General features: G+C 34.5%; 1 protein-coding gene and 1 non-coding gene across 3 annotated transcripts; one reads left to right on the top strand and one right to left on the bottom strand.

Moving 5' to 3' along the window:
* Nucleotides 1–6,400: 6,400 nt before the first annotated feature.
* LOC117084583 lies at nt 6,401–6,511 on the top strand. The gene has a single exon (XR_004437515.1). It is a non-coding gene; the product is annotated as a U6 spliceosomal RNA (small nuclear RNA).
* A 5,033-nt stretch (nt 6,512–11,544) lies between these two features.
* PLSCR5 (phospholipid scramblase family member 5) lies at nt 11,545–40,507 on the bottom strand. 2 transcript variants are annotated; one of them, XM_033201191.1, is made up of 8 exons: nt 40,474–40,507; nt 35,577–35,719; nt 30,250–30,292; nt 29,078–29,298; nt 26,872–27,033; nt 24,820–24,981; nt 21,241–21,323; nt 11,545–11,660 (listed from the first exon to the last, which is right to left on the bottom strand). In XM_033201191.1, the coding sequence occupies exons 1-7, from the start codon at nt 40,484–40,486 to the stop codon at nt 21,285–21,287; spliced, it is 783 nt and encodes a 260-aa protein (XP_033057082.1). In that variant the 5' UTR covers nt 40,487–40,507; the 3' UTR covers nt 11,545–11,660; nt 21,241–21,284. The 2 variants fall into 2 exon arrangements, with proteins under 2 accessions (XP_033057082.1, XP_033057072.1); XM_033201181.1 differs by lacking the exon at nt 11,545–11,660 and having other exon boundaries at nt 21,285–21,323; nt 35,541–35,719; nt 40,474–40,486.
* Nucleotides 40,508–67,771: the final 27,264 nt, after the last annotated feature.

Genomic DNA, 67,771 nt, shown 5'->3' with positions numbered 1-67,771 from the left:
TGTAATCCCAGCACTTTGGGAGGCCAAGGTGGGCAGAGCATGAGGTCAAGAGATCGAGACTATCCAGGTCAACATGGTGAAACCCTGTTCTCTACTAAAAATACAAAAGTTAGCTAAGCATGGTGGTGTGCGCCTGTAGTCCTGGCTACTTGGGAGACTGAGGCAGGAAAATGACTTGAACCCAGGAGGTGGAGGTTGCAGTGAGCCAAGATTGCGCCACTGCACTGCAGCCTGGCAACAGAGGGAGACTTTGTCTCAAAAAAAAAAAAAGTTTCTTATTCTTGTTAGGTAGTTTTTTTTAATATTCCACAAGATATTAATTATTAATTGGGATTTTTCCCTATTATCTTTCTTGCTACTCACAATGTCTCTGTTTCTTTTATGCTTTGATTTTTGTTTTTCTGAGATCTTTCTTAAATGTCTGGGGATTTTCAGATACTATATTTATATTTATGCAAGAGGAAGTAAAATAGCAGATCTCAGGAGCAGGGCTTGTCCATCAATTTTCCACACTATATGGTGATTTGTTTAAAATATGATTCTGTGAGGTATTTCCAACATTTGTAGAGGTTTCTTTTTGCTCTTTAACTATTTAATTTCTCCATAGAACTTTTTTTATGTTCTATTACCAATTTTTTTGTCTCCTAGAAATATCATCAGAATAGTGAATATGTATTATTTAGTCCTCCCATGTGTCAATCAATGAATAACCTGTTTATCTATTGAGTAGACATAAAATTGGGCAGTTAACACATCTTAAGATTTTGTTCTTAAGTTACTGAGTGACACTCATATTTTAATATTGCCCAAACCCATTTTATGTTTTATAATATATGTTATATTTATGTGTTCCAAATTCTAAAGCTACAGTTTAGATATTTTACTACTGAAGTAAAAATAATAATAGTGCTTGTAACAACCAAGATGTAATATCATTGTATTAGTCTGTTTTCACACTGTTAATAAAGACATAACTGAGGCTAGGTAATTTATAAAGGAAAGAAGTTTAATGGACTCACAGTTCCACACGGCTGGGGAGGCCTCACAATTATGGCAGAAGACAAAGGAAGAGCAAAGACACATCTTACATGGTGGTGGACAAGATACCTTGTGCAGGTGAACTTTCGTTTATAAAACCATCAGATCTCATGAAACTTATTCACTACCATGAGAACAATATGGGGGAAACCACCGCTGTGATTCAATTATTTCCACCTGGCCCTGCCCTTGACACCTGGAGATTATTATAATTCAAGATGAGATGTGGGTGGGGACACAGCCAAACCATATCACTCTGCCCTAGCCCCTCCAATATCTCATGTTCTCACGTTTCAAAACCAATCATGCTTCCCAACAGTCACCCAACATCTTGATTTATTTCAGCATTAACTCAAAAGTCCACAGTCCAGAGTCTCATTTGAGACAAGGCAAGTTCCTTTGCCTATGAGCCTGTAAAATCAAAAGCAAGTTAGCTACTTCCTAGATACAATGGGGGTACAGACATTGGGTAATTACATGCATTTCAAATGGCAGAAATTGGTGAAAACGAAGAGGTTACAGGCCCCACACAAGTCAGAAATCCAATGAGGCAGTAAAATCTGAAAGGTCCAAAATGATCCCCTTTGACTCCATGTCTCATATCCAGGTTATACTGATGCAAGAGGTGGTTCCCATGGTCTTGGGAACTCGGCCCTTGTGACTTTGCAGGGTAAAGCCCCCCTTCCGCTGCTTTCCTGGGTTGGCTTTGACTCAGCTTTTCCAGAAGCATGGTACAAGCTGTCAGTGGATCTACCATTCTGGGGTCTGGAGGACAGTGGCCCTCTTCTCACAGCTCCACTAGACAGTGCCTCAGTGGGGACGCAGTGTGGGGGCTCCCACCCCACATTTCCCTTCCACACTGCCCTAGCAGTGAGGGCTCCACTCTCACGGCAAACTTCCACCTCAACATCCAGGCATTTATATACATCCTCTGAAGTCTAAATGGAGGTTCCTAAACCTCAATTCTCGACTTTCATGTACCTGCAGGCCCAACACTGTATGTAAGCCACCAAGGCTTAGGGCTTGCACCCTCTGAAGCAACGGCCTGAGCTCTATGTCGGCCCCTTTTAGCCACAGCTGGGATGCAAGGAACCAATTCCTGAGACTGCATAAAGCAATAAGGCCCTGGCTCGGCCTGTGGAAACCATTTTTTCATCCTAGGTCCCCCAGTTTGTAATGGGAAAGGCTGCTGTGAAGACCTCTGTACTGCCCTGTGGACATTTTTCCCATTGTCTTGGTGATTAATATTTGGCTCCTTGTTACGTATGAGAATTTCTGCAGCTGGCTTGAATTTCTCCTCAGAAAATAAGTATATGTTTTCTATCACATTGTCAGGCTGCAAACATTCTGAACTTGTATGCTCTGCTTCTTTTTTAAACGTAAGTTTCAATTCCGAACCATATCTTTGCGAATGCATAAAACCAAATGCTTTTAACAGTACTCAAGTCACCTCTTTTAACACTTTGCTGATTAGAAGTTTCTTCTACCAGATGGCCTAAATCGTTTTTCTCAAGTTCAAAGTTCCACAGATCTCTGGGGCAGGGGCAAGATGCCACCAGTCTCTTTGCTAAAACATAGCGAGAGTCACCTTTGCTCCAGTTCCAACAAGTTTCTCATCTCCATCTGAGACCACATCAACCTGGACTTTATTGCCCATATCACTATCACCATTTTGGTCAAAGCCATTCGACAAGTCTCTAGGAGATTCCAAACTTTCCCACATTTTTGTGTCTTCTTTGAAGTCTTCCAAACTGTTCCAATCCTTGCTTGTTATCCAGTTCCAAAGTCACTTCCACATTTTTGGGTATCTTTATAGCAGCACCCCGCTACCCTGTGCCAATTTACTGTATCAGTCTATTCTGATGCTGCTAATAAAGACATACCTGAGACTGGTATAAAGGAAATTTATAAAGGAAAGAGGTTTGATGGATTCACAGTTCCACATGACTGGGGAGGCCTCACAAATCATGGCAGAAGATTAAAGAAGAGCAAAGGGACATCTTACATGGTGGCAGGAAAGAGAGCTTGTGCAGGGGTACTTCTATTTATAAAACCATCAAATTTCATGAGACTTATTTACTACCGGAAGAACAATACGAGGGAAACTGACCCCATTTTTCAATTATCTCCACCTGTCCCCACCCTTGACACATGAAAATTATTACAATTCAAGGTAAAATTTGAGTGGAGACCCAGCCAAACCAAATCAATTATTGACACATGCAATGCAATAGCTACCCCTATGTTATGGACATACATTTCTGTCAGTTCATCTCGATAAACAGCTGGCTTCCTAGGCAGTTACCTGAGCTTGTAGTTATGTAAAACTCCTGTTTGTTTGTTTGTTCATTTTACATGGATGGTTGTGATGGAAGATTGACATACTCTCCATTTTGAAATTTCAATGATGAATATTAGTCAAGTCTTAGCTATTACAAGTATCTGCTTAAATTTTCATCTGTTCTACAATAAGACAATTGATCTTTATGGAAATTAATTATATCCAAAGCACAGTGTTCTTGACACCATGAGGAACAGACAGGAAAATGGTTCTGAGTCAAATCCTGCCCAGAATAAGCTCACAGTCTAATAAAGAAAGTGCATCAGGGACAGAAAGTAAATAGCTGTAATACATAGTAGAATATGGTAATTGCATAGTAAACTTATCATTGCCTTTGTTTTGCATGAAGTGAATGGAGAAAGTAACACACACTGGAAAAAAATTAGAGAACAATTTTGTGGCAGAAATTATGTTGACGTTAAAAGATAAAGTAAATCAGGCATGGTGGCTCCTGCCTGTTCAGTATTTCACGAAGCTTGGTGAGAATCGGTTGAGGACAGGAGTTTGAGACTAGCCTGAGCAAGATACTGAGATCCCATTTCTCCAAACAAACAAACAAACAACCAAAAACACAACAACAACAAAAAATTAGCCGGGCATCCTGGCATGTGTCTATGGTCTCAGCTATTCAAGGAGGATGAGGTGGGAAGATTTCTTAAGCCCAGAAGTCAGGGCTGCAATAAGTTGTAATCACACAACTGCCCTCCATCATGGGTGACAGAGTGAGACCCTGCCTCAAAAATAGAAACAAAAGCTAAATATGAAGAGTATTCGGACCAGTAGAAAAACAGAAAAAAAAAAAAAATGTACTGAGGGAGATGGAAAAGCATAAATGAATGCGGGGAAATCAGAGTGCCTCAAGCATAGTTAAATTTGAATAAAGTTAGTCAGGCTGAGATTTAAAATTAAGATGTCATTCTTTTTGCTTCAGAATTAAATTTGAAAGGTGTTATACTGATATTTCAACTTTTTAACCTTAAGGTTTCACTGCCTTCCTCTCTTGTAGGCTAATACATGTGCAGGTTTGCTTTTGTTTTCTTGTTTTTGTAATTGTACATAAATGTGTGAAGGGCAGGAATTAAAATCTGCATCCTGTGTGGTGATTTTTGATAATTTCTCAGCCCTCACAGCTGTTCAATTTGCAGTTTGAATAACTGAAACATTCCATCTTGCAAAGAGATTTACATTTTGGTATTCTCTGGAAGCTACAACCAGGCATAAACACAGTGAGTGATGTGCCTATATAAATGTCTGTTGCAGTCATAAGTGCACATGGTGGACCCTATTTTATGAGAACAAAGGGATAGAATTACAACTTGAATATCAAGAGTTGAAATATGTTTTACCTCCCACAATGAGAAAGAATCATAAGTCATAGCAAAGAGTTTACTTTAAGAGTCAGTCACTGTAAATCTTTTTATAATTATTGAATACATGTTTTTAAAAACCCATTCTACTTATAATATTTATTTTTGCAAAATCCATGTTATTTATAATACAAAGCAATACAATAATGTTTCTGTACATTCAATCTCATGGAAAAAGTGAGTAGTTCATTCATAGTGGTTATTAAAGACTGTGGGTAAGAAGGAGATAACATTAATTTCCTATAGCTGAAAATGTTTTATAATATATATATGACAGAATTTTTATTTGCTTCAGAAAAGTAATACTAATATATAAGAAAACAACTAGTAGTTTGTCAATTATTTGTGACAGTTTGTGAATCACTCATGTGGATTATACATTTACAATTTTTCTTTTCTTTCTTTAATAGTATTATGAAATAAAGCAAAAAATTAAGATTCTGTTTTATTTTCTTTTACTAATACACAAATCTGGCTCCTAATTCTTGTGCCAAAGTGCACAGTGACTGGTGCATTTATTAAGCATATGTAAGCAAAACAGTCAGCAACTGATTATACATTTGTTTATGTGAAATCTACATGTTTTGATTACTTTTTCTTGTTTTGGTTAGTGATGTCTTTATTGCTGATATTTACCTTTATTTGAGAATAAAAAGACATAATATTTATAATTTGTAGATTATGCTTCTTACTAACACTTATATTAAAATATTTCCTGGAAAGGGAATGAAAACTCTTAATTCAAATAGAAAATAAAAATTTTCTTTGGATTATACTAAATCATAGCTGTTCCAGGAACATACTAATATGTTTATATTGCATGTGTAATTTATATTTCCTTTTATTTATTTTTCAGACCCTTTTGTTCTTCCTTAATGGATGTATTAATCCTTCAAATTCCTCAAAATACAGTAAAATTTTGTTTTTAAAGTTTTTTTATGTTTTTTGATTTACATTTGTTTCTTCATTGTTCAGCTATGTTTTGGTTATCTTGGTTTTCTATGCTTCATATATGTAGTGGTTCTTAGTTCGGTTATATTTAAGAATGGAAGACTGGTGACTCTTGTTATTTTTATCTGTTGTGTATACTGTTGTCCATTTTTCTACTAGATCTCTCCCACTAGTAGGACTAGGATTGGGAACCAAGGTAGAGACTGTGCTTATCGCAATTAGGGTGAGCAGATGAGGAAATCACTCTTTGGATGCTAAAATCAGGAGAACTTCTTTCTTTGGCATGGGAAGCCATTCCAGAAACGTCAAAATCTTGGTTCTCCCTGTGCAATTAATTAAGATTCAATAAGAGTACTAATTTGGATTCCTGAAAGTATAATGCTGGGCTGCTTAGGCTTAGTGTTCATTGAGACAAGGAAGAGGCTAGCAGCGAGGTTGGTGTGGGACATCTGACTAGCATATTTCATTAGACAGACTTTCAGTTAACTCTGTTTTTAGTTGTTCTTCGTACTCCCATCTTGCATGGTATTGCTGTCTTTGAGCCAGGTAACTCCCTGGGATAAGGACTTTTCTCCATCATAGACTGTTCGCATGTACACATTTAATCTGACTGATAGGTTCACATATTCCTCAATCCATCAGTGTCCCAATATGACTTGGAACTTCAGCCTAGAATTTATGAGTATCTTTTTAAAAATATCCTGTGCTTGCTTTGGCAGCACATATACCAAAATTAGAACGATACAGAGAAGATTAGCATGGCCACTGCACAAGGATGACACACAAATTTGTGAGGCAAATTTGAGAGGTTGTTTTGTCTATCATCATTTGCATTTGCTATAATTGTATTGAGGACTTAGGAGAGAGGAGAGACAAGTTATTTTCATTGCGCCATTTTGAACTTTAAAAGGCACTTTCAGACACTTGGTTTTAAAAGATCAGTCTACGCCAGGTGTGGTGGGTAGTGCCTGTAATTCCAGCACTTTGGGAGGCTGAGGAGGGTGGATCACCAGGTCAGGAGATCAAGACCATCCTGGCCAACACGGTGAAACCCCATCTCTACTAAAATACTGAAAAAAAAAAAAACACCCAACAACAATAACAACAACAAAAACTGTAGTCCCAGCAACTTGGAAGACTGAGGCAGGAGAATCACTTGAACCCGGGAGGTGGAGGTGGCAATGAGCCAAGATCACGCCACTGCACTCCAGCCTGGAGACAGAGGAGACTCCATCTCAACAATAAAGAAAAAAAAAAAGATTAATCTAGCAATTATATGGAGAACGGATTGTAGGATAGACTGGATGGTGTCAGGGAGAATAAGTAGGTTTAGGAATAAGATAATGATAGTTGTGAATACACAAGAAGAAATAATTTCTTCCCTTAGAATGACAGATACAATTTTAATGTAAATACAATATGTGAATATCCAGACTACATTCTGCTCTAAATTATTTTCTAATTCTCTAGTTAGGTTCTACATAATTAAAATTTTAATTGCTAACTTTAATAGATAAATTATATTTTCTAAAATCTAATATGGAACCATGACATCTGGGTTTGCATGCAACCCATACAGAGGAATTTATTCAAAGTTAGAAGTTCTAATTCTTTATCTAATTCTTTATTTTTCTTTGTGTTTTTTCTATAACCCCAGAAAAATTATATCTGAGCTTAATCTTTTAACTCATGATTAACAGAATGTGCAGGCTTTTGATTCTGGAATAAGTACCTCACTCTTACCAGAATAACAGGTTTATTGAGCTGTTTTTATATTATTATTCTCTGGACTTTGTCTATATTTCCAGTAATTCCTCTGCAGCAAAATAAAATAGTCCCTGCTTCATTGGGACCTGGCAGTGCTACCCTCTCCCAGATCATCGTGGTTGTTATTACCTTTTTATGTTAATTCCAAGTTATTTTTCTTACATTTTTAAAGTCACCCAGTTTATCTGCTTTCTTGCTTTTCATTTTGCCCAGATGCATTAAATTAGGACCCTCAACAAAATAAATTTAAACTGCCTTCTCCAAGGCCTAATAATATTCTAAGATCTAAATCCAAAGGAAATAACTAAATCCTATCTTTTTTGTTAACTTGCTGTAGCATTTAGCCTGGTTAATCACTGCCCACTTTATAGATATCTCTCCTCTCTTAATTTCTAAAGCATCAGACTTTCGTTTTTCCTGCCATTCTCTAGGCAGTTTTGCTCGGTCCCTTGTGGACTCTTCTATTCTTGAAAGTATGGTGTCCCAGGGCTTTCTTCCACTTGTGACACTTATCTTTTCCTGCTTTAAAGGCTTCAAGGTTTTACATCCTGCACTCATGGTTTAAATTTCTAAGTTCAAAACTTTAAGCTAGAGCATTCTCCTGGCAAGTACTTGCAAATTTTCTGGACTTTAATGTTCCATAAGCACCTCAAGACCAGTACATTAAGAAATGAATTCCACCTTCTCAACTTCTCTTCTTACTGCACTTAAGTGCTGTACAATAAACTAGTAATGAAAGTATTACAGTATGCATTGATGTTAAATTAGATACCAAGTAATTTCAGAGTATATATTTTGTCCTGTTTATTATTTTGATGAAAGGACACATACATCCTCATAAATTATACACCTACAATGCACCCATAAACATAACAATTTAAAACACTTTTTAAAAAGGATGAATATATCTTTCCAACCTTGAGTTCTCATGTTGGATTGATGCCATATCAAATCAAATAACCACTGAATTTTGTGAAATAAAATACTAACAGCTGAGATTCTAATATGTTGAGTAGTATGATAAATCCCAGGAAAATTTATCCATCTTTATGAGTTAGACATTTTGACAAATAAATCAATGAAAAAATGAAATAGATATGTACCAAAGATGGATTCATTTAGAAACAACTGAAAAGAAAGGTTGACAGTAGTCATATAGAAAAGAAACATTAATTTAAAAAATTTTATTCTTAACTTTTTTTCCTATGAATTCAAATGTCACAAGGTTTTCCTAATGAGGCAAATATGAATAATTATTTTTAAAAATAGTTGTACTTTAAGGATTGTGTGTGTATGAGCCGTGTGTGCTTATATGTATTTTTATATCCATATACTAAATGGGTTTATTGTTCAAAAATTTAAAAACACAGAATTATTTAAAGTAGTATTTAATTTCCCCCATTATGCCTGACCCTACATTGAAATAATTACTGTCAAAATTTTGGTATGTATTCTAGATTTTTGAATTCTAGAATGCCCTATTTAGTGTACATGTAATTATTTTTGTTTATTAACATTTTAAATGTATTATTTCATTTCATTCAATTTCATTTCAGAGTTCACATGCTCTGAAAAGGGCTTGTTTTTCCTTTACCAACAATATTACAGATACTTTTCATCCCTGCTTCCTTCCCTTCCACTCCCATCTACTTGGCTACCAATCTATTTCATTTTTAAGAGGAGATGATTCTATGTTTGAACAATAATTTATTAACTAAGTCATCATTGGTGAACATTAGTATGTCTTCATTTATTTTACTGAGAATATTAAAACAATGTTGCAGCAAGCACCCTGACACATCTTTGAAAGCTTTTGTGATTACTTAGCAAACCTACAGGCAAAGTTGCTTACTCCACTAAAATATACATTTATAATGAATGCACTTGAAACAAATTTTCTCTCCTGATTAGTTGTATCAATTTACCTTACTTCCAAGAGTATATACTTTCTTGAATCTTTGATAACAATGGATAATTCAGATTTTTGAATCTTCTATTCTGATTCATTTCTTTAATAGATACTTTGAACATAATTTTATTTTTACTGGCCATTAATACAGTCCTTTAGTGATTTTTATGTTTCTGTGCTTTTCCTATTTTCTTTCAGTATATTCGTCTCATATATTTGCAGAAGCTCTATCCTCATTATGGATAAGCACTGTGTCTTCTTTTATATTGCAAGCTTTTTTTTTTCAATTGTCTTAGTTTTCATTTGCCTTAGTTGTTTTTTAATTCATTGCATAAGAAGAATGTTAATGTTGAATTCTATTTCTCTATTTTTATATCTAGATTTATATTTGTATGTGGTCTAAAATCATATTTTAGTTTTTCTAAATGGTCGTATTAGACAACAATCTTTTCAGCTTCATATTACAGTGTGCCTGAACACTTGTGACTTAAGCAATAACACCACTAATGGTCTCAGCTAAGAATTTTGGAGGTAGGTACTCCAGGACAGGGAAAACAATTTCATCGTATTATCAAAGACCTGTGTTCCTTCTATGTTTTTTAGTTTACACCTTTAGAGTATTGGCTTGTTGACTTGTTCACACAAGATCAATGCTCTGTTTTCAGGTATCACATTGTGTTCCCTGGAGGAAGAAGTAATCAGAAAAATAGAACCGGCAACATTTTCCCCTTTTTACAGAAAAGTAAATGCTTTACTAAAAGTCCTAATACAGTTATGGTTATGTTTCATTGACAATACCTGACTACATGGGGCCCCTAGACACAAGGAAGCTGAGAAAGTAATAGATGTAGGGCTGTAGAGTAGACCTACAATCTGGCTATCATGCTTTTAAACATATATCAAAAACATCTTACATGGCTTTTAGATGATTGTGCACCTGTGCTTCTGCTGTAGCAAATAAGGAACATAACATTTTCATATTCCTTTCTCTCTTTCTTTCTCTCTCTATCACACACACAGACCACACATTTAGCCTCTGAAATTGATATGGACAAAAGGGAGTCTGGAAATGCACTAACTAAACAAAAGTGGCTCCATATTGGCTAAGGTTTTCCTTACCAGAGTTTATTGAATGATTATTCAATGAATAAATAGTCATCTATTTATTGACTTCTTTCTTTGAAAACATCCTTTCGTCATAAATTAACTTTCCATATAGAGTAAGCATCATTATATTTCTGGACTATGTATGCCATTTTTTAAAAAATTTCTACTAAGAACCAAACTGTCTTAGTTCCTGTAGTTCTTATCTGTACTGAGAGGCTGTGAGAGTCAGTAACTGTGTTTCTGGAACTTGGCTGCCAAGAATCAGGAAGACACTTATTCCTATTTATGATTGCATGTCTATTTCTCCCAGCTGTGTTTTGTAGGCCAGAATAACCTCGCTCATTAAGGTTGTCTGACTAAGTTAAATTTACGAACAGCCCTCAGGAAGAACTTATTTTCCACAAAAAAATATGTGTTGTTCTGAATTTGATCACAATCACACGGGTTCTCCAGAGTTAGATCTAGGAGCTTAATACTTCTCTCAAATCTTTACAATATTTCTGTTGATCAAAAAAGTTATCTCATGGTTTTGAAAGGTGAGCTACTAATTTGAAATACCTTAGAGCAGATCTATGTCCAGGCTAGCATTCTTTTAAATGTATATCTTAAATAAATCAATATGGCTTTTACGTGATTTGCGTACCTGTGCTTCTGCTGTAGCAATTAAGAAATTTAACCTTTTCCACTTCTCTCTCTCTCTCTCTCTCTCTCACACACACACACACACATACATTATATGTAATTATTTTTTAATTTTACAAGAGTTGAATCATAGTTCTGCACACATGCAAAGTAAATGCTTTTCCTTTACCACCTATATTATAATTTCCATCCTGTCTATCTCTCTATGTATTTTATCATCTAAAAATCTCATTCTAAGAAAAAAGAACTCCATTCTATGTATGAGCCATAATTTATTAAACAATTTACCATGGTGAGTATTTTATATATTTATGTATAGTCTTTTTAAACATACTCTTGTATAGAAGAAAGACTTGTGGGCACAAAGTAAAATAAAGTAATTTAGTTTTTATATTTCTCATTTTCTAAGTCTTCAATATACAGAGGTTGTACGTGGTCATCTCTGATGTTATGTACAACTGAAACTCTGTGTTTTCTTGTGAGGTCCAATTCAGGCCACTCATATGTGTGGAAGTGCTTTGAAGTATTCTAAAGAATTCTAAAAAATAAGATGATATCATTGTTATTATTGCTTAAAGATAATAGGCTAGAGATCTATAATGGGATTCCAGAGGGGCACTATAGTACTATAATATAAAGTTTCAGGCTAAAAGAAAGTCTATGTAAGTAAGCCAGACACTGATTACTAAAGCATTTGAAAGCCAAATTTTGGATCTGGACTTAAAAATAGAAGTTATACTATTTTGTCAACATTAGAAAAGAAGTTGTTTATGACACTGGTTGTATATTAGAATTACTAGTCATTTAAAAAAAAGAATTAAGTGACTTAAAAAATACTCTTGGGGATTTTGACTTAATTGGTACAGAATGAGGTCTGGGTATGGATATTTTTTAAAAATAGCTATGCTATTTAAACGTTTAACCTGGGTTAAAAGTCAACATAGAATAAGTTGACTTTTCTACATTTATGTTACTTTTCCCTGCTTCTGACCCGGACCCTAACTCTAGATAGAATATTTATTATGGTTTTGTGGTCGTATCACTTTGTTATCTTAAAAGCCTATTTAAAATGATGGGGCATTCGTATCCATTGTTAGACCTACTCACACTTGCTCGATGACCTTGAGTCACCAAACTGGGACTTGACTCTATGGATGTGTCTTGGCTTGGCCTACGAATCTCCTTTGAAGGTGATCAAGATGCAACATACAAACGGCCAAAATTGAGTGGATTTTCTGCATAACTTTAAATAATTTTAGATTGTGTATACTGATGATTTAATTCTTAAGTGATAAATAGAAAAATCAGAGTTGAGACTCTACTTTCAATTATATGCTTGATTTTATGGTGCTTTATTTAACTATTTGATAAGCCAATGTTACTCAGTTTCCTCAGAAAAATAGGAATATATGCATTCACTAAATTGATGGAAATTGTCCATCAATTCAGTCTGCTCATTAAAAATAATAATTACTAAACTTTCATCATGTGCATAATACATCAACAAATATAGTGTTTCTCAGTTTATTAAAAGCATAACATCAAATTTCACCCTTCTACATACAAAATTGATGTGTTCTATTTCCCAGATTACAGAAAGAGTAAAATTAATGCTCAGTAGAAATTTGTATTTTCAAGATTCTGCAGGTGTAGCTAAGCAATGTCATCACAATGTGAAGTGTTGTTGCCATCTGCAGCATGAAAGACTTATTAAACATGTATATTACCTAGGCATACGTAACTGGATTTTAAAAAGTAAGAACTATTTAATTTCTCTATTAGTCTTTCTGTGTATTTTCCACAGCTAGCCTTCAACGTAATTAAAAATATGGTATAGTTTAAAATATTCGGTGTACTTAGGTATATAATATAGGTGCCAAAATGAATACTGACATTTTATTTTATTATTTGGTTAAGCTACAATTAATACTGAAGAGGCAATGAAATGGTAGACCAAAATAACGTTTATGATCTATTGGTATTGGAAAATATTTTCCAAATCTTTTATGTTTAATAAAGTTTTTTAAATTAAATAATCCAATATAATGTAAACTTTTTCTCAAAGGTATTTTTTCAATCTTACACATTAGCTACTTCATGGATTATATGGAATAATAACCAAAAAGATATCCACAGAATAACACCGCAGATATACTATCAGTGGATGAAAGATTTAAAGTTGTTTATATGTTACCTTTCTAAATAGAATCAGCACATAATATTGATGAGAATATTATTAATTCAGGTCTTAAAGGAATAAAAGCACCTCTCCCCTAGTTTTTTGGATTCTCATTTTATTTTATTTTAACAGTTATTTCATCGTGTCATTTCATGCCCACTCATATTCTTCACTCTGGAAGGTCAAAAAAAAGCTAACAGTTTTGTAAAATTTGGCAAGTTACTTAACCTTACTGAGCATTTATTTTTTTCATCTGTACCTTTGGGCTTGTAATGTGTGGCACTGGAATCAGATGAGAAATGTATGTAAGAAGTCTAGCCCAGTGTCTCATAATGCTCATTAATGCTAGGCTTTACATATTTGTGAAACAAATAATCTTATTGTATTTTAATTTTGTTTCAGGCAAAATATCAAATTTTAATATTTGAAATCTCTTATAGTTCCATTGTAATTGTTTTTAAAAAGAACAATATATTTATAATTAAATCAAAAATGCCTTGAAATGCATTTTCAATAATGCTGATGATAATACTTGGCAGGCAGTCATAAAATAGAGGCTCAGTTAACAAAACTAGTTAGTTTTTTCCATTTCTTTAACAATATTTTTAACGAAAATTTTTTCTTTTTAAGATATATTACAGATTCCTTAAATTATTCAATTCAAATTATTTAAATAAGTGATGCCCAGATTTAACACCTAGACAGAATGAACCACAATACATGTCACTAAGTACAATTCCCACCTATTTTTAATGGTAAAAATTTCACAGCTTAAGACATAGACAAAATCCATTTACATTTATTTAGAGAAATTTTATTAAAAAGAATTTTTTCTTCTAAGATGAGCAAAACACAATGTAAGGAGAAATGATAAAAATCAAAATGTAGAGAAAGGAAAAAATGCTTAATTTGAAAAGTCAAAACATGATAAACAATAAAACAATAATATAAAACTTACAAAACAGGAGTGAAAGTAAATTATGAAGTAGTAAATGTTTATGTTGTTTCTTCAGTTCGTTTTCATTTTGAAAATAAAATATAACAAATCTAAAAATAATATGTCCGTAAACCTCTAATTAAGGCTCAAATGAATTAGAATTTCAGTGTGCAACCTGTCTGGGCTATAACCTGAATCCTTCAGATCATCTATCCAAACCTCTCTTTTGTAGGGAAGTCTGATTTATCTAACAAGTTTTAGCTTCCTTCCTTCAAGATATTATGGCTTCAGAAAAATACTGTTTTGTTCCCCCTTAATAGTTGTCTATTTGCTCAGATTCAGTTTCCGAGTTTCAATACAGTTTCTAAACAATTTCCAAAGCCCCTAGAGGATGCTTTGGCCAAATACAGACAAAGTACATACATTCAGAAGAAAATATTATTTGAACCATTACTTGGAGGAAACCTGGGGAACAGCTGAGTGGGAAGATGTGGCCTAGCCCAAGAGAGTCTGACCTCATTAAGCACATTCTGATCTTATGCATCCTCTTCATTCTTCATTTTGACTACTATATTTCTATCTCTTCTGTATCTTTGTTTGTGCTGCGCTCTTGGCTTGGAATATTCTCCCAGCCAAACACTACCTAGCTTTGACCCCACCTAGCATGGAAGACACATATTCAACTCATGGGTTATTTGTTACTACTTTCTAGGGGTACTAACCTTCCACCTTAAATGATATTGGATGCTTCCTTTTTTTGTGCCTTTGTGGTATATTCTCTTTATTGTAGCACCTGTAACACTGAATTGAACCTGTTCTTATGAGTGTCATGGCCATACCTTCAGTTTCTAATGACAAAAATTGGAATGAACTGATTTTTTATACTAGAATTCTTAAAATCCTTTACATTCCATAGCTAACGAAATGCCAAGTTTTGTCAATTCCTCTTCCTAACCTTGCCTTGCAAGACTGTATGTGATTTAACCCCTGGCTACGTTTTCTACAGCAGTTCATTTCTCTCTCTCTCTTGTTTACTGTACTCCATACTGGCTTCCTGTGCTTCTCACACTTGCCCAGTTGCTCTCAACTCAGAGACTTTGAATTTGATTTTTTTTAAATTGAGATGGAATCTTGCTCTGTCACCCAGGCTGGAGTGCAGTGGCGTGATCTTGGCTCACTGCAATCTCGGCCTCCCGGGTTCAAGAAATTGTTCTACCTCAGCCTCCCGAGTAGCTGGGACTACAGGCGCAAGCTGCCATGCCCAGTTAATATTTTGTATTTTAGTGGAGATGGAGTTTCACCGTGTTGCCCAGGCTGGTTGAGAACCCCTGAGCTCAGGCAAGCCGCCCGCCTTGGCCTACCAAAGTGCTGGGATTACAGGCGTGAGCCACTGCACCTGCCCTGCATTTGCTTTTATATCTGCCTGGTACACTCTTTTCCTAAATATTCTTAAGTCTTGCTTTCTTCTTTCTGGTCTACGCTAAAATGTAACAGCAGTTCTATTTCTATTTTGTTACCCTGAATTACTTTGTTTCATGGGTTTGAGGGTGTAAAATTCTCATCCTCCTAGGAAAGAATTGATTGTTCACTCCTTGCATTAACAATCAAACGAGTAACAATCAAAACTAGTATTACACCTGTTTAATCAATCAATGATTGATTGCAAAAGTACACACACTTCTGAAAGACAATTGGAAACATCTTCTTCACGTAATTTCTGAAAATCAGATAATCAGTAATAACTTTAGTCCAGTGAACAGATTCCTAAGGGTCAGCCAGTCAGCAATTAGTATAGTGAACATATTTACATAGCTAAAGTCAATACTCCATTATTTAGACTCCACACTTTCCCAAAACCCTATATAATTTACCTTCTTCGCTTTTAAATTGTGTCTTGCAAAACCAGTTCTCCCTTGCCTGAACACATAATAAGTTTAACTTTTTGTTTTAGATGTTGAGTGGTAGATTCCTTGTCAATATTTGTGATTATCTATGGTAACCTTATCATGTTGTTACCTGTTGGTTTATTATCAACTCTATTCTATGTAAGCTCCACAAAGGCAGGCACCTTGTTGCTTTTGTTTAATGCTATAACTTAATGCTGGCATTGATGCCTAGTACAGTGTATGCATTCCAGAAATATTTGTTGAAGAGAGTTTAAAGCAGGGACAATGTACCATTGAGTGTAATATCCCCATTGCCTAATATGGAGCCTAGTACACAGAAGTGGTTTCAAAAACATTAGCTAAATAAGTGAATGAATAAGAAAAAGTTCAGGAGTGACTCTAGAATACAATGTTTTGTATTCTTGAAAATTGCTAAGAGCAGATTTTAAGTGTTCCCAGCACAAAAAAAAGTGAGATAATGCCTATGTTAATTAGCTCAAGTTAGCCATTCTACAATGTATAGATATATTTCAATACATCATGTTGTACATGATAGATATTATATTTTTATTGGTCAATTATAAAATAAATAAAAATGAAAAAAATGATTGTCTGTGTATTATTTAAAACATTTTTAGGAACATCCTTGAAGTAAACCAGAAAGTATTCAGATCTTAATGGGTCCATATAGTTCTCATAAACTCACTTCTCTTTTCAGAAATATTCTAGTTGAAAAGATACCCACTTTCCTTTTTGACATCTCTTTTTGAAAGACTTAAAGGAATTGCAATTTCCATGACTAAAACTGAACCCATGCTCTTTGCCCTAAACCAGATCCTCTTTTAATATTTCCTCTGTCAGTAAATGACAAAGGCCTGAAATCCTTTCTTGCTCACAGAGAGTAGGTAGGGAGAAACTGGTCAGGCAGTCAGTTAGGGTGGGTCCTTGGTTGAGTTCTTTCAAACAAAAGAACAGCCTGCAAGCATAAATAAGGGAACTTGCACAGGAGAGCTTATCTAAGATGTGGCCACACTGCATAGATAAGACAGGCCACACGGCTGACTTGCCCAGACACGTCTGCAATGGAAAATTCCATCCCCTGACACACGTGGAGTAAGGGGAACAAAGCAATATGGAGTAACTCAAGGTAAGGGCTTGCATGCACACTAGGAGGACAGGGTGGAGCTACCAGAAATTTGCACTTTATGCAAATTAGATGCCCAGCCCTCATTGGTTTCTTATAAAAGCTTCTGTATTCAACTGTAAAATGGCAACCCTTTTCTGGGACCCCTCTCTGAGGCAGAGAGCTTTCTCTCTTTCTTTTGCTTATTAAACTGTTGTTCTTTTTTTTTTTTTTTTTGAGACGGAGTATCGCTCTCGCCCAGGCTTGAGTGCAGTGGCCGGATCTCAGCTCACTGCAAGCTCCGCCTCCCAGGTTTACACCATTCTCCTGCCTCAGCCTCCCGAGTAGCTGGGACCACAGGCGCCCGCCACCTCGCCCGGCTAGTTTTTTGTATTTTTTAGTGGAGACGGGGTTTCACCGTGTTAGCCAGGATGGTCTCGATCTCCTGACCTCGTGATCCGCCTGTCTCGGCCTCCCAAAGTGCTGGGATTACAGGCTTGAGCCACCGTGCCTGGCCTAAACTGTTGTTCTAACCTCACCCTTGGCATGTCTCATTCTTGATTTTCTCGGCTATGGGACAAAGAACTCTGGAAAAATTTAGTTTGTAGTTTAAAAGAGAATAGCCCTTCCCAGACCAAAACTGCCCCTATAAATCTAATGAAAGGCCACCAGGCTAAAAGGATGAGAGGGGCCCGAATTCTGCTAAGACACAGGTGTAATGAAAAGATTACCAGCCATTATACTGCAGGTCACAAGATTTACAACTTTCCCAGTTACTCCTGTAAATAACCTTACTATTATAGAAACTAAGATTGGCTTTTTGAAATGTCTTTTCAGGCTTTTGCATTTCAAATGACTGAATGGTCCTGCCTAGACCAGCAATTCCTCTGTGGCTTCCACCCAGAAGTGAACTCAGTGCACGAAGACCATTTTCCACACCCCTATGTTTATATCCCCAACCAATCAGCAGCACCAATTCCCTAGCCCCTTGCTTGACAAATGATTCTTGAAAAACCCTAGCCTTCAAATTTTCAGGGAGACTGATTTGAGTAGTAATTAAATCCAGCATCACTCCCTCCTTCTCTGACCAAGTCAAATTGCCATACCTTAACATCTTGTCCATCTCCATTAAACACTTCTCATATCTGAAATGTAATATGTGTTCTTGTCATTATTAGATTAAAAGCTATCTCTTCAACTAAACTGTTACCACTATAAGAGAAGGGTCTAGATATTTGGCATGTAAGAGCAAGTAAATAAATATTTATTTAAATGAATGAATGAATGAGAGGTGTGTGAATCTGGTCAAGTCTTTCCCAGTAAACACAGTAAACAGAGTTGGAGTAAACAGAGTTGGAGCCTGTGTTCTGGGGTTGTTCTGGGGACAAGAAGCAGTAGTGCACTAGGAAAGACTGTTGTACAAGTATCAGTCCTGTTCTAGAGCTGCATGCTTTTCACTAAAAATCATAAGGTCTTGCTAGTCTCTCATGGACTTACGTTTGGTGGAAAAGGGAAAAGTAGAGCATAGAAGAGATAAGAAGATCAATTTTACCTTTAATAAGAAAGGAGAGACAGAATGGGTCTCAGTTTATTGTACTATGCCAACTTGGAATCAAAGCACTACATCAGGTTTTTATTTAAATGCAGCCAATTTAAAAACGAGTGATATATTCTAAGAAGGATTTTAATCTTTAGTGTGTCTCCCTTAGGCGTAAGTGTTGAATAGCTCTGTCCAATAGTTTTAGGGTTCATTTAATATTAAAAAAACCTCCGAAGCAGTTTATCATGGTAAAATGCAGCACTTACAAATGATACTTCCTTTTTCCTATTTTTGCCCCATGGTGAAAATCTCAGCTGTTGCTGTTGTGACATCAGTTATAAAAATCTTATATTTTAGAAATCAAAAGTAAAGGACAAGAGAAGATAGGAAAACAAGATTATCTTTAGGAAGGAAATTTGGGACATGAAGCAGGGGTGCCGGGTGGGAAGGGGAGAAGACGATTTCCCAGGCAGTCATCCTCATACTGCCTGATTTTCCTTTGCTGTCATTTCATTTTGTTACCCTACCAGAAATTTATATAAAGCAAGGTGCCTGGCATGTTATTTGTCCTCCGTTTTATTAGTTAATAAGTATCAGTTTTAAAAGTGTAATTTACTTTAGCTGATTATAAGAAAACCATAAATCCCATATACTTGAATTGCAATAGATTAAGAGGAAAGGGAAGAAATGCTGAGCTCTCCTTCATCATCACCAGAGTTCTTCAAGGTAATACAAGAATCTCAAGGAGATCCCCAAAGATCACAGTTTAAGTCTGCAGTACTGGCAACGAGCGAAACTAGATTACAGGTTATGTCTATTGCACATAAGACTTTTGTTCCCTTCTATGACTGCATTGCTTCCAGCAGGAAGGTGATACCAGTTACACTGAAAAAACAAATGCTATGACTGGGAGAAAGGTTGCATGTGATTTTAAAATATAGTTATTTTTTGGTAGTTAATACCTAAACCACTCTGCCTCAGGTACAAGATATGTTACGGTCGATTGAGGCAATGTATAGTCTTTATATGCCAAAGTGGGGGGGGGGTTGTCAGAAAAGGTGAAGGTGTAAATAAGGACAAATAAACTGAAGAATACTGAACCAAAATATGGGGGAAAGAAGTTTTTCATTTTTATGTTATACAGCATAAAGCCCTTACTCCAGAGTCTAGAACTAAATTGATATTTGTGTGCTCTTTGGGGAATTTAACTACCACCCATAGTGTTATTTCTAGGAAATGATCATCTCCTAATTTCAAATGACTCTAACTTGACTAACTTAGTAACAGATGTTTAGCATGTATTCCCTTTTTCTAAGTGAAGAATTGCCTGGAGTTTCTCGAAACACCATTGTATGTACACAAATCTGTAGGTAGTATTTGTGTAAGTCTAAAATAGAGCCTACATGGCTACATGGTGCCTTGCTTAAAAGAAATCTGTTCCACTTGGAAAAGGGAGAGAATAATTATTGTCATTCATAACAAATTTTCCTTTTGTGTAGGTTTTGGAAATATGTTGATAACTAGTGGATAGTAATCAGGAAAACTCCATAAATGTTGAAGTGAAAGATACTAATTTAATTGAATGTACTGTACTCTTTTACTTCTGCATTTGACTCATGGATTAAGATTTTATTTACTTGGTTTCCTTTGCTTGTTTTTAAGTCCTTGAGTTGTCTATTTTTCAGATCCTTAGATCCCTTAACTGACTGAATTTTCTCTGCAAATAGATAAAATTTCTGCTAGACAACACTGTAGGACTTAGAGGTCTGTTTATATGCTTATTTAAATCTCTGGCATGAGTAGGTATATAAAGCATTCTTTGGTTTGTAAATACTAGTTTCTTTATGGAATATAACTGTGCCTCTTACCACTAGAATGAATTGATACCATCTATCTTTCTCTTCATCTTTAGATGTATTATTTACCCAGCTTTTAACTTTTCCAGTGTAAAGTAGTAATATCTCACTACAATAAGGAAATTAATAAACAAAGTATAAAGGGACTACTTTTGAAAAAATGTTTTAGAAACTCAGTCCTTTTGATTAGTAACCAGGCTTAGTACCAGAAAAACTTCAAAGTGTTCTCTAAACATTGAACTTTCATCAGTGATGCTGCAAGCCTTAGTTCTCATCTTTCATGCTTACCATTGCAATAACTTCAAAAGGATAAAAAGAAAGAATGGTAATCTCTCAAAGCAACCTTGTGCTCAGGCCAGTAATCATGTATTTAGCTATCATGCATTCACAACTAGATAATTGCCTCATTAAACTGTTTTAATAAATATAGTAATTAACTTTTTTTTTTTTTTTTACAGAAAAGCAAACACTCAAATCATTCAGAAATGAAATCCAGAGCCCAAGGGATTTCTAGAAGGAAATGAAAAAGAATTAGATAGCGTCAAATATAGACATCTTCAAAGGGAAAGAGATCATTTAAACTTGCTTTTTACTTACTGAAATATGTTCTGCATATTTTATTGTTTTCATTATCTTGGTTATTATAATCCAGCCAGTGAATGTTCAAAGAACATAAAATCCTACAAATAAATAAACTGAATATAAGTGAATTTACAAAAAGAAAACAAGATCAAAAGTTTGACATGCAAGCTTTGATTCTGTAAAGCAATTATATTTCCAGCGGTGTTCCAGTATTATGATTTATCAGAAGAAGAAAAATTTAAAAGGTTTAAGCTTTACAACATTTTATTTTCATGCTGAATTTTCAGAGTATAAGTAACTTGCAAACCTTATCTGAATCTGCATAGTATTGTCAAAGTGTTCCACTATTATATGATTTATCAGGAGATAAAAATTTAAAAGTTTTCAGCTTCATGACATTTTATTTTCATGTTGAATTTTCAGAGTATAAGTAACTTGGAAACTTTATCTAACTCTGCATAGTATTGTCAAAGTTTTGGGTGATAAACCCTTTGCAGAATTAGACAGTAGGCATTCTGGGTCAGTGTAGGAAGTTATAATGGATACCAATATTTGAACAAAAATTAGATTTATTGCCACAGATAATGTGGTCAGCAAATAGGTGGTTGAGGGAGTACTAAAAACTACACCAGAGAGAACTGAAAGAGTGAGTGGTGAGTTGGAGGAGTGGTGGGTTGTGAAGTGGTAGCCTGGAACTAGAGGAGACCAAAAATTAGATTTCATTTGTGAATTTAGATTTGTATTTAAATCAGGAAATACCCTTATACCAGCAGCTTTCTAAAGCTTTCACCTGAATAAAATAGAAACAGCATTTAAAAAATAACAACATAATTCTTTCTATAAAATTATATATAGAACAAAGTAATTTACCTAGGTAATACATGTAAGAAATAGTTTTAAAAGCTACATTGGCTAGCAAAAAAAGCCAAGTATTTTACAATATGATGATAAAAAGAAATAAAAAGAGAAGTGAATGGGAGTCATTAACTATTCTCAGTGAACATATTTCTCCCTTAAATGCTGGAGTTTAAAAGTTATCCTTTTAGATGATTATGGTATTATCTAGATCAGTGCTTCTTAAATTTATAGTGCATAGAAGCAGCACCTGGGCATCTTTTTCAAGTGCAGGTCCTGATGCATCTGGGGTGGGATCTGAGATTCTTTGCTTTGAGTAAGTTTCTAGGTGGTGCAGATGCTTACACTTTGCACCACACTTTGAGTACGACCTAGATCAACCTTTATGGAACCTACATCTCATCAATCTCTCAAGGCATATGGACTAAGAAATACATGCTTTTTCAAGAAGAACATATGTTTAGAGGGTTCTGAAACAATAAGAAAAACTGATAAGGTTTAAAATACAGAGAACTGTAGTTCCAATTTTGGCAGTACATTTTAACCATCAGCTTGTTAAGTAAATAGATGAGTAGGGCAGATTAAAAATGATTGATTTCTAAATATCAACGTTAAGTGAGGGGCTGAATCAGAAAGGCCTAATGAAGATCTTGGGGAAAGGGTGTGTGTGTGTGGACGGGTTGGTGTTGAAGTCAGAATGATCAAAGATGGGAAAATAAGCAAAGGAAGGGTGACAAGTTAAAAGTACTGTCCAGTGGATAGAGGAGAATATGGAAGAGATGACATTAGGCAACAGGCAAGGTGGACTGAACTGCTTAGATTTGCAGATGAAAATGGGAGTTGAGAGTGACAACTTAGTCAGTTTAAAAATCTAGCACTATATAGATGTTACTTCCACCTTCTACCAATAATAGGAGATGGGTAAGTTAAAATAATTCCTCCAAAATCCTGGAGAAATAATCATAATATACATACATGTATATGTATATATGCATATGTATATCTATGTCTGTATTAAATTCTGAGTTTCCATCAGTGAAGTCATCGGGAATAATTTTTAGTTCATATATTTTCCAAATATCATTAGAAGAGACTCAGTAAGTAGGGCATTAATGTAAATAATCAGATTTAGCATTCTGAAACCCCAGAAAACAATAAAACATGAGAAAGACTTTAAGCTTTATAAAAATTTCTTGATTACCTAAAGTGCATAACCTGAATCTAAACATGACACAAACTGAAATTAGACCACAGTTTACAAAATAATTGGCTTATGCACTTAAAAAAATGCCAATGTCGGCTGGGCGAGGTGGCTCACACCTGTAATCCCAGCACTTTGGGAGGCCAAGGCGGACGGATCACGAGGTCAGAAAATCGAGACCATCCTGGCTAACACGGTGAAACCCCGTCTGTACTAAAAATACAAAAAAAAATTAACTGGGTGTGGTGGCATATGCCTGTAATCCCAGCTACTCAGGAGGCTGAGTCAGGAGAATCACTGGAACCTGGGAGGCGGAGGTTGCAGTGAGCCAAGATTGCGCCACTGCACTCCAGCCCGGGTGACAGAGCGAGACTCTATCTCCAAAAATAAAACAAAAACAAAAATGCCAGTGACATGAGACTCAGGAAAACGCACATGAGTGTGCACATGTTCATGTACACACGCACATACCCCTTAAGAACTGTTCCAGGTGAAAGGAAGCTAATGAGATGTGACAAAATGGACATAATTCATGATCTTGGATTTTCTATTGTTAGAAAGGACATCATTATGGGAAATCGGTGCAACCTGAATAAAGTCTGTAGATTAGATAATAGCACTGAATCAGTGTTTAGTGCCTGACTTTGAAATTGGAACTGTGATGTGTAAAAAAATTCCTTGTTTTTAGCAAATGCACATTAATATAATTAGGGGAAAAGGCATAATGTTTGCAACCTACTCTCAACGCTTATGTTGTTTTAATCACTTAGGTGTGTGCCTGTGTATACACATATTTTTCACGTATTTATAAAAAATACATGTGTTTGTATATCAAAAAATAAAAACTCCATAAGTCTTTATGGCTGCATTGAAAGCAGTAGGAAATTAGGTAAATATTAGAGGGAAAACTAACAACAGGATATAGGTCAAGCATTTTGACACAGTTATTAGTTGACTTCTTTTCTTCTATCATCAATCTCCATACACCAAAGAAGAAAAGGTTTTCAATATAATTGTAAGTTGGAAAGTAATAACAAGAACATAATATCTTAGAAATAATGACAACTGGTACCTATTAACTCATCAAATCATTTCATGTATCTATGTTCATATTGAGAAGGCAACATCCTTAATATCATCTAGCTCACTATCATGCAATGAACCAGTCTGAACTTTACCCAGGATAAATCATGTGATATTTATGTTTGCATATTTTTTAGTTAAAGTGAAAATAAGCCAAAAATCTAAATTGAACATAAAAGCAAGGGGAAACTCGGTTTTTAAGGAAATGATGAAGAGGATGGGATAGCGTATCAGTTTTTGAGAAAGGGGATGTGAGATCACTGGAGAGAGGCTGCCTAACAGAAATGCAGGGTTCTAAATTCTAATTTTTGAAGAACATTGGTCCTAAGCTATCCTTCTATGAATAAAATATACTCTTGGGGGGTAAAAACTGTGTAAATGGAATAGGCTATATTGTAATTAACAAGCAAGAAGGAGAATAACAAATCACTCATGCTCTCGAAGCCTATACTTACAAAGAGAAAACAGGCACCGATCATGGCTGCTTTGACTGTTACATCTAGATCTGCAGGAACATGAATTCCAAAATTGTCAGCATTTGTGAAGACATCATTTACAAATCCTGACCAGTACTTTGAAATCTTCCCAATTGTAAGCTTTTCATTAATGGTTTTCACCTTTAGAAAGAAAAAAAGGAGTATTAAATTTGAAAGTGAAAAAAGTTGGTTTTGTACTTCCAAGGCTGTTTACTTCATGAGAGATTTGAATTATTTTATTTGTCATCTCCAAATGACACTTCCATGTTACTCATTCCATCATATAAGCATAGGTTTGCAAATTTAGCTTTTCAGTTTACTTTTTAGAAACTTTGCTTTTCTGACAGTTTTCTAGTCCATCATAATTCTTTTTCTTTTTTTGTATGCAGGATAAATAATTAAGGCTCAGCCACCACAAGATGGCAGCAGGTACATAGTTCAATTGTATTATCTAAGCATGAAGGCAATTTCTTTACCTGCGGTCCAGATTTTAAACCTGAATTCTATATCTTAAAAATATAAAAGAAGATATGTTTGAAAAATATTTCAGAAGGAATTAAATTTATTTCTAGGCATAATTTGTAAACTTTCAAATTTCAGTTGCTAAAATTTTGTAATTATTAAAACATTTAAATATTATTAGCCATTGTTAAATCACGTTTTTATGTTATACTCAGACATTTATTAGGTCAATCCTTTCTAACAAATCCTAAATCCAATTTTACATTAAAAAAGTCCTCCTGGCTAATGCACCACATAGGAAGTTAAGACCAACTGGACATCAAAGTCTATCAGTCCTTCTCAGCTAGAAGGAGTTCACAAATCAACTTTATCAGTTTTTCGTTTGTTTACTCTGCTTCCCATCCTGATGCTGAAAGTAATTTAAGAGAAACTATCACTTTTTTCAGGGTAGTAAAAGATAGAGAATAGAGAGAGTTACTTAGGACATTTCTATAGCATGAATGCTAAAACTCATGTTTAAAATCTTCCTCAATCATATTACTCTTAGGAAAGTCATGTCAAATCCTTTGGGAACAGGGTGAAGTTAGAACAGCTCAGTTTGCAAAATTTGCATGTTATTCTATGTGCATAGTGTTTCCCGAAATCCTGAGAACTAAATGCCCTTGCTGAGATATTTATGTATGAATGCATGAAAACTAAATATACACTTTCAATTAGGCTGTCTCCTCTACCTAAGATGCATGTCCAGGACAACCTGTTAAGATAGTTTATATTGCTACAGGTCAAATTTGCAACTTTCCATTTTGTAAATATTCAATCTATACACATATAAGAATAAGGTTTTTTTTTTTTTTTTTTTTTTTTACAAAACTAACTTAGCAGGTCTTGGAAACACAGCTTTTGAGTTACTGCTGTTTTAATGCAACGTGCTGCTGAAATGAGACCTAAACGGTGATATGTGATCACAAGGGCCATAGGAAAGAAGATACATAATTTAGGTGATTCTAAACTATATTTATTGGGTTTATGGCATGTGTCCTGTGATTCTACATAAATAAAACATACTGAAAAGAGAATGAAGTGCTAATTTTCAAAATCAGGAAATATTGGTTATCTTAAAAAAGCAAAGCTGTATGTCCAAAAATTTTTGATGTTCAAAGTCTTGGACACATTAAAATAGCAACACATTTACTATTCTAATCAAAGAGATACAGTAGCTTTGTCCATAAAACACATAGAATTATATTTAGATAAATATGCTTTTGTTATATTAAATTGATTAAAATTATTTTGAATAATACTTACACTGGTCTATGACATATGATACGATGGCCAAGGTGATAAATTTTGTAATATTATTTTTAAAAAGTCCTTGGACTTTATATCTCTGGATTTACATATTCCTGTTCTTAGCATGTACAATATGGGCTGATTATATTATATTACAAATATGTTATTTTTCTGAACTTATTTGAGATGAAATTAATTTGAAAGTATAAAAAATTGAATTATATTGCAAAAAAAAAATCAGGATCTAAATGAAAACTTCTTTCATTTTGTCAATTGTACCTCAAAATCCACATCGCCAAAACAGCCACATGTCGCACAAGGACCAACAATTTTCAAAATGTCTTCTTTGTTTGCATTTTGGATTGTGAATTTAGGCAGAAAGGGGTCCCACTTCTGTGCAACGTAAGCAACTATAGTACCAGGAGGGGCTTGGATTTCTAACTGCAAGAAGAGATAATGACAAAATAAGATTTTCTTAGGTTATCACATTTTAATTTTGCTATAATGTCAATTTACCTGTAAACAATATACTGTTAAAAAATCATTTTGATATCCTATAAATCATTCTAAATATCTGCTTTTAAGGATACAGATTTTATAAAATATTTTACAGAAAACAAAGAAATTCACTGTGTAAACATAGGTTTAGCACTGTGCACTAAAAGTCTTTGTCTTATTTCCCTAAAGAGAATCTACCCAACGACTATCTTCTGACCCTGAGACAATGGCTTCTTTGCCATTTTATCCCAAGTACAACAGTTGTTCAACCACTGAAGCTGTTCCTATGCAGTAACTCACATCTACTCCTTCTAATTGTAGCCACAACACACATCTCTTTTAAGCCTCCTTTATCAATTATTGAGTATTCATCCTTTTTTCAGTCAGATTATAAACTCCCAGATTATCTGCATTTAATTGAACACAAATGCTTCTTGCAGAGTTATAGTCATTAAACACCAGTTCGATTGCTGGTTCGTGGCTTCCACAGTGTTGGAGACTAGTAGTTGGATTTTTGCATTATCAGTCATGACTTTAGTATTTGACTCCATTATCGTTACATATTTATGTAATCAAATCAAATATTTTGTAAAATAAATTGGGGGTGGGTACAAATTTTTAAAACGTTTGCATTTAAACAAAGTTATCTCTCCATTATCTGATCTCATTTTGACTTTTCTTATTAAGTTCATAGTCTTATGCATATGTCTGTAACGTTCTTGGATAGATAAAAGTGATTTCAACTAGACTGCTTAGAATTAATATAGATTTGTTCTGGGGTCACTTTTAAAGTTATTAATTTGCTATAGACTAAATTTTTAAAAAAGTTACTAATAGGTATCAAGATATATATTATGTTTAATTTATGACCCTGGACTACCATTAAAGAAAACATTAATTATCAAAAATTTTTAAATGAGCATAATTCTGTGATCATAATGACTACACTCTCTTGGGGCATATTAATATTAAATATCCTCAGTAGATGGATGGAAATTCTTGGGCTCCATGCATGAGCACTTCAGTCATCTTATCACTTAGTCAGATGCTTGCCTGAAGATAGTTGGAGAATTAGCTTTGATATATGTTATTAGAAACTTCCCTAAATAGTCATCTTTCATATTAATATTTTCCCATCATCCTAAGGCCAGTACTTATCCACAGGTTCTAACAGAGAAGGTTGGGCTTAAGTTAGGACACCTGGATCAAGTCCCATCTATGATATTTCCTGATTTCTTGAATGTATAGTCATAGGCTAGCTGCCTCCACTCTCCTTCCTTGACTGCAAAATGTAGAGAGTAATTATTTCTAGCTCCTAGAGATTTCATGACTCTATTCTTGCTCACGAATAGAATATCCTGGTATCAAAGCCAGCAAAGTAAGTAAAAGTTCTGTGTCAATTGAACTGCATATGTCAATGAAAGTTATTATTACACGTCTACTAAATAATAATGTAAATCTATTATATATTAAAATGAAATAATTGAATTATTTCCTGTAGAACAATAACATTGTCTTACCAAACCTTGGGTTTTGTCATAAACGGGTAAATGCATTGTGAGATTCCATAATAAATAATAATGCCTATCCAAGAGGACACCTTAGAGGAGTTTAGTATCACTTAGCACTTCCTGGACTTTGCTCCAGTTGGAGAAGACAAAGGGTATATATGCCCAGTGGTGGAACCTGTAGACATTACAATTACATGACTACTATAGAGATTCCAGAGGTCTATCTCATTTACATGATGCATGAGCTGTTCTCAACAGTTTACATCACGAAAGCCACCATAGTTTTTGGTTGGAAAGGAAAAAAATTTTAGTGAATCACCAAATCCTCAAGCTGATCTGATCCTAAAGGAACAACATACTATTAATAATTGAAACAACTGACAGGTTAATTGCTTCATTGCTCCAGATGAATTCCTTTTAAAGAAGCAAATGCTACTCTCAAAAATCAAAAAAGACAACCATAGCCAGTAACTAACCTCTTGGAGGTAACAAGGGCACCAGCAGCTGTTACATCTCAAGGGCCTATTCACTGTAATGACCTCTCGACCTGAGTTATCTGTGATCCTCAGGGTGCAAGATCGCAGAGTGGAACAGAAAGTACGATTGAAGCAGATGCTTTCCTCCACAGCAAAGTAAATTCTTTGTCCCAAGCTGTTTTTAATCTCATATTTGTTGGAGGTCTCAGTACCAAGTATCACTGATGGAGCAAAAAAAAAAAAAACCATTTTTTATAAAAACATTTTTTTCCTTAGTATTGATAACTTTAAATAAAGGGGAGATGTCATTAAAAGAATACAATGTCTGATCACTTATTAAGTATATGGTATCTTCTTCACACAAATTTATTTCTGTGCTCTAAATCTGTAGGACTTAGCCATGGAAATAAAAGTAAATAGTGAGAATAAAGCTATATAATTAATTAATATTTATTCCAGATATATGACCTACTTGAGAACATATAGTGTAGCTTTTCACTAAAGGACAAATGCTTTAAAGAATAATTTGTAACTCAAAAATAATTATATTATTGTTATAGAACTATTGGCACCATATGGTGATAATAGTGATTTTGTCTAAAATATTTGTGGTAATATATCTAAAGTTGTATGCTATCCAGCTATTTCAATTTTCACATATATTTAGGAATAATATAGAGCACTAAAACCAGAAAATACTCAAGTAATTTGAATCCAGTTAGTCATGCTTGTAAATTTGCAGATTCTTAAATAATTTTCCTATTTGGTAAATCACTGACAAAATGATAAAACAGTAACATTTTATTTTGATAACTTTTTGTTATTTCGTCAAAACCTCAACTTCCATTTTTGAAATTATTAAGAAATTTAAATGATTAGCATCCATGGAAACAATTAAATATGTTTTACTATTTTAAAGTAGCTGTAATGTCAGAATTTGAATGGCAATATCACCAAAGATTCAGAGTTTTATGCTTCTATTTTATCTAAATAAAACTAATAATTTTACTTTTAGCTTTTAATTAAAAAAAGACCTAGTACTCTTTTCTGATCTAATTCTATTTTACACATTTAACTTTCTTGTTTATAACATATTTAGATGTAAAGAAACTTGTGAAAACTAAAATATTTCAATAGTTTTAATAAATGCATAATATATATAATGCACTTACTTCCAAGCAGCTCCACCTGCTGGTGTATAATTATCAGGTCTAACTGTAAAGGATGACATAAAGGAAATAAAGTATTACATCACATCGTAAACCTTTGGAGATACTACTATTACCCTATTTACTACGTTGCATAAAATTAGGTGATTTTCATGCTTTCTATTAGGAAAACAGTTGAAAATATCTCACATTTTATAATGCAAAAGAATGTAACTTTTTTTTTTTTATTGTTTAAGTAAAAATTTAGAAGAACCCTGAAAATTCCAAGGCAGCATTGAGCAAGAATAAGAATAGGAACGGAGCTGGGCGCAGTTCCTATATTTACTCCAGAAGTAAATCCAGTACTTCTGGAGGGCAAGGTAGGCAGATTGCTTGAGCCCAGGAGTTCAAGACCATCCTGGGCAAAATGGCAAACCCCTGTCTTTACAAAAAATACAAAAATTAGCTGACTGTGGTGGTGTGCGCCTCTAGTCCCAGCTACACTGGAGAGGCGGAGATGGGAGCATCGTTTGATCCTGGGAGTTGCGGTTGCGGTGAACCACGAGCCCAGTACACTCCAGCCTGGTCCCCAGAGGGAAACTCTGTCTCAATTAAAAAAAAGAGAAAAAAAAAAAAAAAAGGAGGCTGAGACAGAACTACACGTTAACTCTGCGATAATGAGAAAATTAGAGTTGATCTTGAAAACAAGAGTTTGTGAAGATTTTTAAACAATCTCTGAATTATAATGTTTAAGATATTTTATAATTCATTTTTTTTTAAATACAGGAAACAACACAATAATGATTTGAATGCCTGGCCTCTCCTCTTAACCTCTGCCTACCTCTACTATCACTCTGTCAAACTGCAACTCATTTCTTTCAGTGATGGAATATACTTGTTAAACCTGAAAGGTTATTGTATATATTTTTCTCTCATTCACACTTTCCTATGGACTAAAAATAAAAATGAGTTCCTGCGGATGCCAACAAAATAGCAATCTAAGTCAAATAAATGTTATGGCACTAAATACATTACAAAATTTGACTTATGTAATTAAAAATAAAGTTAATTTACAGAGATAAAGTATCCACAGATAATTGAGAAATGACTATTAAATTAAAAAGTCTGCAATGCAAATTGTTTCTTAAAGGAAATATGAAAGTTCTGTTCTTATAAAGAAATTTATTTGTGCTTATTTTATTTTTATTTTTAGTTTTTGAACAGAGTTCAGCTTTGTGGCCCAGGCTGGAGTGCAGTGGCACGATCTTGGCTCACTGCAACCTCCACCTCCTGGGTTCAAGCAATTCTCATGCCTCAGCCACCTGAGCAGTTGGGATTGCAGGTGCTCGCCACCATGCATGGGTAATTTTCGTATTTTTAGTAGAGACACAGGGTTTCGCCGTGTTGGCCAGGCTGGTCTCAAACTCCTGACCTCAAGTGATCCACCCACCTCAGCCTCTCAAAGTGCTGGCATTACAGGTATGAGTCACTGTGTCTGGCCTATTTGTGTTTATTTTCAATGTGATATTCAGTACTTGAAGATCCAGTAATGCAAAAGCATGAACATTTAATATACTGCTGATCATTGTATTTTCTAATGCTTCATTTTTCATTCCACCTTAAAATTTTCTTCCCCATATTCTCCCTTCGCATTAATAAACTCACCAGTAACTTTTAAACTAACCAGTCATTGCTAAAATTTGGTATTGATTGGACATTACAATCTCAGAACATTTGAAGCTACGTGATTTCCCTCATTCTCTTTGTATGTCCTAAGGTGAAGGTAAAACTAATATCATTTTCTCTATTTAAATCTTATTATTGATAAAATAATATGTGTGGCCACTTTTTTAAGATTCACAAAAAATATTTTTCCAAAAATAATTTATGATCGAAGATATTCTAAAACCTAAATTAACAATAATGACAAAGCTTTTTATTAGAGAAAAATACGTGACCAAGTCTTTAGTAATGTACTGCATTAGTTCTGTTATCTTCTGAGGAAAATGGAGTGGTAAGCCTCAACAAGGATGTACTTTATTATTTAGCAGTTGATCTATGCACAAGTAACTTAGAAATGGAGATCTGTGTGGTCAAGAATAAAGTGGGAGTATAGGTAATTTGAATACTGATGTCATGAATCAAGTTTTAGTGTTGAAATTTAGAAACTATTAATTGAAATCCACCTGACAATGAAAAAGAAGTAGTACCTCTCTAATATCCAACAATAGTAGCTTTTAAAATTGAATAACTACCATAAGGTAGTCACTGTGCTACATGTTTAGACAGTGTCTGATTTAATCCTCACAAAAACTCGGAGAGATAAATATTAATTTTAAATGTGAGGAAACAAGCCCACAGAGATTAAATAATTTGCCCACGATCACAAAACTTGTAAATGGCCATCAAGTCTGCCATGCATTCTATTCTGTTTCTTTACTGACATCACTACGCTAAATTTAAGGGAAATAAATCTTAAGTGACAATATGAAACTTGAATACCTTTCATATTTTCTTTACTTTTAGACCCTCCCCACCCTCTGTAATAACATTTGATTTGCTTTCTCTGTGAAAAAATCTCCTGGATTTGAGGGAGTTGTTTTTGGTTGTTCTTGTAGTTTTCTTTAAATAGCACATAGCCACTTATAAACCATGGCCCAAAGGTGCATTTTTCATTCTTTTTCTATTGATTGATAGACTAGGAATTTTGAAAACTTTAAACAGATTGAATTATACATTTAGGTGTTATGGCAAGTAAAACTTAACTCCTTCAGTATCAAAGCTGTAGAAATGAAAATACAATGAGAGGGTTAGATGTATGGCTTAAGAATTAATTTTCTTAAAAAATCAAGTTGACAGGTATCAATGATTCCATTTGATATACGTATTTCAAAATAAATTGGATATTTATATGTTTTGTAGACTTCACCTCATTACTCTTACATATAGGTGACTAAATTGTAATAATTATTCTTTGACACTTTGACACTATGCAATAAAATGTTATTGACTGTATGAACATGTAAATCTAATCTGTAATGAATCTATCAATTTTATTCTTAGATTTAATATACATTATACAGCTAAACACTCATATATGTATATTTTAAAATTGTTTATGGAAACAAGATTCTCAATAGTAATTGGATGGACTTGATTAAAAGAGAATAATGTTAAAATATTTTATTTAAATTTTTTAATTTAGAAAGGTATTTATTGTATATTTCCTGTTTATTCATTGATTAATGTACTATTTCCAAATGTTCACTATTTTATTTGATTTTTGTGACTTTTAGAGAAAACGTAACATCTAAAAATTCATTCTGTATTGTGCCTCTTCCAGACTCATGGCATAACAGTTTTGAAATGCTCATTCATGGTTTTATATGTGCACAGCTTTAAAGTAAATAAAATAAGTGTTCTTTTAGTATAAAGTGAGGAAATTATCTTTCTCTTTAGAAGTAGAATATTCAACAATTGGTGGCATATTTTTCTCTTCTTGGAACGATTAACAAAGGTATATTTTTGGAAAATTTATTCCATTTTAGAACCAAAGCCAATGGGTTCATATCTCTACTTATTGAATGTAACAAAAATGTATTCATGTCAAGCATCTGGCTCCGGGTGTGTCATCATTCATGAATGGAAGAAGAATATGTGATGACCATATGTGATCATCAAACCTCAGCCCTCTGGCACTGGTATATCACTTTTATACTTGGCAAAACCTTGTCTGACAACATTCCCAAACAGCTTGCAGCAGTTAATCAACTCTAGTCAGCTATTACAGCTGATCCTTTCTGCAGATGGAAGATGGTAGGTTCACGTTTCCAGCTCTTTTACATATCTCCCTGAGCTCTCCAGTCTCTAAAGTACATTTGTCTGCCAGTGGGTTTCTGGAGAAGGCATCCGCAATTATAAACATTTTACCAGGAACATATGCTGCATTCAGCTTACACCCTATCAGGCATAACAGAAATCTCTTGTACCTTAAGGGAATTAACACAGAGATTTGATTTTGATAAAGGAGATAGACTTTATAGTTTGAAAGAATGCCAAACAAGCTGAAAATTGCAGCAGATGTGCTGACATCTCAATATTAGTGTAATTGTACTTCTAATCTTTTTTAGGATAAAATACAAAAGCAACAATAATATACATACATGAATAGCAATAGCTATTTATATGTCATAAAATTCAGATAGTGATATTTTGATTGATTTATTATAAGGTTTGAATCGTGCCTACTCTACAATGACTGGAACAGTGACTATATCCAATAGCAATATGCTCTTTTAAGCAAATTGGCCTGGAGATGCAGTGGTATCAGCAGACAATGCTCACTTTATAACTGCTTTCTCTTGGATTTGTGCCCTCCTTTTGAGATTCAGTGGAAGACATTGAGCTCTCAGCTCATTGCTGAAGTCTCTTTCAAGTACTTTGATCCTTAAGAACCTCTCTCTCCTCTATCCACCTGAACAAATTACAATAGTGTGCTTATCAATCATTTGTATATAGGCATGCACTTTGCATTAACTTTTTTTTTTTTGTCTTGCCATTTAGGTTGCAGAACTTTTGGGTGACAGGGGCTAGGTTTCATGCTTTTTATATGTCTCGAGTATAGCAAGCACTCGACAAATATTATTTAATTAAATAGCTGTAGGTGACTAGATACATTAGAAAATTTCTTTTCTTTTCTTTTCTTTTTGTTTGTTTTTTTTCCAAGTCAGAGTCTCACTCTATCACCCAATCTGGAGTGCAATGGTGTGATCACAGCTCACTGCAGCCTTGACCTTCCTGGGCTCAGGTGATCCTCCCACCTCAGCATCCTGAGTAGCTGGGACCACATGCAAATGTCACCATGCCCTGCTAATTTTTGTAGAGATGGGGTTTTATCATGTTGCCCAGCCTGGTCTGGAACTCCTGGCTTATCCACGTGCCTTGGGCTCCCAAAATGCTGGGATTACAGGCATGAACCACCATGCCTGGCATATTAGACAATTTCTTGAGGAAAAATTTGCTGACACCTTGATCAATGAACAAGTGGATAAACATGCTAAACAGCTCCATCAAAAATATTTAGTCTCATCATTCTGTCAAATAAATAAGGAAGATAAAAGTAGTAATAAGACACACTTTTAAAAATAGTATAAATAAATAAAATTAATATTTTACAATTTTATGATTTATAATGCTTTTTTCACTTCAGTAAATTATTGGTTAAAGTCTTTCAACCTTGATTGAAAAGTCAGAAAGAAAGTTTGTATTAATTTTAAGGGTAGACCATATCTGTAGGAATAGAAAGATAAAAACACCTGGCTTAAATATTCTAGACCAGGAGGGAGACTGACTGTTGGCAGGAAACTGCTTGGCAAAGGGAGACTCAGCTGCCATGCTTGGTTCCCTGGATTAGAAGATGAGGCAGGAAGGCTTTGGTCTGGGTCTGGAGCTCCAGGAAGAAAACTAGGCAGACCTCTTCTTTGGTTCTGGGCATCTGCAACAGAATGGAAATCCCAATCCATATTTAAATGTAGGCCATTTTATTTAGTCCATCTTAAAATATTTGTTACTTCTTGATTGATAGGATAGTTTATCTCCTGCCTCTCATTTTAATGCCCTTTTCCTTATTTTCACTACTCACTACCATTACCACTTGTCCCCTAAGTTACAAAAAATGAAATGCAGAAGACTTCTGGTAGTAGTTGTGAGAAAAAGTTGAATTTAGCCAAAATAAATGACTTTAGAAAAAATATGCATATGTGTATATGTGTGTGTATATATATAATTACTTGCATATATATATACACTTACTGCATATATATTTATATGCATATGTAAATTATATGTTATATAAATATACAAAGCAAAATGCGGAGAGTAATTATTGGTTACTTTATACATATATAAATTATATATTATATAAACATATATAAGTCTATACATATAAATTGATGTTACTTGAATATATACGTAGTAATATATGTCTATATATTTATATATTCTTATTTTTGTATATTTATATTTATATAAGTCCATACATAACCAGTAATAGTTTGAAGCTATGTATCCTTTTGTAGCTCACCCAATATTACAAAATATAAAAGATATCAGAACCAAATAATTATATAAAGTTTGACTAAAATTTTTAGAGAAGATACCTGTTTTCTAAATTATTGCCAGGTAAATATGTTACAATTTAATCGTCTTTTATTTTGAAATTTGGGGCTTTATTATTTACTTTGCGTTGCTCTGTGTAATTTTATGTATAACCTCTAATAAGGTAGTATATGCAAAGACCTTTTTGTTTAAAAATATAAATGATAGCTTTTCTATGATTTTTTTCTTTTCACATAACTACCATTTGGATATCTCTCTCATTAGATATCATTTTTTTCAAAGAATATCAGTATTTTTCTTCTCATGTTTGGTAATCAATAAAGTGTTAGAGCTTTCACAAGTGCATTCAGTTAGTTTATCCACATTATGCTGTTTTAGATTGGGTATAGATGTGAAGCAAGGTTTGTGACAGGTATTTTCAAATATAAGAAGGGCCATTATGAAGACAAGCAACTCGGATTGTCCTAAAGACATATAAAAGAGAAAGGCAAGGAAATTGCTTCTGCATTGACAACAAGTAGGAAATTTATAACAGCTACACAAAGATTTGAATAAGTATTCTTATTACTCACATACTAAAATTGAAGTAGAATCTATATAATTAGCAGCAAATTGCAATGTTCGCACTTCAGCAATGACTCTCAGATTCATGAAGGTTTGTATGTGTGTGTGTGGGAGGGGTGGGAAAGAAATATCTTTATCTTTTAAATCGGTGAAAAATAAATTCTAAAAATGAATTTGGGTTTCCTTTGGTGGTAGTAAATTTCTCGTCATTAAGAAAACTCAAGCATATTCTGAATTCATTCATTCATTCATTTTATTTATTCATGAAGTAAATCATTCATTTATTTATTTAACCTTAAGGTTATTAGAATAAACTGAGTTTATTATTATTAGTGTAGGGCCATTCGGTTTGTACTGGTCTGTGATATATAGAATGTAGACATGCTTTATGGTTAGGGTCAAATGGAATAACTTGTCAAATGGCCCCACTAAAATACAGCCTCCTACTGATAATACTACAGCAGTTTGGTTTCCACAAGGAGCCCCATGCTGAACTTCTCATACATCTGGGACAGATACAAAGGATATAGGCTTTAGACCTCCCCTTGTTCTTGAGAATGTCTCCTCAATGGGATCCTAAGAAGTAAACCCAGAGAAAGACTATGTAACACTATGTCAGATTTGGGAGAAGAGCTAATGGCCATTAATATAGCAATAATGACTCAAAAATATTAAAAGGTAATAAACAATAAACATTTTTTTCTTTAGCATTAGTGCGAAATGTACCATTATCACTTTCAGAAAAACATAGAGGCAAAATTATGATCTAGGGAAAAGTAGCTCACAATGATAAAATCCAGAATAGTGGTCCATCTTGGGAAAAGGAGGATGCATGGCTATCGGCCAGAAAGAGAACTTTATAGAATCTAGAAATATCTGTATCTTGATCTTGGTGGTGGTCATGAGTGTGTCCTTATTTTAAAAATCATGGAGCCTAGGTTTTGTGCTCTTTATGTCCTTCACTGCACATGTTATCTCTCAATTAAAAACCATGTATACGGATCAATGTCTAACAATAGCTGGTATAAGATTATTATTTTCTCTCTCACTGTAAACTTAATTGTTAAAGGGACGCACAGATTACCCCAATTTTATCTTGTAAATTGTGTTTGCTATAACAAAATGCAGTAGGTTATGGAGGGTTTGGCAAGTCGCTCTACATTCCCACCCAGGCCTGGAGGGCCTTAGACTTCACAGCAGGTCCAGGGGCATTAATGTACTTGAGGCTCAGAGGATATTACGTCCAAAGTCTTTGTTTAGGAGTAGAGTATGGGTGAGTCTCTGCCTGAGACTGTTGAGAGACATCAGTATTCTGAGCTCACCTGCTGCTTCTTCTGGGATTTTAGTTCACATTGAAGCAACCTTTGGAGGCAGCTCTTGCTCAGTTCAGATCACCCTGTTTGAGAGCAACTTGCTCTTAAATTGTGTTAATTTCTACCGAGTCAGGGGGTTCCAGATCACATAAATGTCTCTTCAGTTCTAATGGCACCCGGCATTTAGACTGTCTTTTGGTTTAGTAGTGCTAATTGATCTGCCTATGAAATGTGTGAAATGTACAATTAGTCTGCGTTCGCTGGGAAAATGGGAATTGCCAATATAGTTACTGGGCAAGAAAACATTATGTGATAAATTAAGTCTTTATATACAGTTGAAGAAAATTATCCGCAAAAGTATTTTACTTAGATAATGGTGATAATTTGACTTGTCCTCTTAAACCAGGTATCCAATTCACAAGAAAGCTTCGTTGTCACTTATATTCTCCTAGGTAGTATGAAGTTTCTAATAGGTGTTTTATCCACTCCATGTATTAAAGATTTTGAGCCGGTTGCAGAAGGAGGGTCAGTTTTCCACCTGAAGTTTTGCTTCTGAGTTTAGACTTGGGTCTTTATCATTATGGGACATCACTGCTTCCTGGTAGATTAATCATATTTTGACATAATATTACTTTCCAGTCACAAGTTTCTTCAAAGACTCAGACCACCAGATGAAGAAGGAACACCTTTGAATTTCTTACTGGCTTTGAATTTCTATCTACTCTTTTAAAAATGTATAACCAGCTTATAAATATTTTATACACTCTGCAACTCTTTACCTTGCAGGCTACAGTATTGTTGTAACTCTTATTTTATAAAGTGACAAAGTATTTTGGACTAAATGTTAGTGTCAGTCTTAAATGAAAGGAAATATTTGTCAAGGTTTTTTGTTTGTCTTCAGACAGAAAAAATGATGAGACATATATCAAATTCATGATTTTGCGATTTCACATCTATATTTTACAATTTGTGTGAGCTTTCCCAGTGATTCTGAGGGACCGAGGGACTGGTCTACATTAAAGATTGATAAAAATGGAAAGATTATCTCATTTGTTTCATATTAAACAGTGTCCAAAAGTATGTTTTGATAAAGGAAGAAAGTAAGCATACGTATTTGTTTGAATGGATCACTAATTTAGGATACCACAAACTGATGGGCCCTATTATCCTATTTGTAATTAATTTTAAAGGTTTTCACCAATTATACTAATCATAATTCTTCATGCTAAAACTTTTAATTATAGCTTAGGCTTTAATGGTTCATTCTGACAATGAAAGGAGAGCACATTATAATTTTATTTTTTATACAGTTTCACAAGTGTTTTTAGTGAGATTGCAGCTTACTTTAAAAACAACTACATCTCTTGTCTTTTGAGAATTTCTTTAAAGTAAGATAACAGTTATGATATTTTTGCAGTTTTAGGAATTTGAGAAAAAAACTCATCAATCCTACTCCCAAAAGTCTGCTAAGTGATCTGCCTGCTTAAAGTAGATATTTTCTGTTTGTTTTCTATCTTTAATTTACCATAAGGAAATTTCAAGATATTTTTGCTTTATAATTCAGAAATACTTATTTCTAGCCAATCAAATTTAAGAATCAATAATAACACCTGTCAGATTCTTTATAATAAATGGTTATATCACATAATTTGAATAACAAATGGAAAATTAAAACTTAGAGAGTGTTACTGGATTGTTTGTAACTCAAAGGATAAATGGGATGGATTATGTGATGGATATCCCATTCCCCTTTATGTCCTATTTCACATTGCCTGCTTGTATCAAAACATCTCATGTATCCCATAGGTATATATACCTACTATGTACCCACATAAATTTTTAAAATTTTAATTTTTAAAAAATTATTAAATTATACTTTAACACTTTCCGACTTCTGTGTGAAAAGTTTTCTTCAAATCCTTTTAAACTTAAAATATCACCCTGTCCTTGTGGTTAGCATTAAAGGTTCCCATTCTAAACTTTGCCATGCAGCTTTTCTTATTAATTCACTATGTTTGTATTAATGATACCTAAAACATCGTTTACATCTGAACTTTTACAGTCTGTCAGATAAAGTGTTTTTCAATTTAACTCAACATGCTCCTGGGAGTTAGGATTTTAAAATCATAATATTCAAAAGTGACAAATGACAGCTTTTAAGATACCAATCTAACTGGTTGTAACACATCCACAATTCTTTATTTTTAGTCATAATATATGAAAAATATTATTAGTTGGTTATATTTACTCTTACCTTTAGAGGCCATGAAGATGTCTGAGTCACTTCTTCAAAGTCTGCCAGGTTGGAAAACAAAGGCTTTTCTTGTTGCAGCAAGGAGAGAAAACGCAGCATGCATAAAACTTCAGAAGGTGTTTGTCTACCTCTTGTCGGCTTACATATAACAGAGGAAGGGAGTCCCTTGCTGTTTCTAGACTTCCGGATTTTATCAGTTTGGACAACAGAGTGAGATGAAACTGTCACAAAAGTAAACACTGTTCAGAAACCATCATATAACTTTGGTGGCTGAAGGAACAATTTAAAAATAATAAAAATCAGAAAGGAAAGCACACAACAACTTATTTTAAGTGTCTTTTTTTTTTTTTACCAAGTTGTTTTTATATTTCTTAGAATATACACGTTTGCATTCAGTCTTATATCAGAAATATCCTGTATTTCTTAATTTCTAGAAGTCTCCATTCCAGATTCTGTGATAAAACCTCCTATCGTGTACATTTTTGACAGTCCTAAATACAATTCTTTACATGTTGAAAATGTTTGAACATTATTATTCTTATTTTTCTTTTGGCTTTATCTCCATCCCTTCAACTCAAAACAAACAAGAAGAGGATATATTCCCTACAATTATAAAAATACATCTTTATTTTCATTTTTAATTGAATTTGATTAATCAGAGACATTGGAATATACAAACCTTCAATAACCTTGCAAAGCAAATCAAAATTTAGATGATATTTAACTGCATTGAATTCTAAGGAAAGAAAACAAATGCTGTAACCTTGACTAGACAGCTCGTATTTCCAAATGCAGCTGCTCAGGTGACCATGCAGGTTTTGCTCACCAAGTCAATTGCCCTAAATGGTATGATTCACAAAGGTTGAACATGCAGGGTATATTGCGTTATCAGCAATAGTGTCTATTTCTAAAAATAGTTAAGAGACTTCAGAGACTTAAAATGGATGTTGTGAGACTTCAGAAGGTATACCTGGTGATGAAAAATTATAAAGTCAATCTCACAGTTTGCAGACTGCCAACAGTTTGAATTTTCCTTATTTGACAAAGAGGAGTGGTTTTGTTGTTGTTGTTGATTTCTTAATGTTTGGAGTTGAAAAAAGCTACCATTATTTAAGTTGTCGTTTGGCAGAAAAGATGTGTAAATATGATTAGTATTTTTAAATTAAACTGTATGTTTCCTAAGTTTTTTTAATGTTTGTCATGAGCATTTGGAAAAATGTTAATGCAAAAAATTAAGTTATTAACACTATCAAATAAGATGTTTTGAAATGTGGTCATAATTCACCAGTTAACTTTGACTGCTCTACACAGCAAAAATTTTGGAATAAAGATAAAAATCTAAGTGATTTAAACATATTTGTGAACTCTCCAAGGACAACCATATATGACATGGGCATATGATGACATAGGCATATGACTGACTGATGGGATCTTTTAATATTTAATCTGCAGTGTAGGCTTTTCAGATCATCAAACCTGGTAATGCTACTGGTGAGGTATAGTCAAAGCCTCTTTCTTCCCTTATGCACTCTCCCTGTCTTGCCAAAGACAATACCAATAGTGTATTTTTTTCTTTTTAAAGGCTCAGTGTTTGCCAACCTGAGATCTCCCTTCCTTCATTCCTCTCTTTTTCTCAACTTTTCTCAAGGAGAGGCTCACAAACTCTGTTTAATAGGACTCTCACATGTTTCAAGTGTTCTAACACTGTGTGTTCACGCAGCTGAGAAATACTGCTCCACAAGCTGGCCTATCTCCTGTTGCTATTGCTGCTGCCATTCAACTTCACCTTCATAGTACTCAGTGCTCTTCTCCAAACACCTGTGGCCTTCCCAGAAGAACCAGGGCAACCATTTTTTACTCAAGATGGTCACACCATCCTTTTGGCTCTGGGCCATGAAGCCCTTGACCTTTTCAAGAAGCATCAGTTTCACTTTGCCACCAGCCTGCGGTTTTTCTGGCCCCCTCACTTGATGGCAACCCAAGGTGGCATGTCTAACAGACAGTACGCAAGGCTTGAGATCACATCGAGGGCATTGCTGTAAGAAACAGGAAACTTGAACATGAATGTCAGAAACCATAGGGTCAATGGGCTTTGCCTCTTCCTAGGAAACTCCTTATTGGTCATCGCTGTCTCCTGAGCCACTGGTCTGCTGCTCTGCTGTATGGGCTTGCTCATTTACTCAGGATGATCTGCCTTTCTGGTCCTGTCCCTCCTGAAACAAGAGGAGCCTCTGATATCCCCCCTTCTCTTCAGTTTCAGCCAAAAGGAAATGGAAACAAACTTCACCATAATTCTTGCACAATTACCTTCTGCCCATAGACTATTTTCAGGACATATCACAGCTGTTTCTAAAGAGCTGTCCATTCAGTATTCCAGTGATGTTCATAACTTTACTCTTTATGTAGTGTTTAGTATTTGACTTACATTTTAATGTCTGAAAGATGCATCAAAATGCTTTCTCTCAGCACAAGGTGAGAGAAATGTCAATTAAATCTATATAGTGACAGAAAAGTAATGTTGTCTGTTATGAATCAAAACAAAGACTAATATTCTCTAGAATGGAAAATGGAGTAAGATATAATCTTACAGGTCTGGGGCAAAATCAAGGACAGGGATGAACTGGCTTTAGAAATACTTTACTGGACTTACAGTTATTATGCCTCTAACTTTACTATAAAGTGTATATATCTTAAAAATTATATACATATATACATATACAAACATATACATATATATGCAAATATATGGAGTGAGAGATAATTATTTGTTTTTTGAGTTATATAAATATTATTTTAGGTATAATTTTAAAAAATTTTATTCACTTAAGATTATATCTTTTAAAAATTCATATTAATACATAAAATTACATTTATTTTAAACCACTGCATGTTATTTCATTTTATAAATATAATGAACATAATTTTTGTCCATTGCCTTTTTAATGGACATTTAAATTGTTTCCATTATGTAAAACAATTATTCTTATGCACATTTGTAGCAGTCTGTTGAAGGCATATATTCAGAAATAAAATTTCTGGTTTACGGGGTAGGAAGAGCTTCATTTTTACCAGATAGCACTGAATTGTTCTTAAAGTATTTGTGCCAGTTTACATTCCTAATGTTAGTGGATAAGAGTTCCTACTGCCACGTGTCAGTTCCAATACTGGTTTGGTCAGTGTAGTAGAGGATTAAGTAGGAGACTTTCATTTATGAGAAGGCAGCATTCAGAGGTCTTGATTACATTATAATCTGGGTAACAAAAACACTTTGTGTTTTTTTCGTCTTTTCTTATACTGCATCATATAAGAATAATAGCACATGTTGTGAATAATTTGTTATAAAAGTGACTGTAGAGGTGGGGAATGGTGTGTAAATTAGCTATACTTCAGTGATAAATAGCTCCTTTCATTCAGTGATGCTACTGGCATGATCTGCTAAAATATGAATCCACATAAGAATTCAACCAGGCAGCACCTAAGGCATGCATTTCTATGCTTAAGTCTTATCATTCCTGTATTTATAATTTTCTGTAGTAAAATTCATTGTGGAGCAAGACAGTGTATGTGTAAATAAAAAATAATAGAAATAAAACAAATATGGGAGTAAATACTATAAATAGTTTTTCCAGAGTCATATGATTTATAACTACCATATTAAATATGAAACACCAGTTTCTTAATGTAAATTGGATGTTTCTGTTCTGGGAATGTGCTTTTCTATTAGCCAGTTATTCACCCTTTGTAAATCTCCTATCAATGTGTATTTTTTAGTATCTGATTTAAACCTGCCCTTTTTATTCAGTGCCTCATTCATTTATTCATTCAGCAAACATTTACTAACTTTTTACCATGTACATGACATTGTGGAGCATACTGATGTTTAATGATGTGAACTCCACTCTGGGGAATATGTACTCTAGTGAAGTATCATAATACAAAGATGCAATATTGCAATTTTTTTTAATTTTTTTAAATTGTAAGTTAGTTACTACCTCCAGAAAATAAAATGATATAACTCATCCTCCCTAAAAAGCAAATGAAATTAGAATGAGTAATGTATCATTCAAATGAGAAATTCATTGTTTCATACATATGTGTCAGATTTTTCCTTAATCTGTTACTTTAAAACAGGAAAGTAAAAAGTATTAAGATATTCCTTCTTACATAATGAGGATAATAAACTGTATCACCCTTCTTAGCTTCTGATAAGAGATAATTTTTTAATTCCCTCTTTTTCTGCCTACCTAAAATTATATTGACCCAATATCCATTCTTTAGAATGAAAGAAAAAGAATCCTGGGTACATGGTAGAGTCTGTCTGAAACTAAGAAAAAGATAATTCTGGAGCAGATAGATCTAGGTCTCCATGCACCAAGGTAACATGGAAAAAACTTTTAATTTGGAGTTCTATGCACAGACACAACATGGGACAAATGATATAGTAGATATATATCAGTAGATTATAAAGTCCAAGGCAGAAGCAAAAGTTTCATCTATAGAAGTTCTTCTTAAATGTTCAACCTTATACATTTTCTTGGAGCAAGACTGGTGCCTTTGTCTTCTGGCATTTGCATGATTTGTTACCCACAATATGAACTTTTAATAGTTCATGATGATACTTTCCTCTAAAGAGTCTAGAAAGAAGAGCAAATATTCTGAGAGGTTCTTGCATGTAAACATTCTAGGCTATGTTACAAGACAACGAGATGGAAATTGCAAGCAGAAAATCGCCCTCTACAGAGTCGTGAAATAGCAGCGACTATTTATCTAGATATTCTTCAGAGTATATGTTTATGTATGTGTCTGAGAGAGAGAGATGAAGAGAGGGAGGAAGGAGAGAAGAGAAGAATTTGGAGCTACTAGGTAGATGAAGGGAAGAATTAAGAAGACATTAACAATTTTCAGAGACCCCAATTCTTTCCACCAAGAATTGCTTTACTGGTTTTAAAATCTCTTTATTTCTACCATTATTTAAATTATATTTACCTTTGCCTTCGTTCTTGTGTTTTGCTCAATGTAGTCACTTTGTCTTCCCAACATCTGTCTGCATCTTCAGATATCACCAAAATACTGCAATGTGCCCTTTGGTAGCTGCAGCCGACAGCCCAGCAGTGCTCTGCATACAACTGCCTTCATTGACAGCAGCCATATCATGCACAGCCAGTGGAGCTGCAATTCAGTGCCAGCAAGTGTGTATAAATTGTTTCTGCAGCACACTTTCTTTGCATTTCCAGCAAAGAAAATAAGTTTCTCTGAGGTTGGATCCCCCAAGAGCAAAGTTTTCAAGAAATTGAGATAATTATTGTATTAAATATACATTAAATATATAGGCAAAACACATTAGAGTTAATTTATGCTTAATAGTTCATGTTTAGTGTTTACTTCTGGTGCTATTTATAGGCCAGATCACTGAGAAAATGTTACTGCATTTGAAGGCATGCTTTGCTAAGCAGTGGCTAATAGTGTGGGATGTGTCCTATATACCATGTAGAATCTTGCTTCCCTGAAGGAAAGGTTAAAGTTTGGTGGCAAAAGGTCTGTTTGTGCTGTTTGTGAATTTTTTTTTCCTTGTTGTTGCCTAATGGAGAGAAGCTGCTAATGCAGGTCCTGGCTCATTATCTGCTTTCCTGAAATGTTCATTGAAAGAATGATGGAATAGATGTCACTCTAAGCATTATTTCTGGCTTGAGTCTTCCTCCTTAACAATTTTGATACAAGAATATATATATAGAGAGAGAGACAGGGTCTCACTCTGTCACCTAGGCTTGAGTGCAGTGGCATGATCAAAGCTCACTGCACCCTCAACTTCCTGGGCACAAGTAACTCTCCCACCTCAGCCTTCTGAGTAGCTGGAACTGCAAGTGCACACCACCACTCCCAGCTAATTTTTTTTTTTAAGAGATGGGGTTTCGCTATGTTTCTCAGGCTGGTCTGAAACTCTTGGGCTCAAGTAATCCTCCAGCCTCAGCCTCCCAATGTGCTAGGATTACAGCATGAGTCACCATGCCTGGACCTTGAACTTTGAAAAATAGACAAAAACTATGGTCTGGCTCCTGACTTCAAATTATAGTCATAAATAATATATATATATATATATATATATATATATATACACACACATATATATATACACACACACACATATAATATATAACTGCATTTTTGGTATGACTAGAAATATAGACAGCTATAATTTTTGGAAAACGTGTTATTAAGATATTTTTGCAGAAGTAAATAATGATCAAATGGACATGGCAAAAATTTAGGCTTTGAGATTTTTAGCTTACCTCAGATTCGTATTCCTACTGTACCTTATTTACACACACAATTTATATGAAATTTTTGACCGGGCATTTTGACCCATAACTCTTAAGAGGTATCCATCAAATGTCAATTCAAAAATATTTATTGAGCCTTTTGGAATTACCATGTACTGTATTATGTTTTGAGGCTAGAAGATCAAATAAAAAATGCAATGAGTAGTCCAGTGAGAAGCAGATAAATAAACAAATAATCATGATGCAAAGCATAACATGTACAAAGTCCTGTAATTAAAATATGTATAATATAAAGAAAAGGATAGCACTCTCTCTGGTGTTGGAGTTTTTGAGACTTCTTTTTTTTTTTTTTTTTTTTTTTTGAGATGGAGTCTCGCTCTGTCGCCCAGGTTGGAGTGTAGTGGCTGGATCCTGGCTCACTGCAAGCTCTGTCTCCCGGGTTCACGCCATTCTCCTGCCTCAGCCTCCCGAGTAGCTGGGACTACAGGCGCCCGCCACCTCGCCCGGCTAGTTTTTTGTATTTTTTAGTAGAGACGGGGTTTCACCATGTTAGCCAGGATGGTCTCGATCTCCTGACCTTGTGATCCGCCCGTCTCGGCCTCCCAAAGTGCTGGGATTACAGGCTTGAGCCACCGCGCCCGGCCGGTTTTTGAGACTTCTTATGGGATGAGATATCTTACCTTGATTCTAAATAGTACGAGTATTGGGCCAAGTAGAGTAATAAAACACAAGCACTCCAGGCTGAATGAATGGCATCGATAATAAATATAGACATGAAACTACAGTGGGGTTATTGTATAAAATAAGCAAATTCTTAAAAAGATGCATGTAAAGAGATGCATGTAAATCAATTTAAAATAAATACTCCACTAAATTATCTTTGCCTACCTTATTTACAAAATAATTCATAAATTCATATTTCACTTTCTGTGAACACTGATCAAATTCTGTTTTGTTTCAAGTGAAGTACATTTTTTTATGTACATGTTTTTTAAACTGCCTTAGTCATTCCTTTCTCAATTTACTAAATAGATTCCAGTGCAATGCTGTCCGTAGAAATACATTCTAAGCAATGTAGGCAATTTAATATTTTCTAGAAATCACATTGAAAATAAAAAAGAAATAGGTTAAATTAATTTCAATAATATATTTTATTTAACCAACTATTTTAAAAATACTATTATTTCATCATGTGGCCATCGGCACATTTAAAGTGTTCAGTAGCCACATATGACTATTGACTACTGTATTGAACATGAAAATCCTGGTGTATTGATCTAGCAAAAGACTTGGCTGGTGACAGATTACATGTTGTTTATTAACTTTATGTGTTTGTTTAAATATAAGTGTTTGAAAATAATTTTGAACTTCAATTTTTAATTTATATTTTAAAAATAAAAGTAGCACATTAATATGAAAAACTGACTTTAATTATACTGTAAAATGAGAAATAAAAATTGAAAATATTATCTCTCCCCTGCCATCAGTTCTTTTCCCTGGAAATAATTGCTTTAATTATTGTGTATCTATTTTGGGTCAAAAATGTGCTTATAATTATATATGGAATATATATATTATAATTTCTACACATATGAAATCTTATATGATTTTGTCTGTACACTGCCCAATTCAATAGTAAATAGAGATATATTAGATAAGCTACTATTAAATACTAGATGGAGAGGCAAAAATTAAGAGGACTGACAATATCAAGTGTTAGAAGAATGTAAAGCAATATCAGCTCTTATATACTCCTGGCAACTGACTGTATGTCTACAATACTGTTGAAACAGTTTGGCAGTATTTAGTATATTTGAAGAAATACATACTCTATGTCATAGCAATCCCACTTCTAGGTGTATAGGCTTAAACCTTGCATAGTTTTACCATGAACACTATGTAAAATTATTTGTAGAAGTATCGGTCATTAATACCTCAAATAGAAAACAACTAAAATGCCCATTTACCAAACATGAGACAGTTGTATACCTATATAATGTATATAATGAAATATTATTCATCAATGAAAATAAATGACCTATGGCTACATGCATATAACGTAGGTATTATAGTCATGGTGTCAAATGTAAAAAGCAACTCAGAGACAACTGCTTATAAGTATGATTCAATTTTTATGTAATTTAAAATGGCTTAAACCAATGGCATGCCTGTATACTAAAACTATACTTCAAAAAATAAAACAGGCATATGACTAATACAAACATCAGACTGATATTTAGTTACCTTAGTTGGGAAGAGAATGATATATGAACAGGGTAGGGACCTACAATTACATGCACACGTATGTTTATTGTGGCACTATTCACAATAGCAAAGACTTGGAATCAACCCAAATGTCCATCTGTGACAGACTGGATTAAGAAAATGTGGCACATATACACCATGGAATACTATGCAGCCATAAAAAAGGATGAGTTTGCATCCTTTGTAGGGACATGGATGCAGCTGGAAACCATCATTCTTAGCAAACTATCACAAGAACAGAAAACCAAACACCGCATGTTCTCACTCATAGGTGGGAACTGAACAATGACATCACTTGGACTCGGGAAGGGGAACATCACACAATGGGGCCTATCATGGGGAGGCGGGAGGGGGGAGGGGGGAGGGGGGAGAGATTGCATTGGGAGTTATACCTGATATAAATGATGAATTGATGGGTGCTGACGAGTTGATGGGTGCAGCACACCAACATGGCACAAGTATACATATGTAACAAACCTGCACGTTATGCACATGTACCCTAGAACTTAAAGTATAATAAAAAAAAGAAAAATTTTTAAAAAAACTCTTAAAAAAAAAAAAGAATTATTTTATTGTGTTTCCCAAACGATGGGTGTACATATTCTAAACGAGGACTGTAGAAAATGGAATAAATTTGAAGGAATTTCCCATCAATGGCTTTTAGGACCTGCTACACCTTGGTGGGACTGGTTTCTCACTTTTGAATTCTATCAGTGTGACCCTGGTGATGTAATAAATTTTAAAATCACAGTAGCTCCATTTTACTGGTTAGTGGGGGCATTTTAAGCAAAAGACACAACGCATGGAGTCATGCTGGGTTCCTAATTCTGAATTTTTGCTCACACATAAGGCATGGCTTTGCAGGTTGTGCAGTATACAATGTATTATCTATGAGAAGGCTATTCAGTTGTACATAGGGCAAAAATCATTGATTCCAATGATTTTATGACAGATGAAAGTAACATCTCAGTTCTAACAAAATCAGGAACTAAATATTAGTTCCTGGAATATTCTAATTCTTACTGGTGTGGTTTGTAGATTGGTGTTGCCACTTTGGAGTGTAATCTGGCAGTATTTGTGGGTACACAGAGGGTGCATGCCTTAGTGAAATTCTTCCATGGGCTCATAGAGGACACTCAAGATAGCTAGAGATAGTGAGAAGTTGTAGGCAAGTCAGGTGTTCATAACAAAAAATGGATAAAAGTAAAATGTGATGGAGGCCCACTGTAGAATAGCATACAAATAGTAGAAATAATGAAGTAGATGTGCATACAGTTACCTAAGTAGATACTGACAAGAATGTTTAGTAAAATAGTAAGAATACGACAAAGTTCATTCTGTTGCTGGTATCTGACATTCCTTTTTTACTTCTTAATGATTTTAGATCCTGATTTTCTGTCACCATTTGCAATACAAGAATACCTTGTTTTACTGTTGTTTGTAGATACCCGTTTTTTTGTTTGTTTGTTTGTTTGTTTTTGTTTTTTTGCTTTTCACAAATTAAAGTTTGTAACACTGCATTGAGCAAGCTTATCAGTGCCATTTTTCTAACAGCATGTGTTCACTTCGTATCCCTTTTTGGAAATCTTGACAACATTGCAAACGTTTTCATTACTATTGTATCTGTTTTGATAATATGTGATCAGTGATCTTTGATGTGACTACTGTAACTGTTTTTGTTGAAATACATGAATCATCAACTTACAAAATGGCAAACAATAAATGTGTGTATTCTGACTGCTCCAACTATTGAGTGTTCTCCCATCTCTCTCCTCATCCTCAGGCCTTCCTATTCTCAGGGACACAAGCCGAACAGGCCAATTAATAACTCTATAATGGCCTCTAAGTCTTCAAGTGAAAGTAAGAGTCACATGTCTCTCACATTTAATCAAAGCTAGAGATGATTAAGCTTACCGAGCAAGGCATGTCAAAAGCCATTATAGGTTGAATGCTAGCACTGGTTAGCTGAGTTGTGAATGCAAAGAAACATTCTTGAAGAAAATTAAGTGAAACAGCATTATTGCTGACATGGAGAAAGTTTTAGTGGTCTGAATAGATCAAATCAGCCACATTATTTCTTTAAATCCAAGCCTAATCCAGTACAAGGTCCTAACTCTTCAATCCTGTGAGGGCTGAGAAATAAAGAAGCTGTAAAGAAAAAGTTTGAAGCTAGCAGAAGTTGACTGATGATGTTAAAGAAAATAGCCATCTCCGTAACATAAGAGTGCAAGGTGAAGCACCAAGTGCTGCTGTAGAAGCTGCAGCAAGTTTTCCCAAAGATGTAGTTCAAATAATAGATGAAGGTGGCTACATCAAAAAATAGATTTTCATTGTATATGAAACAGCTTTTGAGTGGAAGAAAATACTAAATAGAACTTTCATACTTAAAGATGAGAAGTCAATTCTTAGCTTCCAATCTGGGCAAAGTAAATTGAAAGCCTTTTGGAAAAGGTTCACCATTCTACAATAGATGCCATTGAGATCATGATTTATGGGAGAAGGTCAAAATATCAACATTAGCAGTTGAAATAAAGAACTCTCATGGATAACTTTGAAGGGTTCAACACTTTGGTGGAGGAAATGATTACTAATTCTCTTGTGGTGGAAATAACAAGAGAACTAGAATTAGAAGTGAAGCCAGAAGATGGGACTGAATTGCTCCAATCTCACAATAAAATAATCTAATGAATGAGGAGTTGCTTCTTATGGATAAGCAAAGGAAGAGGTTTCTTGAGATGCAATTTACTCCTGGTGAAGATGCTGTGAACATTGTTGGAAAGACATAAACACTTGGAATAGTACATAAAAGTTGGTTGATAAAGCAGCTGGGATTGAGAAGATTGACTTCACTTTTGAAAATTCTACCATGGGTAAAATGCTACCAAACAACATCGTATGCTACAGATAAATCTTTTGAAAAAGGAAGAGTCAATCAATGTGGCAACATTTATTGTTGTATTATTTTAAGAAATTACCACAGCCACCCCAGCCTTCAGCAACTAGCACCCTGACCAGTTAGCAGCTATCAACATCAAGGCAAGATCATCCACTAGCAAAAAGGTTTTGGCTGGCCGAATACTCAGATGATTGTTAGCATTATTTAGCAATAAAATATTTTTAAGTTATGTACATTGTTTTCTAGACATAATGCTATTGCATACTTAATAGACTGCAGCATAGTGTAAACATGACTTTTGTATGCATTGAGAACCCAAAATTATTTGTGTAACTTACATTATTGCAGTGGTCTAGAACTGAACCAGTGATATCTCTAAGGTAGGCCTGTATCACCCTTATCTTAACTGTTAGAAAACTCCATGTACATATAAATGATTCCAACATTTGCATGTCCTCTTAACTTTTCTCCAACGATCTTGTCTCTTCTTCTACCTTGGCTTGATTTAAATAAACATAATTTTATAGCTATAACTTAGATTTGTTGTAACTTATAAATGCAGTCCTACTACAATATGAAATTCAGGTATCCTATTGCCCTATTTTCTTCCTCTATTTCTGGTCCACTCCCTCTGGTACTCCCACTGAAATGAGCTTTTGATGCACCAAGGTCTTTGATCTCACTTATTTTTTGCCTCCTTAATGTCCTCATTCTGTTAGTCACCCAGCCTAAATTCCAGAAAGAATTTTTATAATTTCACTCCCGAATATAAGCATATCTTGTTAGATAGTGCTTACTTGATCAAAGAAAAAAAAGAACAATCCTGTTTTATTCTGACTTTTCTCCTTTTACAAGTTTGTGCCTAAACACATATAAAGCAAATAAAATAATACTTACTGTTCTCACTTTCATATTCAGAAGCCTGAAAATCAAGTGGGCCCTCAATGCTCAAGATGCCCATGTCACCCAGTCTCCTAGATGACTATTTCAAACTTCTTTCACAAGAACCCAACCCCTCCTATTCTATGCTTGTTCTCAACCAGTGACTTTACATAAACTGATAAATGGAAGCTATCAGAAGATGACTTTTAAAAACTCCCCCCACCATGTCTCCCCACCAGTGTCCAAGTCCACCCACATGTAGTCTGGTTTCCCCCTTATTTCCCAGGATGATACAGCCAGCCTTGTCCCTCCACGGGTGCACTAGGTCTCATCCTCTCTTCTTACACTCAAGTACAGTGCACCAGCAGTTCTCTCTTCTCTCCTACTTCATCAAGTTTTCACTTTCCACGTGATCATGTCCATAGTAGGTGTACATATTTATGGGGTACATGAGATGTTTGGATACAGGCATGAAATGTGAAATAAGCACATCATGGAGAATGGGGTGTCTATCCCCTGAAGCTTTTATCCTTTGAGTTACAATCCAATTACACTCTTTAAGCTATTTAAAAATGTACAATTACCTTATTAGTGACTATAGTCACCCTGCTGTGCTATCAAATAGCAGGTATTACTCATTTTTTTTCTATTTTTTGTCCCCTTTAGCCATATCCACCTCCCTCCCTTCTTAAATGGTTTTTGTTGACCAACTCGACTCCCCCTACTTGTTGCTATCCCGTTCTTTGCTCCACTTTGTAGCAAAACTCTTCAGAAGAGTTTTGTACTTGCAGTCCCTGAATTTTTTACTCCCATACTCCCTCAACCCACTCCACTCAAGCTTCTGCCTTCACTATTCCACAAATTGCATTTGTTAAAGTTAATAATAATTTCCCTGTCCTTGAGTCCAATGATTAATTTTTGTGTCTCCTCTTGTTTGACCTACTGACACCAGACACAGTTGATCACGTCCTCCTTCTTGACACACTTTCCTCAATAGACTTTTAGCATTCCACATTTTGTTGGTTTTACTGATCATTCTTTCTCAGTCTGTTTTGCTGGCAACACCTCTTCTTTCAGACATCTATTTTGTAGTGCCTCAGTCTTCTTCCTTAATTCCTTATCTGTATATTTACTTCCTGGGATATCTTGTCTAGTCTCAAGGCTTTAAATAAAATATACATGTTGACTGTTCCAATTTATTTCTCTAGCTCAGGCTTCTGTTTTGTATTCTTTACTTGTATAATAACACTTCAAACTCAGCAGGATGGAAACTGAACTCCTAATATGCTTTACCCACTCAGTCCATGCCAACTCTATCTCTCCAGTTAGGCCGAATCTTGTGGCCATTAGAGACTCCCCTCTTTATCTCATACCTTATATTTTTACTTATCTGCAGAGTTCACAGAAAAAAAAAATCATGTACCTTACATTTTACATAGAGAATCCCTTGGCTCTTCCTTCAAAATACATAAAGACTCCAACCAGTTCTCAGCACTCTATGATTTCCATCCTAGTCCAGTCATAATGTTTTGTTGCCTGTGTTATTGCAGTCATCTCATAAACAAGCTTCTCATTTCTGACCCATTCCCTACAGTTAATTCTCAAAATGACAACAAGATTGTTGAAACACACAACATCAACCAATCTTACAGGTATTTCAAGGTACACACCAATACATGCACCAAGTACATTAGTGTTAAGCAATACATAAATAACGGATGGTTCTGATAATGTTGAATTAAACAGGTTTGTGATTAACTCAATTTCTAGATCATATGCCCTCCAAAATTTTAAATGCGAAATAAATATAGCTGATTTTTAAAAAACCATCCTATCTGATAATATACATATTCCAGTATATAAGTACATAATGTGCATATTACTTTTATATTTATTTTAATTTCTGATTTATTTGGGCTTATTTCTACCCTGTTATTTCATATGTTACCTATTATTTTCCTGATTCTTTTAAAAAGGTCACATTGTCTCTTTTTGAATTGATAAAGTTTTATTAATTCTTCCTCCTTATTTTCTTTTTCTTTCTCGGCTTGGAAGTTAAAGGTTTTATTTGCATTCTTTTAGAACTTCAACCTTACAAACTGATCATGCATATTAAATAAAGTCAAAAGTTGTTTTCCACAATCATATTTCTTAACAACATTTAAGTCTAAGTCTTATATATAGAATTTTTAGAGCTTATCATTAGACTTTTAACCACAACATTACCATATCATTGATGGTAATATTTGTCATAATGCTGTGTTTTCATGAAGGGTTCATAGGTTCATATTTTCTTAATTCAGGTGTATCTGAAAATTTATGTTGCCTTTATACTTCCTTGGCATATTGGTTGAGTATAGCATTGTTGATTTACTTTCATTTCCCTTTACACTGTAGACTGTTCTATGGTCTCTGAATATTCATGTGGATGTCTAAAGGCAATATGCATTCTCCACCTCATAAATGTCTTGCTTTTACTGCTTACATGACTGAAGAAGTCTATCTTTACCCTTGAATCTCAAGAGGTGGACTACTATATGTTAGATTTCTTTCTTAAGAAATTTTTTTGTCCCATTGATTGTCTTCTCTACTTAGCATACAAGAATTATTCTAGATTTTAGGTTTTACTTTTATTCCCTGCTCTTTGTCTATAGTTTTTTTTTTTTTTTTCTAGTTACTTTAATCACTTGGTCTTGTTTCTCTGCATTCACTTTATAGCCTTAAGGCTATGTTATCTGTTCTACTTATGTTATTTAATATTATCTAGGTTACTTATTTTACCTGTTATTTTCCAATTATTCTTTAATTATTTAATACTGCTAATTCCCCTTCAGTTTTGTCTTAGCTCTGTATTTTCACTTTAGTCTGCTATTTTATTATTGTAAACTTAGTATACTGATACCTTGAATGTGTGTTTTCTTTAAGTTCTTCTCCAAGAAACAGTACAACATTTTTCTTTATTTTGTTAGGTAATATTTTTCTTCTAGAGATGATTTTTTTTTCATTTTTGTATGCCATCATGCCTTGCTATCTCCCTGATCATTCATCTTCCTCTTTCCTTCCTCTTTTTCTTTTATCTGTTGCTTTCTTTCTCTTTTATTCCTTCCTTTTATAATGGTATATTTGCAGCATGACATGCTGCTTTCTTTTTTCTATATCATGGTCTTCTAATTGTTATGATGCAGTGTGGGTAAATTTTTCAACCAAATTTAAAATTCACAGCGCTTCAGTTTAACACTGTTATTTCGCATTGCATTACTTTTATGTTGCCTAAGACCACGAAGTTTCAAGAGGAGAATTCAACCTAGATCCTGTGATACTTTATATAAAGGATATGTTTTCTGTGCTCCTTTTTCCATTTTTTTTTTTGTGTGTGTGTGTGAAATATATTGTATCAGGTTTCCATACACTAAGTTGGCTGTGCAGCCTGCTTCTATTCTGTGGTGGGTGCTCTTGCATTCAAAATAAAGTGGACCCTAGAGCCCTCCTTTGCTCCTGAGGTGGTTAGCCTAGGTAATTCTCTCATCACTTCTTCCAGCAGCCATTTCCACACTCTCTCCTCACACTGGAATGAAACACAAGTGAAAACCATTGTTTTTTATCACAAAATTTCAAGAATGACTGATCAGTTGACTATGAGGTTAGAGTTTGAGGGTTTAGGGCACTGCAGAGTAGAGGGGACTGAGGTTGGTGTTAAGGTCTCTACTAAATCCATGGTCTTTAGTGCACCCATTTCACCTTCTTCCCCTCTCTCAGAGGATTTGTGTTGTTTTTTTCAATGCATTGTCTTCAATTGCTTTGCTTTTCCCACTTAACTCTGGGAAAGATCGTTCAATCCTTTTTTTATTTTTTTGAACATTTTTCCTTCTGAGAAAAAGCCCTAAAGAGTGTTGAATATTTTTCCTGAGTCTTCTGAGGCTTGGGGGCTGAAACTAAAGCTTTGTCCACATTTTTTTCCTGGACTGTCTACACATCTCTTCAAGTTTATGTTTCAAGTTGAAAGAAAATGTTTTAAAATCATAGGAATCAGCGCATACAGGACATTCTTAAAATCAGGTAGAATAGTGTTTCCTAATCAGTAACTTAGGTAGTTTTTCTGTTTCTGTGTTATTTTTGATAGTGTGTACTTTTAGTTACTTGGTGAGAAGAAAAGCAATTTGCAACTAAAATGATGTACCCAAATTATGCAGCGAGCTACAGAGATACACTCGACTCTAGTTTTCTAAAGGCCCTTCTTACTATGCTTTCTATTACAATCTTTTTTTTTGGTCTATTAAACTCCATAAAATAATACAGAGATTTTAAAAAATACGTATTCTAGTCTGGGTTCATTCACAAGGTAAGTTAAATAATAGATTTTTCAGCTAATATTTAAAGTAGATTATAAACAATTAATATACTTCAGCTAGTTAATCAGGAGCAGGAATTTTTGTTTGCGGATTCATGATGTTAAAAATGGAGATATTCTGCCCAATATTTAATAACGAAGCAAAAGTTTCATTAACTTTCAAAGGTCTGTCGTGTGTCCAACCATCAATATGCTATTATTACTTCCAATGCCTAATTTCTTATAAGAAAAATATGTTTTCTTTTTTAATCCTCTGTCACTTTCCAAATCATCATTTCTGAGAATCCACCAATCAAAGGAAATTGTGATTCTTTGAGCCTTTCGGCTGTACTCTTTGTAACCATGGAAACCTAGCCAAACTGTTACCAAGGTTACCCTTCTGAAGCTGTGATTTCATTCTCATTATCCGTTTTTCCTAGGATTAATAAATTCATTGAAAATTTAACATAAATAACGCTATGTTTGTGTATGATATATTGCTGACTATATAATTATTTTTAATTATCTTCCATTTAAAATTATATATAACTAGATTTGCAGTTCAAGGTGGAGAAACGAGCACACTCATGATTCTGAGCAATTGATGATCTGAAAGCAGAATTAATTTGACCTTAATGCTGAGAATATTTTCCCTTTAGTGGTTCATATTTAGTAGCTTAAGGTTACTTGTACTTTTTTCTTTCATGTAACTTTGTTCTGAAGTATTGTATGCCGTTATATTATAAATAATATTATTGGTCTTCACTTTTTGTAATCCACCTATGGATGAAATCCAAAGGTCTTGGTTATACATAAATAATAGAAGATAAATTATATAAACCTTGAAAACATAACAGCAGTTGTGTATGTGTACACACACATGTATATGGAGAAAGTGTAATCTCCTTAGATAGCTAATCTATATTGAGAATAAATGGATACTGTTAAATTGATAAATCAAGAATCTGAAGCATTATGTTAGGTTAATCTTATAAGTGTTTCTATGAATTTATAATATTTAGAAAGTTGAATATTTTTAGAGCATTTTAAGATTATTTTCTGGCATCTATCCCAAGAGAAAGGAATAAATTGTTAAATAAGACAATGGAATCAGAGTTTGGAGAATGGAATATAAAACTCATATTTTAAAACTTTTATATGGTTTGATATCATGTTTTGAGCACTAAGCACGTTAAACAAATTTAAAATCAAAATATTTATTGTTTTGCAATCTGTAGTAGCATTTCTCACAGCAAAAGGGAATGTCTAGAAATTTTTATTTCTCTCCTAATTGAAGATGAACATAAGCATATCTGCTAGATTTTCTACTATACTTTTTATTTATTTTTATTTTTTTGAGACGGAATCTCGCTGTGTCACCCAGGCTGGAGTGCAGTGGCGCCATCTCGGCTCACTGCAAGCTCCGCCTCCCGGGTTCACGCCATTCTCCTGCCTCAGTCTCCGGAGTAGCTGGGACTACAGGCGCTGGCCACCATGCCCGGCTAATTTTTTGTATTTTTATTTTTAGTAGAGACAGAGGTTCACTGTGTTAACCAGGATGGTCTTGATCTTCTGACCTCGTGATCCGCCCGCCTCGGCCTCCCAAAGTGCTGAGATTATAGGCGTGAGCCACCGCGCCCGGTCTCTACACTTCTTTTTAGATGGTCCCCTTGCTTCCTTTTTCCTATTAGGGAGATGCAGAGGCATATATCAGTAGAATTGAGATTCTGAATGTGGAGCATGAGCACAAGGAAGGGCTAGACATAAAATGCCTGAGTGTGCATGAGGAAGGGACCTCCTGCAGTCAGGGTACAAATAGAAACTCGATGACACCTTCAGAACAGAAGAAGATCCAGAATGCTCATTTGCAAAGGCATTATTTATAAATCTGTGAGTGTGGGACCAAGGACAAATACCCCTTAGTCTATTAGTCAATCCTAAAGAGAAATATGTGAATTAAAACAGGAATCGAGAAGAGTAGAGTCATGGAAGTTGACTGTCTTGAGAGGGATCGAAACAGGGAAATAGCTACTCTGACCTCACTCTCTTCCCACCTTCCCATCTCCCGGCTCTTCACTGACTAAATGTCAACAAGAAAACAGAGGACATGAAAATTTTGTTTTGTAGGAGAAAGAAGTCAGTTTCCCTTGGCAGAGAACAGGGTGGGGATGGGTGGAGATGGACAGAGAGTTGGTGTATGGGGCTAAAATAAAGATCTGTCGTGGAATCCCTACGTTGAGACCCTTTTCTGATTTTGTTAGAACTGAGATGTTACTTTCATCTGTCATAAAAATCATTGGAATCAATGATTTTTGCCCTATGTACAACTGAATAGCCTTCTCATAGATAATACGACATTGTATACTGCACAACCTGCAAAGCCATGCCTTATGTGTGAGCAAAAATTCAGAATTAGGAACCCAGCATGACTCCATGCGTTGTGTCTTTTGCTTAAAATGCCCCCACTAACCAGTAAAATGGAGCTACTGTGATTTTAAAATTTATTACATCACCAAGGTCACACTGATAGAATTCAAAAGTGAGAAACCAGTCCCACCAAGGTGTAGCAGGTCCTAAAAGCCATTAATGGGAAATTCCTTCAAATTTATTCCATTTTCTACAGTCCTCGTTTAGAATATGTACACCCATCGTTTGGGAAACACAACAAAATAATTCTTTTTTTTTTTTTAAGAGTTTTTTTTTTAAATTTTTCTTTTTTTTATTATACTTTAAGTTCTAGGGTACATGTGCATAACGTGCAGGTTTGTTACATATGTATACTTGTGCCATGTTGGTGTGCTGCACCCATCAACTCGTCAGCACCCATCAATTCATCATTTATATCAGGTATAACTCCCAATGCAATCCCTCCCCCCTCCCCACTCCCCATGATAGGCCCCATTGTGTGATGTTCCCCTTCCCGAGTCCAAGTGATGTCATTGTTCAGTTCCCACCTATGAGTGAGAACATGCGGTGTTTGGTTTTCTGTTCTTGTGATAGTTTGCTAAGAATGATGGTTTCCAGCTGCATCCATGTCCCTACAAAGGATGCAAACTCATCCTTTTTGATGGCTGCATAGTATTCCATGGTGTATATGTGCCACATTTTCTTAATCCAGTCTGTCACAGATGGACATTTGGGTTGATTCCAAGTCTTTGCTATTGTAAATAGTGCCGCAATAAACATACGTGTGCATGTGTCTTTATAGCAGCATGATTTATAATCCTTTGGGTATATACCCAGTAGTGGAATGGCTGGGTCATATGGTACATCTATTTCTAGATCCTTGAGGAATTGCCATACTGTTTTCCATAATGGTCACAATGAGATACCATCTCACACCAGTTAGAATGGCAATCATTAAAAAGTCAGGAAACAACAGGTGTTGGAGAGGATGTGGAGAAATAGGAACACTTTTACACTGTTGGTGGGATTGTAAACTAGTTCAACCATTATGGAAAATAATTCTTATTAGAGAATAATGACTTTAAATAACGATTGTTTTCTTAAAATAAGCCTAAGGTGTATCTCTACATCCCTTGTTTCATGTGAGAAAGGGAGTACTTGAAGAAGGAAAAGAGAAGGAAGAAAATTCACATGCACTTAACATATTTTGCATCAGATGCTACAATAAGGGATTGCGTGCGCGCGCACGCACACACACACAGATTTAATTACAGTGAATTGATACAGTGAGTAATTTTCTCTTAATTTCATAAGTGCTGTGTATGTTTTCTACAAAATTTGGTTCCAGCCACGTTGTTGATTGTTTTTCAGTTGAAAGTGATTATGAGCCATAAAATAACCCAAGTTGGAAAAGGAATGAAAGGTGATAAAGTAAGAAACTAGATCAACAGGTTGCTATTCACATAAAACTCAGTATTACCTATTTTGCTCCACAAACAAAGATCCATTAAGTCATTGAAAGCCAGATAGTTTATTAAACAAATATGCGATCCCACGTGAGCAGTTCCTTCAGGAAGTGAAAGTGAGAAAGGGAGTACCACCTGACCTCTCAGGCTAAAGATTATTTTCATGTTCCTGTTTAAAACCTGGCATTTGTCAATTTTAAGGAGTTTTCTTATTGTCTTCTTACATTTATCAAGATAATAGCTTTAAGAAATTTATTATTCAATTAATAAGCAAGCATAATTCGTCCCTTTACTGTATAAATACTACATTTTCATGTCTATGCTGAATCTAGAAGTAATCTGTAATTTTATCCAGGCAGGCGGAGGTGTTAAACCTGTCTATCAAGTAACACAGAATGCCTTAAGTGGCTCTGCCACCAAGATATCTTGATAAAAGAATGAGGGGATTATAGTTATCCTGTTGTGCTACCACACACCAGGTCTTATTCTTTCTTTCTATTTTTTTGTACACATATAACCCTCCATAAAAGAGGATAATTGGATTGTTCATAACACAAAGGAGATAATGGATATTGCATTGCATGCATGTATCAAATATCTTATATTACCCATAAATATATAAGCCTACTATGTACCCCAAAAAATTAAAAACAGAAATTTAAAAATAAAAAGAAATAAGAAATCAAACAATTTAAAAAAAGAGTGAGAGGAAAATAATTCAAGATAAATTTATCTTTTATTTATAACCGAAATAGGATTTCCCAAGGAGGAGACCATAGGGAATCTCACAGAAGCCCATCCTCCTCCTCCTCCTTATTGGCATGCTAGAGGAAAGCAGAGGGTCAGACGATCTTCCAGTTTAAATCAATGATGAAAAACAAACTATATGTGAGAGTTTTCCATTTTAAAAATTATTATATATAGGAAAAAAGGAATATGTAAATTTTCATCTAATTCATTTGGACTGTTTCAATTTATTTACATTTGGACATATTAGTGTACAAGAGAACGCAAGAAGAAACCCCATTGTTAAGTAAAACAAACAAAACAATGGCAAGGAAGAAATGTGAAAATTGTAGTAGGATCTGGCCAGGATTTGGTTGCAAGTACTTGTAGATAAGGAAATTGAAGCAAGGGCTTATACATCATCTCTATGTAATTTTTTTCCTCATATTTTATCTTCTTTATAACAAAGAAGAATCTGAGAAATGTTACATTAGCTTTGGAAGTTGTTCCACAGAAGACTAATTAAAGCAGAAGTAGTAGATAGTGCTACGGAGTTTTAAGGAATGTCCAGGGCTTATCTGCTTTATCTCATTAACCTCAGACACATTTTATAAGTAATTTGGGCAGATAAACTTAGAGGAAAGGTGGCTCCATAAACTATTTCTAGTAATTCATTGTAATGTTTTCTTGACCTCCCATTCCTGGCATGAAGATCATAAATCTGTGTGGAATGCTTTTCTCAGGATTTAAATATCATACGGCAGAAAATGTGGATAAATATTTTCCTAATTTGCAGCTCTGCAATGTCAAATGCTTTGTCTTTCATCTGAGTAGAAGCTTCCTAAGACATGTGTCAATATTCGCCTTGTCAACTTTCTCTCACCACCCACCACCCACCATTCTCTACTGAAACAAGTGCAATCTGCTTCCACTCGCTATTTCAAAGGTCTATCACTTCTCTGAAACTGCTGTTTCCAAGGTAGCATATGGCACTCTGGTTGCCAAACCTAAATATGCTTTGAAATCCTTACTCACTTGACCTCTCTTGGCATTGACTATTAACAACTCCCTTGTTTCAAAACACTTTCCTTCTCCAGCTTATTTGATAGTGTTTCCTCCTAGTTTTGCTATTATGACACTGAGGGCTTTCTTGTTTTTAACTAACATTTAATTTTGGTGTTATCTATGCTTCATCCTTGGTCCCCCCTTTTAATTTTCTCATTCTATACCCTCTCCCTGAACAATTGTACCTACATGCTGGCTCTAATCTCTATCAACTCAAAAATCTATGATATTAGCTCATATGTCTCTTCTGATCTTCAGATTTCTATAAAAATTTTTATAAAATGTAACAGTAATTATCCACATTGATTACTCAAAAAACTCAGATGGTCTATAAATTACACACACACATATACACACACATGCACACATGCACACCATCATCACCACCAATTCCATTGTTAATCGGATTTTTAACAACAATACATCTCTGTTATAGCCTTTCTATGGACCTGTCATGGTCCTGGACAAAGTACTTATAATCAAATGAAATACACACATGACCTTTTGAAGCTCAAAGTCCACAGACCCTCAGCTCTCTCTTAGATCTATTTCTCAGAGGCTACCATGCCAACTTGTCCTTCCCCAGCAAAGCTTTTGTTATGCTATGCTATAACTGACTATTTCCTTAAGTTCATTTCTGTCAAAAGGACAGAAACTCCCCCTATCCTGTTTCTTTCATCATAACTTGATAAAGGTTTTGAGTGACTTTTCCCGAGTGCCACATACCCACTGTCTTAGTGTGTTTGGGCTGCTAAAACAAATACCATAAACTCAGAAGCTGATAAACAACAAACATTTATTTCTCACAGTTCTGGAGACTGAGATGTCCAAGATGAGGGCACTGGAAGATTTGATATCTGGACATTAATCCCATCCATGAGACCTTCATCCTCATGACCTAATCATCTCCCAGAGATCCTTTCTCCAAATGCAATCATCTTGGGGGTTAAGATGTTAATATATAAATTTGGAAGATAGAGGACTCAAACATTCAGATCATAGCACCACCCACATGACTATTACATACATTTGATGTAAAAGGAAAATTCTTGCTTTCCCTCAATTAAATGAGTTTTATTTTTATACTTTGACAATGGTTCTATGAGCAGGCCAAGAACATTCTATATAGCCATTCATAGTATGTGTCTGATATTTATGAACCAAATAGAAGGACTCATGTAATGCAGGTGACTTGATAAACATGTGGCCTATATGACCAAAGACTTTTAAATGTAGCTTTCAATGTTAAAGAACTATTAACTTCGAAAATCATCTGGAATTTGTGTGTGTGTGTGTGTGTGTGTGTGTGTGTGTGTGATTCTAGCTAGGATGTAAAAGAAATGATACAGATTTTCTTGACTTTTATTTAAAAATTCTTATGATGTATTTTTATTAGCCTTAGTATTGCAATGAAAAGCCCTGTTTATTGATATCAGCCTATGTATCATAGTGAAAATATTGATCATATTTTAAGATTTTTAATTATGCTAAAGTAAGGATATTCTGTGAAAACTCTGAAATTATATACAAATATTGGCGTATGTATATAAAAATTTATTTTTTGGTGAAGGCTCAGTAGCTTTTATCCAATTCTCAAAGGGGTCTGTGTTTCCCAAATGTTAAGAACTAAAGCCACAATACTCTTTTGCTCTGTGTTGTATTCTACAATTATTACTGAGAAAGAAGAATTTTCAGAGAAAATGCCAAATGAATAAGCCAAAACGTCTCTTTTGTTCTTGAAATTTACACTACACAGAAACTCAAGCTCTCTTGATGTTGACCCTACAAGGGCATTTCTATTTGTATCTGAATAGATTTATATTCAAATTTGGAGAGTAGCCCATGTTCCATTACCATGCAACCCACAACACGGTTGAGATTGCTAATTAGGGTACAAATTGTGGTGGTATTTCTGGTGACCTGGACATGTGTTCAATAGAAACAGAAATGAGCCCCTCAACTCATTTCACATAGGCCAGAAAACATCTGCCAGATGGTTATAGCTTTCAGTAACTATTAAACAGGATCACATTTGAACAAATGACTTAGATATATAGTGTTTGAGAGCTTACTCTAAAATTTCTAACATATCCATAGAGATTAGTCTTAATGAAAAACTACATTAATCTACCTCATACATTGTAACTAGCCTAAAATGAATAATTCCTTCTCATTTTAGCCAAAATCAAGATAAAAATGCTCTTTATACACTTTTGTATAATGCTGACAAAACATCTGGGAGATTTATTGATATAAGGGTACCTATTAGGACATCAAAATTAATTTCAATTCCCTGCGGTATCTCATCTTAATTAACAAATCCATGATCCGGTTCTATTAATTGGCATGTTGAAGGAATAAGTTTGAGATGAATTTAATTCTAACAAAGCATTTATCTTCTATAATAATAAAAAGGACATTAACAATCTCAGTCTAATTTGTTTTATACTTTTAATAACAGTCTTGAAATTCCATTCAGAAGAGCAATATAAGTAATATCTATTATTTTTAATTTAAAGTTTTATTTTGGGTGTGTATATTTTTTAAAACCTTCATTATTAGGGGCACCGTATTTCTAATGTTATACCTTTTAAATATTACTAACGTGAACACAAGTTCATTAAATATGTTATATCATGAAATTGTATGTGAACTATATATTTACTTCACTCTGAGATAGGTTTTTTTTTTTTTTGATGTGCCACTGAATATGACAGAAAACAGGTAGAATCCATGAATAATTTCCTGGTCTGACCAAACATAAAATTTCTGCACACTTATATATTTTACCCTAGATTACTGTTACTGGTATGTCCTTGTATTTTGTCTTAAATACAGCTAAAACATTTTATGCAGCAACATAATTAACAAATTAAATTAATAGTGCATCTGACAGCATAGTGAAAGTTCTGATATAATAGAAAATATTGAACAATTTGAAATAACTTTTGTCATATGTCAAGCCACAAACAATGGCTTCAGGTGGTATTAGAGGAACTGGGTTATACATACCTAAGTGGCATCATTCTGAAACTACTCATTGAACTTTTCCATTCACATATCTATTTTGTTGCCTGTATGATGCCTTTAAAGAAAAAGGCATCATAGAGTTGCTCTCAAATAAAACTCTGATATTAAATTAATATACAATACAAAACTGTGGATTTTTATATGGTTTCAATTTTTGACTCTGTCGTAGTTATAACCTATACTGTATGTTGTCACAGTTAAAGAGACTGATAATAAATATTTTAGGCTTTGTGGGCCAGTCAAGAGGCAAAATCAAAAATGTTTTACAGGTCTTTTTGTAACAAATGGGAAAATAAGTTTCTAAAAATCTTATTTATGAAATTATAAAACGTAAAAATTGAAGATAATTTTGGGGAATCCAAGCCTACTAATTAAGAGGGTGGAATTATCTTTTAGAATTACTATTTCATTTAATTAGGGTTCAAAATTAGTGTTTTCTATGATCAAATTAAATTGCAAGTGTTCATCTGTTAATACTGATCTCTAATGAGATTTTGTGTATTTAATCTTTGAAAATATGTTTCATACAGACAGGTACTGACAAACACTGATATTAACTCAAGAGCATATGGAAAGCACTTAAAGAGTTCTGATAGATTCTTCTCTAGATACTGCCTTTTAGTATCTCACTGCATTTCAGATTATTCACTTAAAATTGAAGGTTAGATAGAACCTCCTTCCATTAAAATATGGAAATGTCCTTTGAACTTAAAATGCAAATCAGGATATTCAACTTTTATTTCTTATCAAAATTCACCAAATTAATGATGATTGTATCCACGAGAGACAATGAGGATCACTGTTGACACTATTGGTAGTGGCTTACCTAATACAAAGCCTTTTATTCTCATTGTATTTATTGACAGTAAGTCACTGAGTTAGTTCAGGTCCCCAAAGAAGCAGACACAAAAATAGAATTTGACATGCAAGAAATGTATTGGGGAAAACTTCTGTAAGGGACAAGTGTAAAAGAGCTGGAGGAGATGGGGAATTCCTGGGACTATACATAATGCTGTTCTGACCCACATGAATAAAAGTAGAAATTAGCGTCTGCAGTGTAGTTTGTAGAAAGTTTTGGTCAAGCCAACGGGGAGTGCTTGAGCCAAAGCCACCCATTAGAGGAATTTCTCAAGTGTGACCTCAGCATAATAATGTTGGCAGATTTGGGTGCAACAGTTATGGCTGTCAGTCAATTACAATCCCTTTAGCAAGAGGTCTGAGTGGTGCATTTTCATGGCTGCCATAGCCCACCACTTCCTCCAAATAGATTTACTTCTCTACCCAGGTTTGGGAGAAGTTGCATCTTTGTTCCCAGGGGTCTTTCCTCTAATAGCCCCAGTCACTGCAGTGGATCTTGGGCTGCAGTTGGTACTTACTCGTTTCCATCTACAAAATCCATTCTAAATCCCTGTGCTCAGCAATCACATCGGTAAATATTGATTGATTGCCTGGTGGTGTGAGTCAAATTTTCATTCCTGAGGATCTGAATGCTTGATGAATATATCCTACTCAAGCCTGGGTTGCTGCATGATGAATGGGCAAGGGAGTACCAGGAGGTATTTATGTGAATAATTTGAGTTCCGTGTGTTTCTCCTTGTCCCTATTGCAAAGCAAAGCAAACAAACAAACAAACACACCTCTACCTTCACCTGTTGCTCAGTGTCAATTATTCTTGTTAGCATGTTGATTACTATTCTTGTCATTTGGTCCCTGGATATAAGGAGACTTGGAGGACATGGTGTTCTGGGCAGTTGTAGCTTATAATTTAATAAGACCCTTGCTGTTTTAGGAGTTAAGAGGATGCTCTTGTGGGATTTCATGACCCCCCTTCCTGTACAGTCCAGAATTGTAGAGATGAGCAGCACAAAATCCTCCAGTGAGTAATTAGGAGTGATGATAAGTGGGGTCACTCTTGTGTATATCTTTTAGTTCTTGAATCCATGTATTTTTACTATTG

This window comes from Trachypithecus francoisi, unplaced genomic scaffold (genome assembly GCF_009764315.1).
Source record: "Trachypithecus francoisi isolate TF-2019V2 unplaced genomic scaffold, Tfra_2.0 Lachesis_group0, whole genome shotgun sequence".
In the NCBI taxonomy this organism is placed as follows: domain Eukaryota; kingdom Metazoa; phylum Chordata; class Mammalia; order Primates; family Cercopithecidae; genus Trachypithecus; species Trachypithecus francoisi.
The sequence above is the reverse complement of the archived record's forward strand: the minus strand, read 5'-3'. Positions and strand labels throughout refer to the sequence as shown.

Excerpts from the sequence above, each read along its gene's own strand:
- PLSCR5 (XM_033201181.1), bottom strand. Across the intron at positions 29,299-30,249 it reads GCAGGTGGAGCTGCTTGGAA|TGATACTTGGTACTGAGACC; the intron begins GTAAGTGCATTA and ends TTGCTCCATCAG. Across the intron at positions 24,982-26,871 it reads TTGGCGATGTGGATTTTGAG|GTGAAAACCATTAATGAAAA; the intron begins GTACAATTGACA and ends TTCTTTCTAAAG.